This window comes from Sitophilus oryzae, unplaced genomic scaffold (genome assembly GCF_002938485.1).
Source record: "Sitophilus oryzae breed Bouriz unplaced genomic scaffold, Soryzae_2.0 scaffold_285_pilon_pilon, whole genome shotgun sequence".
NCBI lineage: Eukaryota > Metazoa > Arthropoda > Insecta > Coleoptera > Curculionidae > Sitophilus > Sitophilus oryzae.
This window is the reverse complement of record NW_022146846.1, coordinates 245,706-317,794: the sequence shown is the minus strand read 5'-3', so window position 1 is coordinate 317,794 and position 72,089 is coordinate 245,706. Positions and strand designations below refer to the sequence as shown.

The following is a 72,089-nucleotide window of genomic DNA, read 5'->3' as shown; positions in this document are numbered from 1 at the left end:
ACAATCAGTCGGCAGTCCGATCAGTTGTACATCATAGCACGCACGGGTTTTGTTGCTTGGAGTTTCCACTTGGAATTTTGCATAGTTTGCTTTTTAAACGCATATCGTATAACAAATTAGTGATCGTTATTAACATGCATTTGTCATTTTTTATGGACAAATTTTAGGATATATGGATTCTTTAATGGAGTTTCTGAAAAAATGGAAATTAGAGCATTTATTTGCTATATTTGAAGGTAAGAGACATTTACCTAATGCACCTGTTTAGATAATGCATATGTGACTATAGATAATAAGAATATAGGTATCGATTTTTTTATGCAAATACAAAAATTTTAGAATTTCAAGTCGTCGTATTAAAAAATTCGTCGTATTAAAAAATGTGACCAAAGTTTATAATTTTAATAATTTATTTGCTTTACTCTGATTAATCGTGATGTAACATTTCTTTGTAATTTGTAGAGTGATGAACCACCCCAAAAAATACCAGCCATGAAGAAGCAGAAATAACTACTATCGAGGAAAATAATATTACTTACTGCAGACCAGGAAGACCTAAATTTATCAGAAAATAATATACCTCGTAATATGCCTGTATATGATGTATAGACTTCTCTTAGATCAAAATAAATTTTAGTCGAGACAATAGTATTCGCTATTGGTTTAAGAAAAGTGTCTCTTTAATCAAGAAATGTCCCTTTTCAATCAAGAATTTTTCCATGAATCAAAGAGATTATTATTCTTGTAGCAAGAACTTCTTTGCATATTAATTTTGGGTCAAGAGTGAAATACTTTGGACTGATAGATTCTTCTATTCTCTAAAGTAATTTTTTAAAGCTTATGAAAAGATAGTTAATGCTTTGGGCAAAGAAACGTCGTTCTTGGCCCTATTGAAAAGCGCCAATCTTTTGGGTCAAAGTCATATTCATTTCGACTGAGAGATCCTTTTTTTCAGTGTAATAATTTTTATATTATTTGCAACGTTGGAAAATGTTATATTCGGAGTAAAAATTACTTTTTTGTGTTTTGTTTGTAATGTCAAACGTACAGCCTTGCCACAGAAAGTATCATTTTTTATCAAATCATAATAAAACAGTATACCTACTATTATTTAAAATCGGCAAAATTATTTAGAACTCGCTATTTAATCTGAAATGATAGTTTAGAGACTGAATATTAACAGGTTTAGACTTTATTTTTAACCATTTTGATCTTAAAAAGAGCTTTTCAAAATTTTAAAGTAGCGATTTATAATATATAATTTTTCATAGTCCAACGTCCTTTTTTTACTTTGCAAAAAGGTGGCAACCCTAGTTGGAACTATTCGTTTTACAATAAGAATTTAATGTTGGAGATCATAACATAATCATCAATTTCAGCTTATTCAACCATTTCCAATTATGGTGTACCCTCTCTCACATATTTATATAGATAATTTCTTTGTATTTGGACCCATTGTTGGCCTATTGCTGGCTATACTCAAATTATCTCTGCTAATTTCCTAAAGTTTGTCCGCCTTCTAGGTCTCTTAATTCCTCGTGAGTACCATGCTGTAATTTCTGTGATCCACCTGCTGTTCATCCGTGGATGACATCTATTTTTTAGCAAGAGTTCGGAAAGAGCTGATGTCGGTGACCGAAAGACTAGAAAATCAAGCGCAAAAAGTAGGCTTAGTGTTTAATGAGAAGGAAACTAAGTTTCTGGAGTGGTCAGATAGAGATTTTGAGAAGAGAAAATGTCTACAAATAATTTCTGAAACACGGAAACGATACAAGTTTGAGGAAGTAGATACATTCAAATATATAGGAACTGTATTTCTAAGGAAGCCAAATGAATCTCAGGAAATTGCGACAAGAATAATGGCAGGAAATAGATGTGTTAGCGTACTACAGAAAATTATTAAGAGTAAGACCATCTCTAGAAGTTTAAAAATCAGAATGTACCAAACAATGATACGACTAATAGTGCTGTATGCACGTGAAACGTGGACGTTCAATGCAACGGAAAGTTCACGAGGCTGGAGATTTGGGAAAGAAAAATACTGAGGAAGATTTTTGGAGGAAAGAAGATAGACAACATATGGACCAGAAGAACAAATGAAGAATTAAAGCAACTATATCGAGCAGTGAGTATAATGGGAGTAGCAAGAGCACAAAGACCGAGATGGCTGAGACACATTGAAAGAATATCTGAGTTCCTGGTATGATAATGAAAGGTGAAATAGGTGGAAAGAGAAGGAGGGGTAGAACGAGAACCAGATGGAAAAAGGATGTTGAAGAGGACTTGAGACGGATAAGAGTGGATGGGTGGAGAATAAAGGCGAAAGACAGAAACAAATGGAGAAATGAATAACCAATTAAGCCATGAGGCTTTATGCTTTTAGAGGTATTATATACTCGTATATACTCTATTTTTTACGGTCTTTGAAAAATTGATTGATTTAAATATATATTCTTCTACTATTTTCAGTGTTTTGTTATTTGTTTATTTTTTTTTGCTTTGTTAGGCAAATTTGTATTACTGTAAACATAACTTCTGACAAGCAGTGTCCGTTTAGGTTTAACGCCAGAAGTGTTTACAAAATATAATTATTTTATTTTGTAGATTTTCTTGCAGTGCAGTGGCGAAATACACATAAAAGCTCCTTAAGATGTATTTTTTTGTAAAAAGTCTAGCTAAAAAAAACTTTTGTAAAAAGTCTTCGTCGTACAAAGTTACTCCTGATAGCATGTTTTCTCCACATCTATATCGAAAAAAAAATAAAGCTATAGTATGTTTCCTAGACGCGAGTGGTACCGCGCGTTATTCTAGAATATCCAGTTTTGCGCCATATCTTACGTATAAAATAGTAGAAATAAGTACGCATTAGGAGTACCGTTTCGAGAGTTTCGCCTATCTTTATTCGCCGCTTAAGTTAATATGGGATAAAATTCTAATAATGCGCACGACTTTGAATAAGGAAAAGCAACGATTTTGCCCCGCGGGCCTACGACTGCCCGACCGTAAAGATACCCTGTTTATTGTCTTTTAACTACACTATATTAAACGCATTAACAGATGTAAATATCATAATCTAGTCGGGTTTATCTGCGGAATGAAATTGGAAGAGGTTTTCTATAATTTACCGATCAAATTAAGGCAAGTCTAATGCGGTATTTGAAAAAAAATAGCTAATGCTAATAGAGACGGGTAACAATAAAGTGTACTTAATTTATTTTTAGGGTTCCGTACGCCAAAAGCAAAAAACTAATACAACAATTTCTAATATTGGATGTTTATGGTAAGTCAGTGACATACAAGACACTATACAGGGTGAGTCTTAAATAAGTGCAAATATTTACAGGGGTGGTATATTTCGACCCGAGGAACACGTCTATGAGTTTTTTTTCGCTATAAAAAGATATTGAAAATCGTGCATTTCCTTTTAAATTTCCCTGTATATTTTTCCAAAACTTTTTTAGAACTACCTGTTCACTGCAAATTTTCCCACGGTATAATTTCTTAATCTCTGATATTACCATAGTTACGGCTTTACTCTATGGTTACGGCAATAAAAGGGATGCAAATACAGAAAAAATCCGGTGGCTCTCAAAATTTTTTCAAAAAAAATAATTTTTTTTTAAATTTTCAAACTTAAATAACTAGGTTATTTTGGACTTATCTGAAAAATGGTAAAGAGAAAATTTGTTTTTTATCAAGATCTACAAGCCCAGAAAATATTTGCACTTATTTAAGACTCACCCTATAGAATAGAAATCCAACGAAAAACGGTTGGAAGCTAGAAAGATATTGAAATATACAGAAAATACTTGAATCAAAATGTAAACAAAAATATAAGTGTAAATATATGTAAAAATAAAATTATATAAGAGTTTCTTGCCTTGAACTGCTAATATAGAAATTAATTCCACGCTGTGTTCGTTATAATGTAGATCAACCTGCTCTCACTACCGGTTTCGGGGCCCTACCCCATCAACAAATGAGCTTGGGTATTTCCACAAAACGATGGGTTCAAGGCAAGAAACTCTTATATAATTTTATTATATACTTAAAAACTGCAAGAAATTTATTTTCCATTATATATTTTGGGCTAGCCGAAAAAAGCCTTTATTTACTATCGATAGTTGTCTCTCGGTGGTACGAAAGTACTACCATTGCACACAGGCCGCTATCTCGCGATGCGGGACTTAATATCTTACCGCTACTTTACGACAAGTCGTATGCATCTACTCTGCGCTGTGCTCGTCGTTTTGTGGAAATACCCAAGCTCACCTGATGATGGGGTAGGGCCCCGAAACCGGTAGTGAAAGCAGGTTGATCCACATTATGACGAACACAGCGTAGAATTAATTTCTATATTAGCAGTTCAAGGCAAGAAACTCTTATATAATTTTATTATATACCTAAAAACTGCAAGAAATTTATTTTCCATTATATATGTAAAAATATATGTATAAAAAAATATATGTAAATAATAATATAATGATTGGTTCCAATCATTTCAGATCATTTGGTTAAATCAATCATCCGTATCACACGACTGACAAAAAAACTAGTAAGAAATAAATATTTACTTACCATAGCTGTGAATTATGCTTTATCCTAAGACTATGAGGAAATCTGCAAATAAAAAGAGATATATAGTGAGTGATTTGGTATTATTTTTAATAAATGTGATCGAAATGAGATATTATTCAATTCCTAGATCCTCATAGAGATGCTCAGATAAATCGTATAGATAAACCATCCCGCGTAAAGCTCAGGTATCCAAGATATGCAAACCATGCAGGTGTAAACAGAAAAAAAAAAATATATCTGCGTTAGTTTTAGGCTTTCAAAATACAATTTGACTTTAGTTGCGACCATTGTCTGTGGTCAACTTAAGTATTGTTATAGTATACCGGGTGCGTCTCAAAAAAGTGGCTCACTCCCATAACTTAAATCAAATAAAAAAAAAACAAAAAAAAAAAAAAAACTTAAAAAACTAAAAAAAAAACTAAAAAAAAAACTTAAAAAAAAATTATTATTATTTATTTAAACTTTAAAAACTTTTTTTATCGTTTATATGCGTATATAGCAACGGGTAAACAAATGAAAGGCATTTGTGTTGTGGTGACAATAAGAATAAAAAACTTATCAAATATTGCAATTACTACTTTACTGTTACTTTGTAATCGAAATTTGCACATTGTTCTTTCATTGTTGATTTGTTGTGTTTCATTGTTTGGTTTGGTTTGGTTTGGTTTGGTTTGATGATTAGTGTTTCAATTTAATGCATACATCACGAAAAAAAGCTGCCAAAGTAATCGCTTTAATTGAAAATGGACTTAAACAGAGAGCTGTAGCTCGGCAACTGCATATGACATGCGGAGCGGTTCAAAGAGTGTGTGAACGATATGAGGAGACTCGATCCTTTCGTAGGCGACCTGGAACTGGTGGAAAGAGATATACAATGGATCGTGATGACCGCTTTATTGTGTCAACAACATTAAGAAACCGGCATCTTAATGCTATTCAGGTGCAACAACAGCTCCGTGAAACACGAGGAGTGACTGTTAGTGAGAGGACAGTAAGACGAAGATTGAAGGAAAGTAACATGACCCCCAAAACACCCGCAATTGGTCCAAAACTTACCCCAGCTCATCGTCAAACACGCCTGCCTTATGCACGGAACATCTGAATTGGCCACTAGAACAATGGGAATGTGTTTTATTCTCAGATGAGACCCAGGATATGCCTCTATGGTAGCGACCGAAGAAGAAAAGTCTTCCAGAGGCCAGATGAGCGATTCGCAGAATGCTGCATTGAGGAGCGAATTGCTTATGGAGGTGGTTTCTGCATGATGTGGGGTACAATTTCTATGACTGCGCGAACCGACCCAGTTTTTATCCGTTGGGACGACCGTCGGCACGGAAGAGGAGGTTTAACTGGTGCTAGGTATATTGAGGAGATTTTAGCAGTTCATGTGGTACCTTACGTCGACTACATTGGAAGCGAATTCACTTTTATGCATGACAATGCGAGAGCACACACATCAAGAATCGTACACGATTACATTTCAGAAGTCGGTTTTCGGGTTATGGAATGGCCAGCATGCAGTCCAGACTTAAACACGATAGAACATTTATGGGATGAGCTAAAACGAAGGATTTCGCAAGCAACAACAACATACCGCAAGCAACAATATCAAACTTGATTGAATCTATGCCAGACTGTATGAGAGATGTTGTAAGAGCAAGAGGGGGTCATACCCATTATTAAAAATTTATTTTAGTTAACTGTAAATCAATAAATAACTAAATAATGGCATACATCTTAGTAATAAAAAACGATAATTTGTTTCATGCATTAATTTAATAATTTTAATCCAAAGAAACCGAAATACAAATTAATATCTCTAAACTCTTTTCAAAGAATAGAAAATTGTCTTTCAAACAGCATATATTTTTTCTTAATCGGACAAATATATCCTAAAAAATATATAGTTAACTTCAAAAGTTTGCCTTGGGCCGATTTCTATGCACGCAAGTGTATATGATATTTTATACTACAGGAAAGATCTTCTTCAGTCTAACTAAATATTTTACCAACGATATTTAAACAAGAACCTCCTTTAAGCTCGCAGGTTCGTGCGTTTCCTGGAAAGAACCAAGACCGTAAGGCTCTCCGCAGGTGCACTCGGCATTCCGGCCCCAATAACGCCCGATTATCAATAGGTCGTTGTTTAATTAACCAACAAACGAATGGAAGCCAATAGGAGAGATTTCTTCGAGGTATACATCTATAAAGAAGATAGTTCTGCAACGAATAAATCTTCCGTATCTCGCGGAGCAGATGCCCCCTAGCCGCTGCGTCGCGTTCGGTTCCGCTTTATAATTAGATTGGGAAAACGGACTTGGTCTCGCTCTAAACTCTTATCTCTTCAGGTCTATTTTCGATCGTTGCGAAATCCTATTCCATTAAGAGAAGATCGATCGCTGTGGGTATTTATCAGATGATCCGTACCGGATGACAATAAAACTATTAATATAGTTGCATATCTCAAGAATATATTGATTTTAACCTGAAAAGTAATGACTTTTTGAAGTGTAACTTAATTCAAGGCCGTGACACACGAGCTAGCATCAGGAAACGTGGTAACAGCTACCCCATTCGGGATAGATCTACCCCTTTGTAGAACAATTTAACTCGCTCTGGGTAGCGATCTTTGCCATACGCGGCTAAGAACATCACTATACTGAACTTGATACTGTACCTTTGTACTAATATCCTCTAGTTGTGTGTTAGGAAGTAATTTTCGTGTATCTTTTCATCGATAGGTTTGTAGCTTCTGAATAACCAGTTGTCAGTTTAGAATTAGAATTATTAGAGTTAGTAACTCGCATTTTCATTGGAGGACTCTGTCATATGTATTTCAAACCAATAATGAACGAGAATATTCGTATAATTTGACAAAATTACTGTAAACCACTATGAATATGAATTGTTGGTTAGGTTCAAAAATTTTTCTCTTCTTATATAAAATTAAGCGTTAAAAATTATTAGGCATTTGCATAAAAGTGTGTATTTTGGGTTTTAAGCGATTTAAACAAACTAGGGCTCGTTTAAAAGAGCTTTTCTTCTTTAATGATCTCCAGTATAAATTTTGTTTCCACAATTTTCTTCGTGGTAGCTAGAGGGCGCTGTTTGACATCATAACAGATATTGGGCTGTTGCATAAAAAAATTAAATAGGAGGCTATATTTCTCTTTGCACAGTTAAATAGAGCACAAGATTTCCAAAATATCTGCGCAAACCGTAACTTTTTATCTTCTCTCTAACCGGAGATATTAAGAGAACAAATCATGTTAGGCTGCCGCTTAGGATTATATGGTCTAAAAATTATAATAGTAGGCTAGAAAACAAAAAGAGTGGTAATATATAAATATAAATCATAAATTGGTTATGTCAAAATATCAAAACATATATTTTAATTTCATTCTAATACCATTTAATTATTATTTACCCATATTCGTTCTTGATTCGACCCCATCAATTAAAACCCAGGCATATTGAATCCGATGACCCAGCTGGTCATGGAAATATGCCGCTCCATCGTCTCTATCTACTAAATAAGTGGTATCCAAGAAGCCCCACACATTCATAGCAAAATAAGCGGCAGCACTGCCTCAACTACACCAACTGCATGCTCATGACATTGCAACAAATGCAATTTCATCATGTCCTCTAACAAATTTGGCAATTCGTTTCTTAGAAATTATGGATAGTTTATTTCATTCAGATAATTAAAAAAGTCCAAACATTTACCGACCAACGGTCTTGGTGCTAAACTACTTGCATCAAGGGTAGATTTGAACCAGTACGGCATATTGTTAAGATTCGCACCTTCGTTCGGTGCTATATGAAAAGTGACCCAAACGACATAAACTTTATAATATAATAGTAAATAACACAAACAACAGGTAAAATACAAAAACAAGTGAAATCAAGGACGAACTTGGACTAATAACTAAATGACGTTACATGAAATAAACCCTTAGTTTTCGACAATACGAAATTCGGCCGTTTTCTGTTAAAAGCAATATGGCGGCACAAAATTCCTAAAAAATTTAATAAAATTATTGATTGTCCGAATTTCGGACATTTCAAGCAATGTGTTCAAAGGAGTCGAGGATGCGTTTCAGGTAGATAGCCGACAATCGGATGCTTATGTTAAGCTCATTTATTATTGACAGATTAGTTCTTCTAGCTGTCCAAGGTATTCTCAGCATACGTCTGTAGCACCACATTTCAAAGCTGTCTATCATGCGTCTTTCTGATGATTTGATGATCCAGGATTGTACTCATAAAGAAATATCGAGAAGACAATTATAGTATGCAGCAAATTCTTTTTTGTAAGGGTTGTTATCACTCTGCTCTGCCATATTCTTGTAAGACGCAGTCTTTGCTAACCGTATTCTGCGTCTAATTTCTATTTTATAGACAATTATTGCCTTCGTCGTTTATGTTTGATTCGAGATAAACAAAATCATGAACCACTTCGATACCATTAAGCTGGAAAGATCTTTGTAGGGTTCCACGAACATTAATATTAATTTATCTACTGGACCCTTACTACTTAAAAACCTACTGGACCCTTATTAGGTACTGAAAAAAAACTGAGCTAGCAAATCAACACTAAAAACTAAAAAATGCTCGGTGTGGTCCAGCCCTAAGGCCGATCCTCTCCCGACTCGTTAGGCCGCTTCTGGTGCGGCCGTGGCGGCGGCGCGCCAGTGGCGGCGGCCCGCTGGGTCGTGACCTTACGTCACGCCAATTAATTGGTTCTTAATGTGGCCGCGCTCGGCCGCCGCCAGAGGCCGCCACACGACTCGGGGTCACCGGGTGCAGGCCGAGGAGGCACGGCAGAGTGGTTTTTCTCGCATCTATCTCTCCACAGTGAATATAGGTGTAGTGGAGGCTTTGTTTGACGTGCTTTGGGTACTTTGGCCGTATTCGGAGTGTATTCTAGCTTAATCGTATAATTTATTTGGATTGTACAGAAGCGTTTGGTTGCTTAAGCGGTTATATTCGAAGTTGGTAAAAGAATGCGTAGAGAAGCTGAACAAATTAGGCAAAGAGAATAAAGTCCTCCCACTCCCCTGGGAATCCTCCAACGGTCTAACTGTGAAAATCAAAGATTTTCCTTGATTTAAGTAAGAACAATCTTCGGATTGTCACGGGGTTTTTAACAGGACACTGTCGCCTCAATAGATTGAAGTTAGGAATCACTGAGTGCGCCGAGACAAAAGTTGCGATTTTAGTTTTGATGTCACTGGTTTTGAAAATAACTAATTAAAAAAAATTGAAATAAGAAATTAAAAAAATATTTTTTATTAATTAAGACTTAATTAATTAATTTTTAATTGATTAATTCCTAATTAATTAATTTTTAATTAATTAATTTTCAATTAATTATTTCGTCTATTGTTCTTGATGTAGGTAAATATTTAGGATTTAACCATTATCAAAGAGTTTTTTATGCGTGCTCGCGTGATCAATTTTCTTTCTACGGTTCAGCATCCCTAAAGTATTTGAACCACGTGCTGCCACTGGTCATATTATATTAATTAACTAGGTTAATAATATAGAAAATAGCTCGAAATAAGCTTGATTGTATTCAGTAGACACCGATTGTGTTCTAATTCGTCATTTTCAGCTCGAAGAACCCCTGTCAATCAGCGGGGTGGATCCTCCTGTCCAATTCGGTTCGTCATGCTGCGACAATGCCTATGTATGAATAGCATACATAAACATGTATGCACTTATGTCAGTAAGATTCTTGTCATTGCGTGGTCTAGAAATGCATTTATTTTTTCTCATTGAATATACTTTGTATCAGCAGGGAGTTTGAAAAAATATATGCTTCTATTTGGATATATTTTTTAATAATATGCATAAAATTAATACATAAATAGACATGCGTATGTCCTTTGATATACAAATTTTGCTCAAATTTTGCTTGTTCTACAAGTACAAAAATATCAATGAGAGGCTTTAAAAAATGACCTAAAAGTTATAGTAAGAACAGCTATAATTATATAATTTCAGTTCCAAAATGGTCCCAAATCGTTTTAATTAATCGTTTTTTACTGTCTTAGAATACTCATTTGACTCTAACAAAAGATAGAAACTGAGAAAAAAATCTCTATTTTCGTACAGAGACGTCTATCTGCTAAATACAAAGCCTTTCTAACGGCGTAACAATGCAGCGAAAACCATTATGGCTTTCCTAATGAAAATTTAAGACCCTTTTACCACTACCAGCTACCTTATACTGTTCAAAAGATAAGCTAAGTGGCTAGTAGAGTAGCAGTAACTCAAGGTGTTAATCTTAAACACCTAAAGCTACCGCACACTCCGTATTTACGTTGCCGTATGCGGCGTGCCAACACCAAGTAGTGATCCGCCACGAGAGAGAATAATTGCCGGCAGTCTTATCGAGCAAATTCTTTTCGGAGATGTTTATTGGGGCCATCTGAGCGACTCAAGACTGTGCAATGAAGCTTTGAGATGGTTTGAAAGGAAAAACTCTGAAATATTTCCACACAGGAGATAAAAGAGGCTAAGTGTTGGAGCACACATGAGTAGAATTATTGTTTAAATGTTTTTTTCTTTTTCCTTTCCAGAAATTTTCCAAAACCTCAACCAAAAAAGGTAAAATATAAATATAAAATGTCTGTATCTTTATTTCCAGATCAATTTTGGTGCCGTTATTTTTTGATTGTATTATAATATGATCTTCGTTAATAATTTTTTTCCATAGCAACTGTAAAAATTGCTTTGTATCTATCAAAAATAGTAGATAAAATAGTACTTTAACCACAAGGGTAGATTAAATATGCAAAAAAGCAGTGCAAAGAAATTTCCATCTTCTGGGTTTCAAAGCTTTGACTTTTTCGGTTTGTAACCACTACATATAAGAGCTTGCTATATCTACAAAGTTTAGATGTTACTATACTACTACGGAAATTTAAACGGTATAGCTTACCCTTAAGCCTTGAAATATCAATGTTTTCATTGACCAGTATTGTACTTTTTAGCATTGAATAGTACGACCATAAACTGGACGGCTGCATTTTCTTTTGATTTTTCAGAAAAATATTCTAAAAGTATATTTTCACTTGATCTTTCTTCTCGCACGTTTTTTAGTTGCTTACATTTTTGAAAATTGTTGTATTCGTTTTCATAAGTTATTCGGGATTTAAATGGAAGTAGTTTGGATATGGTGTTTGTCGCGTCAGCTTGAATATCTGTTGGTAATTTACTTATTTCGTTTTGAGCCATTTCAGCAATCGACACGAAACAAAATTAAAAAATATTGACTCAAAACTGACAACTAAAGAGACAGCTGTATTTATTTGTCAAATTACATAGAAACCAATGCCAGCATATTTTTTCTACTCGTAATAAATTCCTTGAAATAATAATTTCTGAATATCTTTTAAAACATAACTTGCTATGGAAAAAAATATTGTTTTATACACGACGATAAAATTGCATTATCGTCTCCCGAAATTAATTCATTCGCGATTTCATCGCTCGTGAATTAATCTATTCGGTCGACGATAAAATACCATTTTATCGTCTTGTATAAAAAATAATTATTAATAAATAAATGACAACCTAACATTTTTCTATAAAATTTGATGTGTATATCTTCAGTATCGTCATTTTGTACAGGTTTGTCTATTTATATTATTTTTTCTGGGTATGTAGAATGGTCGTATTGTTCTAATTAGAATGATCTAAAAAAATGTATAATTATTGCGTCATTAGTTCAAATAGCAAGGTTTATATATATATATATATATATATATATATATATATATATATATATATATATATATATATATATATATATATATATATATATATATATATATAGCAGAAAGTAGTCTCGACTGACTAGTGAGAAAGAAAATCTGGGATTTAGTTGGGGTTGCAGTCGGAAGGGTTTGACAAAGAATTAATACACTTTGTTAATTGTCAAGCTTTCGGAATTTATTTATTCCTTCCTCAGGACACTAAAATGGAAATACAAGTTAGACAATTGCTGTTATAAAAGTTAAGAATAAGACTTACTTAACGTGGTACAGAAAATACCTTCATAAAAACTACATTAAACATGGTTTGTGTTGATAACTCCACCGTGAAAGCATCGCTGACCAGTCAACCACAAGGACTCTTATAAGGCGGTTAAGCCGCCAAATATAAGTTAGAACATTAGAATAATTAGGAGATGTTAGAAATTTCTAAATTAAAGAATTTTTTTTGATTTTTTTTGTGCTAATAATAATAAGCAATTTGCGTGGAGTGCACTGTCAGTTTAGTGCATTGCCTTTTCTTGGATTGTCCAAGCCGCACATTGTCTTTGCCTTGTCACTCAACTGTCTTAATTTGCTGATTTTGTTTGTTCCCCCCCTTTTTTGCGGAGTGTGTTTCTGTAGTTTTTTACACCTTATGTAATTTTGTAATTTTGGAAGTATTGCCAATACTATGAAAAGGTTTGGTTCATGAATTTCCTGTGAATTTAATAAAAAATTGTGAAAGAAAAATTTGTACAATTTAATGATTTTTTGTGACAGTTTTTCACATTGATTAATATGAACATTATTGTCATATTTTCCTCATTACCTTCTTCACATTTGGCCTTTTCTAAGTGTTTGCATTGCACCTCTTGTCTTTTTTTCAGAATTTTTAGCACATCCTAATGTTTATTCAATTGCTTATAAGAAAATTCTTTTTCTGATTGCGCTCGGTGTATTTCTGGTTGCAGATATTTGGTGACATTTTCTGAATTGTAAATGTAATTGTATTTTTACCACCTAATTGTTTTTTGCTCTCGTTGCACGAGTAAGGGTGTTTTATTAATGTTTTTTAGTGTTTTTTTAGTGTTGTGCCTTGATCACTCCACTTTTCTACATGACCACCCACACCATTGGTTTTTTACATGAATACAATGATGGACATGCCACAGCCTTGTTCGACATCCATAGATCACTTTTACTAACTTGACTTCTGACAATTGACTTTTGACGTTTGGATGTCGCGGTTGTCGCCTGTCAATTGTTTTGCGCCTCCACGCTTCGGATTGAGACGCAAAAAATTCTTTAATTTAAAAATTTCTAACATCTCTTAATTATTCTAATGTTCTAACTTATATTTGGCGGCTTAACCGCCTTATAAGAGTCCTTGTGGTTGACTGGTCAGCGATGCTTTCACGGTGGAGTTATCAACACAAACCATGTTTAATGTAGTTTTTATGAAGGTATTTTCTGTACCACGTTAAGTAAGTCTTATTCTTAACTTTTATAACAGCAATTGTCTAACTTGTATTTCTATTTTAGTGTCCTGAGGAAGGAATAAATAAATTCCGAAAGCTTGACAATTAACAAAGTGTATTAATTCTTTGTCAAACCCTTCCGACTGCAACCCCACTAAATCCCAGATTTTCTATATATATATATATATATATATATATATATATATATATATATATATATATATATATATATATATATATATATATATATATATATATATATATATATATATATATATATATATATATATATATATATATATATGCTCTATATAAATTATCCGCGTTTCCATAAATTAAGCTACAATGTTTCGCTTGTAGTTGCTTAATTTACTTACACCGCTGATATACCTGTTACCTACTTGATAATCAAACACGATGTTAATGAAGAAAATTGAGACGATTTGCCTTTAAATGTCTCACTGATTAGAAACTATTGCTACATGCATAGTACGAAGGTAGTTGGCTATTTCTGGAAGAAGAAAAAATGATTCTGTAAACATACTTTCGACAGCTTGTATACCTTAAATGGAGAAATGTCTTCGAATTAATAAATGTTTTAGTAATCAATATGTCTTCGATTAATTTTGATATAAGGAATTGTCTCCTTCGATTATTAAAAAGTTGTAATAAATGGATACAAAATCTGTATTATTTTAATTGGTACGTTTAAATGTTATTAGTGTGATATTTATAGAAGTTTGATTTTTATGTTCATTTGTTGGTTTAAACCATATACATGTATAAAAAATAAACGAGCCATATACATTGATTTTTTGTGACCAAATATGGGTGTCCCAGCCAGTGCTTCCCAAAGTGGTCCAAGTGGAGCTCTAGAAATCCAAAATCTTCATATTTTTTGACGATTTTTGAAGTGTGAAAGAGGAAGTGACAGAAAATTATTGAATACATCAATCAATCCCTGATTTATGTCATATACTAACATACCAAATCTCATTTTTTTGTCTGAAAAAATAAAAAAAATTATAGGGACAGGCCAATTTTGAAAAACACCCCGTATAAACTATATTATTATATTAATCATTAAACAATAACCAACCAAGCTTCATTATTAACAGATTATAATAATAACAAGGAAAAGAAAAGTTAATCTATTACCTGTAATTAAGAGCATTTGAAAATTTGTTCAAGCAATTAGAAATTTCCACTTTAATTATTTCGATAATTAATATTGAAGATTTTTAATTAATTTTTGATGATGGCTAGCGATTATCAGTCATCGAGGAATATCAACTGGCTTTTTCCGTTTTATGAATCTGTGCCAAGGTCTTGCGAGTGATGCCATGTCTTTGATTATCATCCGCCAAGATAAATTTTGGTTAGACATAAAAGTAAAAAGTTTATTATTAGATAGTAAACGTTCAGTGACCTAATGTGAGTACGTAATAATTAGTTGAAATCATCTACTGAGGTACAGGAGACTCAAACTCATAGTCTTGTATAAAAAAATATTTTTTTTCCATAGCAACTGTTAAAATTGCCTTAAGCGGGGTTTCCACATGCAAGAATTACTGGCGCCATTCAACTGGCTCCAGTTTTATTGTATGTGGAAACCTGTAAAATCGACTGGCGCAAGTTTAGTGGCGCCACTAATTCATGTGCCAGTAAAGTTCAACGCTCCTGTACTTTTTGGCGCCACAGCAAGCATCTCCAGTCGTAAAAATGTCGTTTGTTTCAAAAAAGTGATCTACTGAATTAATAATAAAGTTTTTGGATGCCTACGAACAACATCCTTGCTTATGGAACAATAAAATAAGTGATTATAAGGACCGAAATAAAAGGGAAGAAGTCTTAAGAAGAATTGTTGGAGTCATGTCTGATTCTCTCAGCAACTTTGATGTAAATTCCGCAAAGGCCAAAATTCGAAGTATTATGATTGCTTACACCCTAGAGCATAACAAGGTGTTAACATCTCATAAAACTGACCGTAATTACATGCCAGTTTTAAATTTACTATAGACCTGTGGAAACGGGTAATGGTGCCAACAAACTGACGCCAGTAATCCTAGCATGTGGAAATCCCGCTTTATATCTATCAAAAATAGTAGATAAAACAGTACTTTAACCGCAAGAGTAAATTAAATGATACTTTAACAGCGAGGATAGGTTAAAAACTTTATTTCTTCTCGCACGGTTTTTAATTGCTTCCATTTTTGAAAATTTTTGTATTCCTTTTCATAAGTTATTCGGGATTTAAATGGAAGTAGTTTGGATATTGCGTTTTTCGCCTCAGCCTGAATATCTGTTGGTAATTTACTTATTTCGTTTTGAGCCATTTCTGGCTTCAATTCAATCAGCAATCGATACGAAAGAGAGTTAAAAAATATTGACTCAAAACTGACAACTATGCCCTAGACACTTAATGGTAATTTTATAGAACTCCAAATTTAGTTTCTTCCGCATCGCCAGGCGGCGCAAAAGACATTAAAGTACAGGTTTCTAATTTATATATGAAGATGATATGACAGTCCCTATGTTGACTATTGTCTATGGTCTAGTTTTTGTCTAGTTGACAAAATGTTGGTGATCCGTCAAGTTAATTTTGAAATCATTATTTAAATAATTAGTAATTCAGATATTCCTAATTTATCGGAAAGTTCGGTGATTTCAGTGATTTGGGTTCATAGTTTGTGTTTTTATTAGTTTGTGCATTCTGATATTTAGGGTCGATCATCATTTTCGTGTTAGATACTAAAACTTTTTTATTAAAGTCATTTTGACATTTTAGAAATGATAAATTTATGAACAAAATAAAAAAAAAGTTTAATCATAAATAAGTAAGTACATAGTTGGTAATGTATAGTATTTTTAGTAACAGTTATAATTAGTAGTCTATAATATTTTTGCTATATTATAATTTATTTGTTAAATAAAGAAATAGGAGCTATGTGCTCTATTGTTGGTGTTTAAAATGTATGTATGTATTTTAATTTTGTTTTAATTATGTTACACTTCTAATAATCTAATAAAACATAAAATTCAGTAAAAAAATCTATATTTATTATTTTATATTTTACAAGGTATAATTTTGCGCTTGAATAACGTTACCGTTTTAGTTAGCGTTAATAAGTAACGGAACGCTAAAATTATATTATGCAAAAACTCTCCATTAGTTTCTTCCGGATCACCAGGTGGCTCTAAATGACCGACCCATTTGTTTTATATCAGTGTCTAATCTATCTCTAGTACATGACATTAGTCTATGCTGACAACTTTACTTATTTGTCAAATTACATAGAAACCAACGCCAACCCAGCACAATATTTTTTCTACTCGTAGGTAATAAATTCCTTGAAATAATAATTTCTGAATATTTTTTAAAACGCAACTCGTTATGGAAAAAAATATTGTTTTATACACGACGATAAAATTGCATTATCGTCTCCCGAAATTAATTCACTCGCGATTTTATCGCTAGTACGCTATATACGGGAGCTATTATTATAGTTTGCGATCATTCACAATATTTAAAGCTTGCGTTAGTCAGAGGTATCATCCAGAGAGAACACTTATAACTAAAGTGAGAGAGACCGATCAAAGTTAATTTTTGAAGACTGTGTTAGTGGCGCGGCCTTTGGCGTCTAACCCAGACTATGAGCGCATTATCGATATAGTAGGTTGCATTCATACCTATATACTGGCGCCAAAAATTTAAAATTTGTATATTTGAACCGAATCTTAATCTTTCAAGTTTATAATAAGAAACCTTCGTAGTTTTTTTAGATTATTTTGTTGACAACAAAAGTTTATTATTAGACTTTAAAGCATTAAAACCTATAAATAAAATACTGTGTAGAAACATAATAATTTATTTAACTCCATACTCCTTGCCATACTTCAACTCAAGGCTGCAATCTTCAGTATCTTTTTTATCTAACTTGGTTGGGAGTGAACAGGGAAGCACGGTTGGGAGCTCGCACAGAGTATCAGTAGGTATCCCGTAGGTATTCAATGTTTCTGATAGTCTTTATTCTATAACAAGAACCTAGCAGTTGAAGAAAATAATTTGTATTACTGGAAATAATACCAGGAAGTTGTCTCTGACCAGGTATAATAAATACCTAGTCGTTCCATAGGTATCAGAAAAGAATGTGATGTTTTAAATTAAAAAAATTAAATTAGCAATGTACGATTATTATGTGCACTCACTATTACTATTAGGTATGTTAAAATAATTACCGAGATTAAACTTACCTTTAAATGAAACGTTTTGTCTGGGTCTCAACCACAAAACAAAAATTACAAAAATGCCGAATAATCGTGGAATCTGAAATAATCAATAATGACAATAATCTTCTCTTCTGACAAGCTAAAAGAACAGGCATATTCAGTTAAAAACAATTTATTACTCCGATTTGCTCCGATTATCAACAGATTTTAGTTATCTCCTTCTAAACCTAAGAAATAGAAAAAGCTACTGATAATCTAATTAATCCTGTCAAATGTTTAACTTGTAAAGTTGAAAACTTCCTTTTTTGACCGCCTAAACGCTATGCGCGCCTGGGATGCGCGGTGACAAAATAAACTTGTCTACGAAATGCCCTATTCTACAAGCCCTCTCACTTTAGTTATTAGTTTCTCTCTGGTATCATCCATAGAGAAAGCCTAATATTTAGCTTATAAAACAATCAACTTTTGATTCCTAACCACAATTTCTCTGGACGGAAAATAAATTGCCAAAATGGTATTTCTCGCAAATTTTGAAGTATCATTAGTGGAAAAATTAAAATTTGATAACTTTTTCTACTAATTTTTTTGTCTACCATTAATTTTGACGTTCTGAATGCTTACCATTGAAATGAAAAGGACAAACTACTACTACTAACATTCTTATACATTTTTAAATGACAAATGTAGGACGTGTGTCATCATATAACTAACCAAACGAGACGTACGAATATTTAAAGAATCCGCATATTTCTTGTTGCTTATTAAAACTAGATGTTGTACGAGGCGCCAGCGGAATCATAACGAGTCCTCTCGCATCTCTCTGGCCGAGCCCACTAAATCAACGCCAATAATAAGGACGCTCTCCATCTTTATTTATAACCCGTCTCGCTACCATCGAACAAGAAAAAATGCGCCTCATGATCATCGCTCCATACTAGTATCGAGGATGAAACGGCATAAAATATTGCCGGAGTAATTTTATTATTTAAAGCATTTACTGACCATTCCACCCACCAGCGTCCAATCGGAGAGAGCTTTTTCAGTTGCCGGTGGATACTGTGTATTTTAGTTTCGGGACCAGTTTCGGGACCGGTTTCGTCCAAACCAACCCAAACCAAACCTGATATTTGGTCCCGAAGTCCCGAAAGCATTTTTGGTCCCGGGACTTGGATTCCCTATATCACACACTTGTTATTTCGAGTCAAATTGTCGTTGAATGAATCGCATGTTGCAATTTCAAATAAAACATATTCAAAAATGTTTTAAAGTTGACATATGATATGTCATTCTATTCAGAGGGTCATTTTCTATCGAATACAGTAACAATATACCGAGGATGCCATTTAGTCATTTCCGGTAAAATAGGAAGTGACCTAAAACAAATGCATCAGTCAATTCTGATTTATGTCATACACTAACATACCAAATATCGATTTTTATCTGAAAAAATAAAAAAGTTATAGGAGTGAGCTATGTATGATATTTTATACTAAAGTAAAGATCTTCTTCAGTCCAACTAAATAATTTACCAGCAATATTTAAACAAGAACCTCTTTTAGGTTCTAACAGGTTCGTGCGTTTCCTGGAAAGAACCAAGACCGTAAGGCTCTCCGCAGGTGCACTCGGCATTCCGGCCCCAATAACGCCCGATTATCAATAGGTCGTTGTTTAATTAACCAACAAACGAATGGAAGCCAATAGGAGAGATTTCTTCGAGGTATAAATCTATAAAGAAGATAGTTCTGCAACGAATAAATCTTCCGTATCTCGCGAAGCAGATGCCCCCTAGCCGCTGCGTCGCGTTCGGTTCCGCTTTATAATTAGATTGGGAAAACGGACTTGGTCTCGCTCTAAACTCTTATCTCTTCAGGTCTATTTTCGATCGTTGCGAAATCCTATTCCATTAAGAGAAGATCGATCGCTGTGGGTATTTATCAGATGATCCATACCGGATGACAATAAAACTATTAATATACTTGCATATCTCAAGAATATATTGATTTTAACCTGAAAAATAATGATTTTTTGAAGTGTAACTTAATTCAAGGCCGCGACACACGAGCTAGCGTCAGGAAAAGTGGTAACAGCTACCCCATTCGGGGTAGATCTACCCCCTTGTAGAACAATTTAACTCGCTCTGGGTAGCGATCTTTGCCATACGTGGCTAAGAACATCACTATACTGAACTTGATACTGTACCTTTGTACTAATATCCTCTAGTTGTGTGTTAGGAAGTAATTTTCGTGTATCTTTTCATCGATAGGTTTGTAGCTTCTGAATAACCAGTTGTCAGCTTCGAATTAGAATTATTAGAGTTAGTAACTCGCATTTTCATTGGAGGACTCTGTCATATTTATTTCAAACCAATAATCAACGAGAATATTCGTATAATTTGACAAAATTACTGTAAACCACTATAAATATGAATTGTTGGTTAGGTTGAAAAATTTTTCTCTTCTTAAATAAAATTAAGCGTTAAAAATTATTAGGCATTTGCATAAAAGTGTGTATTTTGGGTGGTATTCCACAACATTTTTATATTAAAATAATATTATATTAAAACCGCATTATAAGTCACTTTTTGAAACATGCCCTTTAAATCTTTTTTTTGTTTGTTTGTTTACTTTGTTTGTTTACTTTACCTTTGTCTACAAATTGTAAAATTTTGTGACAATAAAGGCATTTATTTATTTATTTATGCGCACACAGTACCGGGTGGCCAACTAAGAATGGACGCCGGCTGTATCTCAGAAACTACTTATCGTATAACTTTGGAAAAAAAATTCTAATAAGTAAATCGACCAAGAGAAATCGCTGGAAATTATTTTCAAGTTCGAAAAATGCCCGCTAGGGGGCGTTTCTCTAAGAGCCAATCAGAAAACAGGGTTTTTCTCAAAAATTTGCAGGTGAACAGGTATTTTAAATATTACTGTTGTAATCATCGAGAAATTTGTAATTTTTTTGATATAGAGTATTTTGCTCTATCTCATAAAATAAAGTGGTGGGGGAAGGTTATATTTGCTTTTATTAAAATAAGGATAACTCTGGTTTAGGTTACGCGATTTAAACAAACTAGGGCTCGTTTAAAAGACCTTTTCTTCCTTAATGATCTCCAGTATAAATTTTGTTTCCACAATTTTCTTCGTGGTAGCTAGAGGGCGCTGTTTGACATCATAACAGATATTGCGCTGTTGCGTAAAAAATTTAAATAGGAGGCTATATTTCTCGTTGCACAGTTAAATAGAGCACAAAATTTCCAAAATATCCGCGCAAACCGTAACTTTCTATCTTCTCTCTAACCGGAGATATTAAGAGAACAAATCATGTTAGGCTGCCGCTTAGGATTATATGGTCTAAAAATTATAATAGTAGGCTAGGAAACAAAAAGAGGTAAATTGGTTATGTCAAAATATCAAAACATATATTTTAATTTCATTCTAATACCCATTTAATTATTATTTACCCATATTCGTTCTTGATTCGACCCCATCAATTAAAACCCAGGCATATTGAATCCGATGACCCAGCTGGTCATAGAAATATGCCGCTCCATCGTCTCTATCTACTAAATAAGTGGTATCCAAGAAGCCCCACACATTCATAGCAAAATAAGCGGCAGCACTGCCTCAACTACACCAACTGCATTCATGCTCATGAAATTGCAACAAATGTAATTTCATCATGTCCTCTAACAAATTTGGCAATTCATTTCTTAGAAATTATGGATAGTTCATTTCATTCAGATAATTAAAAAAAATCCAAACATTTACCGACCAACGGTCTTGGTGCTAAACTACTTGCATCAAGGGTAGATTTGAACCAGTATGGCATATTGTTAAGATTCGCACCTTCGTTCGGTGCTATATGAAAAGTGACCCAAACGACATAAACTTAAAGCAATATGGCGGCACAAAATTCCTAAAAATTTTAATAAAATTATTGATTGTCCGAATTTCGGACATTTCAAGCAATGTGTTCAAAGGAGTCGAGGATGCGTTTCAGGTAGATAGCCGACAATCGGATGCTTATGTTAAGCTCATTTATTATTGACAGATTAGTTCTTCTAGCTGTCCAAGGTATTCTCAGCATACGTCTGTAGCACCACATTTCAAAGCTGTCTATCATGCGTCTTTCTGATGATTTGATGATCCAGGATTGTACTCATAAAGAAATATCGAGAAGACAATTGTATGCAGCAAATTCTTTTTTGTAAGGGTTGTTATCACTCTGCTCTGCCATATTCTTGTAAGACGCAGTCTTTGCTAACCGTATTCTGCGTCTAATTTCTATTTTATTAGACAATTACTGCCTTCGTCGTTTATGTTTGATTATAGTGATGGGCAAAACTGTTATTTTTAGATAACAGTTGAAACTTTTATAGTTATTAATAAAAAACAGCTTAAAATAATAGCTTAAAAATAACAGGTTTCTTTATTTTACTGCTAAATATCTGAAAGTATGAGGCGGTCACCGCCAGGCGTACTAACGCAGTTGCAAGTTGCAACAATGACGTGCTCGGTGGTAATATTTCCAGGGTGTCAAAACATTTCTAAATATCGATTGTTATCTAAAATACCTCTCTAAAAACGGTGGTTGTTTACAAATAAGCGCTGTTTACAAATTGCGATATAAAAAAAGCCAAAATTTCGCCACTCGTCTATACCTATATATTCCGATCTACCTACGCCCTGCCCCTCGATCCGCGTAGATCCTGAATTGAGTAGCAGTGTACAGGGTGCATCTTACTCGACGGGCGAGAAGCTCTTAGTTATGATTTTACCATTTGCGGTCAAAAAATAACAATATAAGAAAATGTGTAGTATATTCTTCATAAGTAAACCAACTACACACTAGAGTTCGAATTTATTTTACACTTAAACTAGCGTATACCCGCGACTTCGTTCGTGTCGAATTAATAATTTCTAATGGTGATGATAAAGCAAAACAAGAATTTCCATTAACATACAGACTGGATAAAATTTTCCCACATGTGCCAAAAATAAGCTTTAAACGTCGAGCAGTTTAAACAGAATCGTGGTTAAACAATTACTCAGCTTTTTGGAACACCCTGTATAATTTTTGAAAAAATGTCAACATATGTAAAAAAACAAAATAAATTATGCGTGTCCAGGCGTTTTCCCGAAAGACTAACCGTTTTTTAAATAACAAATATTGTAATATTTGAGGGGCGTGTTCACCCTGTTGGAATTTGAGATTCGAGAAACCCCTCCTTATCGAACCTCAACCCCACAGTCAATCCGTTTGCCAAAAATCAGCTTTAAACGTCAAGCAGTTTAAGCAGAATAGTGATTACTCAATGGTCATATTTTATGAAATACCCTGTATATATTTTTTAAAAATCTGAATATATGTAAAACAAGATAATAAAATATACGTGTTTTAAAAGTTTTTCCGAAAAACTCACCGGTTTTTAAATAAAAAATATTCTAATATTTGAGGGTAGTTTCAAACCCTTTAGAATTCGAGTTTCAAAAATCCTTCTTATCGAACCTCTACACCCTAAAGTCAATCCGTTTTCCAAAAATCAGCTTTTTACATCAAGGGCTTTAAGCAGGATCGTGATTAATCAATGACCAGATTTTTCAAAACACTCTGTATACATTTTTAAAAAATCTTAAAATATTATTCTGAAAATTTTTCAGAATAAATAAATACCTAAATATTGAAACTTAAAGAGTAAGTACTGAAACATACATCGCCATAATATCTCGACCTCCGCCCGTTATGCTCGTAACAGGTTGAAAAACAATGTGCTATCTAAAATAACTGATGCGTTATTCTCCAAACTGTTTCGAACCTCCATCGACAATCGACCGATGCAGCAGCGTTCCTTTCCCACTCCGATTATCTCGACCACCGCCCTGTTATGCTCGTAACAGGTTGAAAAACAACGTATCTAAAATGACTGCTTCTCCAACCCGTTGCGAGCCTCTATCGACAATCGACCGATGCAGCAGCTTTCCTTTCCCGCTCCTGTTATCTCGACCGCCAGGCGTTATGCCCGTAACTGTTTCAAAAAACCTGCTTCTTTTATATCCTATTATTTTTAAGCGGTCTCGACCGAAGCAGCTACGTTCGCCGAAGCGCATTCCCCACTCCGTTGTCCGTTGTCTCGCCGCCTGTATCGATGGTTGACGAAATAGTTTCCATCCATACTAGTTGTTTTTTGGAATTGCTTCGAGCAGCATAGAATTTCGTGACGGTGCAGAGCGCCGACTTCGTTTTTCGTTTTACGAGCGGCCGATCTCTACCTGTCGTTATTTTATATCTGTTATTTTTTAGAAGTAGTAACGGTTGCGTTATGTTATTTATAAATAATTGTTATAAAATAACAGATAGTTAAATAACAACCCATCACTAGTTGATTCGAGATAAACAAAATCATGAACCACTTCGATACCATTAAGCTGGAAAGGTCTTTGTAGGGTTCCACGAACATTAATATTAATTTATCTACTGGACCCTTACTACTTAAAAACCTACTGGACCCTTATTAGGTACTGAAAAAAAACTGAGCTAGCAAATCAACACTAAAAACTAAAAAATGTTCGGTGTGGTCCAGCCCTAAGGCCGATCCTCTCCCGACTCGTTAGGCCGCTTCTGGTGCGGCCGTGGCGGCGGCGCGCCAGTGGCGGCGGCCCGCTGGGTCGTGACCTTACGTCACGCCAATTAATTGGTTCCTAATGTGGCCGCGCTCGGCCGCCGCCAGAGGCCGCCACACGACTCGGGGTCACCGGGTGCAGGCCGAGGAGGCACGGCAGAGATGCTTTTTCTCGCATCTATCTCTCCACAGTGAATATAGGTGTAGTGGAGGCTTTGTTTGACGTGCTTTGGGTACTTTGGCCGTATTCGGAGTGTATTCTAGCTTAATCGTATAATTTATTTGGATTGTACAGAAGCGTTTGGTTGCTTAAGCGGTTATATTCGAAGTTGGTAAAAGAATGCGTAGAGAAGCTGAACAAATTAGGCAAAGAGAATAAAGTCCTCCCACTCCCCTGGGAATCCTCCAACGGTCTAACTGTGAAAATCAAAGATTTTCCTTGATTTAAGTAAGAACAATCTTCGGATTGTCACGGGGTTTTTAACAGGACACTGTCGCCTCAATAGATTGAAGTTAGGAATCACTGAATGCGCCGAGACAAAAGTTGCGATTTTAGTTTTGATGTCACTGGTTTTGAAAATAACTAATTAAAAAAAATTGAAATAAGAAATTAAAAAAAATATTTTTTATTAATTAAGATTTAATTAATTAATTTTTAATTAATTAATTCCTAATTGATTAATTTTTAATTAATTAATTTTCAATTAATTATTTCGTCTATTGTTCTTGATGTAGGTAAATATTTAGGATTTAACCATTATCAAAGAGTTTTTTATGCGTGCTCGCGTGATCAATTTTCTTTCTACGGTTCAGCATCCCCAAAGTATTTGAACCACGTGCTGCCACTGGTCATATTATATTAATTAACTAGGTTAATAATATAGAAAATAGCTCGAAATAAGCTTGATTATATTCAGTAGACACAGATTGTGTTCTAATTCGTCATTTTCAGCTCGAAGAACCCCTGTCAATCAGCGGGGTGGATCCTCCTGTCCAATTCGGTTCGTCATGCTGCGACAATGCCTATGTATGAATAGCATACATAAACATGTATGCAAGATTCTTGTCATTGCGTGGTCTAGAAATGCATTTATTTTTTCTCATTGAATATACTTTGTATCAACAGGGAGTTTGAAAAAATATATGCTTCTATTTGGATATATTTTTTAATAATATGCATAAAATTAATACATAAATAGACATGCGTATGTCCTTTGATATACAAATTTTGCTTGTTCTACAAGTACAAAAATATCAATGACTTTAAAAAATGACCTGAAAGTTATAGTAAGAACAGCTATAATTATATAATCTCAGTTCCAAAATGGTCCCAAATCGTTTTAATTAATCGTTTTTTACTGTCTTACAATACTCATTTGACTCTAACAAAAGATAGAAACTGAGAAAAAAATCTCTATTTTCGTACAGAGACGTCTATCTGCTAAATACAAAGCCTTTCTAACGGCGTAACAATGCAGCGAAAACCATTATGGCTTTCCTAATGAAAATTTAAGACCCTTTTACCACTACCAGCTACTTATACTGTTCAAAAAGATAAGCTAAGTGGCTAGTAGAGTAGCAGTAACTCAAGGTGTTAATCTTAAACACCTAAAGCTACCGCACACTCCGTATTTACGTTGCCGTATGCGGCGTGCCAACACCAAGTAGTGATCCGCCACGAGAGAGAATAATTGCCGGCAGTCTTATCGAGCAAATTCTTTTCGGAGATGTTTATTGGGGCCATCTGAGCGACTCAAGACTTTGCAATAAAGCTTGAGATGGTTTGAGAGGAAAAACTCTCAACTATTTGTACCGCGACCTTACAGATCTATTGTGTGTTCTCCTTTCTTGAGTTATAACGAGTTATAACTCATCATACAGTCTCAGGGCTTTAACAAAAGCCAGTATCTGAAACAGCTCCATAGAGGCCTGCTGCATCCTCGACATCATCTTTCCCCACAGAATCTGCATTCGCCGTTGTTTCTCAGCTTCAGCCTACTTAGGTGTTCGTTGAGGAGACAATGTCCTTTTAGAAACCCCGTGACAATCCGACGATTGTTTTTACTTAAATCAAGGAAAACCTTTGATTTTTCTCGGTCGTAAGTTCTGAGGAACATTTTCGAGTGCCTTAGATCGTTGGAGGACACCCATTCCAGATTACGGATGAAGACTACAGAGATTACAGATTCTTGAGTTCCGCTTTAAGTTGGTTCCCGCTTGGAAAACAGAACGGTTCTGGTCCAGTTAGTAGAGCGAGTATTTACGATCATTCTCAATGTCTAAACAAATCGATTAAAATCAATAGAACATCCTCGCAACAGCTTGCGGTAATCAATTGCATTCACAGAGAAAGCCTAGCAATTAGCTTACGAAACAATAAATTTTTTATTTTTTCTAACCAAAATTTCTCGTGACGGATGATAATCAAAGGTCAAAATGATATTACTCGCAAGACCTTGGCACATATTTAGAAAACGGAAAAAAGTCAGTTGATATTTCTCGGTGACTGGTATTCTCAAGATATCATCAAAAATTAATTAAAAATCTTCAATATTAATTAAAGTGGAAATTGTTAAGTGGTCGAACAAATTTTCAACTGCTCTTAATTACAGGTAATAGATTAACTTTTTTCCTTGTTATTGTTATAATTTGTTAATAATGAAGCTTGGTTGATTATTGTTTAATGATTAATATAGTTTTTTTTCCGGGTGTTTTTCAAAATTGGCTCATCTCTATAATTTTTTTTTATTTTTTTTACACATAAAAACCAGATTTCGTATGTTAATATATGACATAAATGAGGATAGATCCATGAAATGACTACAAAGTGAGTTTTTTACTTTTAATCTAAATTTTCCAAGTCGTTTTTAAAGCTCTCAAGTCGAACTGGGATGATGGTAATTGCTTGGTATTTTCGGCTGATTATTGATTGCTGCCGGCGGCTCTCAAAATGTTGCCATTATTTTTTTTAAATAATTTTGTTTTTTTACATATTTTAAGATTTTTTAAAAATGTATACAGGGTGTTTCGAAAAATCTGGTCATTGATTAATCACGATGCTGCTTAAAGCGCTTGACGTAAAAAGCTGATTTTTGGAAAACAGATTGACTTTAGGGTGTAGAGGTTCGATAAGAAGGGATTTTTCGAAACTCGAATTCTAAGGGGGAGAAACTATCCCTCAAATATTAAAATATTTTTTATTTAAAAACCGGTGAGTATTTCAGAAAAGCTCTTAAACACGTATATTTTATTTTGTTGTTTAACATATTTTAAGATTTTTTATAAATTTATACAGGGTGTTTCATAATATATGACCATAGAGTAATCACGATTCTGCTTAAACTGCTTGACGTTTAAAGCTGATTTTTGATAAACGGATTGACTGTGGGGTGTGATATTTTTGGCAAACGGATTTTTCGAAAGTCAAATTCCAACGAGATGAAACTACCCCTCAAATATTACCAAGTTATATAATAATATCGCCATATTTTTTTCTCATGCTGACATAAATGTGAGAAAATTTTATCCAGTTTGTATGTTAATGGAAATTCTTGCTTTGCTTTATCATCACCATTACAAATGATTAATGACGCGAACGAAGTCGCTGGTACACGCTGGTATTTCTATAAATATCGCACTAATAATACTTAAACATGCCAATTAAAATAATACAGATTTTGTATCCATTTAGTACAACTTTTTAATAATCGAAGGAGACAATTCCTTATATCAAAAATAATCGAGGACATACTGATTACTAAAACATTTATTAATTCAAAGACATTTCTCCATTTAAGGTATACAAGCTGTCGAAAGAATGTTTACAGAATGATTTTTTCTCCTCCAGAAATAGACAACTACCTTCGTCCTATGCATGTAGCAATAGTTTCTAATCAGTGAGACATTTAAAGGCAAATCGTCTCAATTTTCTTCATTAACATCGTGTTTGATTATCAAGTAGGTAACAGGTATATCAGCGGTGTAAGTAAATTAAGCAACTACAAGCGAAACATTGTAGCTTAATTTATGGAAACGCGGATAATAAACCTTGCTATTCGAACTGAACTAATGACGGCAATAATTATACACTTTTCTAAATCATTATAATTAGAACAATACGGCCATTTTATATACCCAGAAAAAATAATATAGATAAAAATGTTATAGAAAACCTAGCAGACCCGACCACGCGTTGTTGTGGCTAAGGCCAGTGATGGGCATTTGGGCATGCAACCGGTATATTGGAATTTGGGTAAATTCCCAAGTTTTTGCACCCGGTATACACCCAAAAGGTGAAGAAATAACACATTGAATTTGAGAAAATACCATTATACCAGGTATTATTTTATAAAGTCCCCAGGTATAAAAATATGATACCCAATCATACCCAGGTTTTTAATTCTAGGTATTCTAACAACTTGTTGTTAAATTAAAATTATTGAATTACTAATATTACTACTAAAAAATAGGGGTTAATGGTAGAAGGGTGAAAATTTAGGGTTGTATGTAGTTTTTAATGCCATATAATAAAAAAAATAAAAAAAAATTGTCCAAAAAGTAAAAAAAAATGATGTGGGTCACCCTTATTACTTAAAAAATAGATAACTCAGACCTCCTAAATATACATATAAAATTTCATCAAAATTGGTTAAGTCGTTTCGGAGGAGTATGGTAACAAAACATGACACGAGAATTTTATATAATAGAATATAGCGATGGGAACTATCGAATGAATTAGACTATCGAATGGTTACTGAATGAATGATTTCAACTATCGAATGGTTTTATTCGAATAAAATCATTCATTCATTTGTATACTAAAGCATATGTGACAACCTCGCCGTGCGACTAAATGGTTATCGTTGAGCCACGACTATCGAATGCTTTTGATAAATGAAAATGAAATTTAGTATTCGTTTGATTTTTTGTGTGTGTCAGTGCATTATTAGTTCTTCCAAATTTTTATAACTTCACCTTATAAATACTGTGCTATTTTTGCGTTTATTAAAATATTTAAAATACTAAAATAGTAGTTTTTTTAATTGACGATTGTGTGCGTGTGCAGGTGTCAAATTTTTCCGAAAATTTGTGTGATTTTCTGTAGCTCGATCTTTCAATTATTTTATTTTATATGGTATTTATGGTCTATTTTTTAATGGGAAATTTTGAGAAGTAGCAATTTTTAAGAGAAATGAGATGAACTTGAAGTTTTACACGTGCCAATTTAAAAAAAAAGTTAACGATGTTTGTATTTTGTTTATGCTAATTCTCTTACATGTAGTTTTTTGCGAAGAAATATTTCATTTATTTTTTAATGTAAATGCCAGTAAAAGTAAATATTATTTTTTAATAATAATGTAAAGTACCCAATATAAATAATTTTGATTTCTAATTTTTCATTTATATTTTCCTTCCATTACACTGCATGCTTAGAAAATTAATAAATGTTTATATTTCATGATTTTAAAGTTTGTTGTTAATATAACAAATTAGCTCTGTAATTATTATTATTTAATAAACCAACGATGCCAAAAAATTTAGAGACTATATTATTTTTAAATAGGATCTAATATAAATAATTTTGACTTCTAATTTGTTGTTTATATTTTGCTACTACGTAAAAAAATGTTTATATTAAATTATTTTAAATTTTGTTGTTAATAGGTATAACAAATTATTACTGTTATTATTATTTTTATTAAACCAGTCTTTATTAAAAACATTAAAAATCATTTTCCTACATCCGAAATATTTTATTATCTAACCTAACCTAACAACAGAATATTAATAAAAAAAATGCAAAATATATAGACATACTATCCGTAACTAACTAAAGCCAAACAATAATATTCTTTGCTAATATCAACTAATACCAATATATGGCAACAGCGCCCTTCATAATGTATTTTCTGTGTAAATACTAGCACCTCAATAAAAAAATAATGTGTCCTTATCTTTATCCGCAAAAAATCAAAGATGCCGGCTTCTTTCATATAGTATTGCCACCGACCGCTGTCGGGTTTCTCGAAAAACCTACGTCTCCGGGCGACAACTAAAATCCAGTTAATATTTTATTATAATCGATCATAAATGAATGACTTTTTTATAAATGAATGGTTTTTGCTGCCGAATTACTAGAATACAATATTTCAAGGCAGATGACGCATCTATTCGATAATTTTTATTCGAATAGTTTTCAACGAATGTTTTTTACTAGCTATCGAATTATTTGAATGAATTGCAACTATCGAATGTTTCGATAGTATTCATTCGATAGTTCCCACTACTAATAGAATATGTTGTCACTTTTTTATTAAATAAAAATTAACGAAGATATATATAATATATTAAGATATATTGATTATAACGTATGATCGAAAAAAATGGCGTCCAGTTGGCTGGGAAATCACGATCGATGACATTTCCCATATAAATTTACATATAAATTGACAGCGATCTTCATTTCATAGCCATCGGTGATGCCGTTTTTTCTCGATCATACGGTAGTACAATACAATGGAAGATCAGATCTCAGTATATGCTTTTTTTTACTGATCTGATCTTCCGGTATGTTTAAAAAGAAAGGTCTTTAACTAGTGTGTCTTGAATAACTAGGTAAAATAGGTATGTATGGACTTACTTTGACAAATAACAACATACATAGAATACAGGTCATGTAACGGAAAATGGAAAGGGCCATGTTGGAAGTCACACAGAGATAAAATACCCAATCATATCATACGAAATCAAACATCTTAAATGGAATTGGGCAGGACATTTGGCTAGGATAACAGATGAACGGTGGACAAAGAAACTTGTGGAATGGAGACCTAGACACGAAGCCTATAGAAGCAGAGGACGTCCTCTTAGTCGATGGACAGATGATATTAAAAGAGTGGCTGGTAATTGGATTCAAGTGGTACAAAATAGAAAGAAATGGCTAGAGTTGAGGAAGGCTTTTGTTCAGCAGTGGACGGGACAAGCTAAATGATGATGATGATGACAATACAATAAAAAAAGAGACGTTTTGATAATTTTTGGCAGAGGAAAAAGAAAAAAACAGAAACACCGAAAGTTACAAAAGTATTTGAATAATTCCACTTCCAGTCTATTTTATCTTCTATGCGGAAATAAATTCTTAAGTATGAAGTATAATTGAAACCACTAATTTTTAGGTTCTGAAAGGAGCTTAAGACTTTTCCTTCTGATACATTTTTAAATGATAAATGTAGGACGTGTGTCATCATGTAACCAAACGAGACGTACGATTCCGCATATTTCTTGTTGCTTATTTAAACTAGATGTTGTACGAGGCGCCAGTGGAATCATAACGAGTCCTCTCGCATCTCTCTGGCCGAGCCCACTAAATCAACGCCAATAATAAGGACGCTCTCCATCTTTATTTATAACCCGTCTCGCTACCATCGAACAAGAAAAAATGCGCCTCATGATCATCGCTCCATACTAGTATCGAGGATGAAACGGCATAAAATATTGCCGGAGTAATTTCTAAGGGTCTAGTTTATCCAGCATCAGTTAACTAACTCCTTGATTTTTAAGAAAAATAATTATTCTTTGTGTCTTTTTTTTTGCTTCAAGTTTTCTAAAAAACGAAAAATTTGTTAAATATTTAAATAGATTTTTAGATGAGAATCTAAACATGGCTTATTCTGTCAGTACTATCAGCTTTAAATGCCTATTGAGATTACAATGCCCTGTTATAGTAGACACACTATAGTCTTGACAGTTCCTGTCATTGCTTATCAGGATATTTTCTCGAGTGTTTTATAAACTCTTTTGCTTGCCTCTGTCCTGATAAGCGTTTCCACTATTGGTTTTTTCAATTTCCAATTCCAATTTTGGCCACCAACTACTGGCCATTTTTTATTTACTTTGATCTTTGTTTGATCATCTTATCTGCCTTTTCATTGCATTTTTGAACCCTCGCTTGGTTACCGCTTTCTTCTCCGGTAGGACGTATTGCATAATCAGTTTTTCCCAATTTGATGGTTTTTCATCAAAAGCTATTTGAAATTTGGACTCAAAAGGTACAGTCTTATTTCATAATATAATTTTGTCCTCCAAACCAGTATCATACTTTTTCTGTAGGAAATAGGAAAGATAGATGCTGGTAAAAAGGTGCAGTTGTAAAAAAAAACAATTTTAATGAACTCAGCCAAGTGAGTGGAAAAAAAAGAACTTGTAGCATTTGATTTAAAATACACATAATTTATATAAATGTACAGAATTATTTTATTTAAACGAATCAAGTTTAAGTCCTCGCACCGAGATGGCATTCTAAGTACTGCTATTATCTTTTATTTTTTTCTTCAAGTTTATTTCTGGCGAAATATTTCAGTCCGGTCGAAGTTTGTTGGTCTATCTGACGATGTATAGTCACACTTCGTGCCTACCTACCCTCGCCATTTTGGTGGTAAAGGCTCAAACCGATAGAGCTATCGGCGTTTGTTGGCATTTTGCCAGTTTGTTTGGGAAAACCCTCTGAGCAGAGGTAAGACTTTTATTTTAAACGTAACGTTTCCTAATACCTTTTTTTTGTACAGGGTTTTATTTTATGGTACGCATTTTGTTTTATGGTAGCATTTTCTGGTACCATTTTGTTTTTTGTACCTGACATTTGGGCCACGTTTTGTCCCTACATTTCACACCGGGAATAACGGAGGAATCTCCTGAATCCACACAAGTTTTCGATCCTGTCTGTGCAGTGACGTTTTTATCAGAATCCAGTTCCAGTAGCAGTTCACCACAACCAGCTTGTGACCAGAACGGATAAAAAAAGGCCAGATCATTTCATTTTATATCTATTTAATTTAACTTCATTTGAATGCATTAAGCCCTTCAGGCATATTATATATTTGATTGTTTTAGAGTTACTTTGAAATATTGTATTCATGTTATGCATATTTCTGATATCTACATAGTACGGTTTTTTTAATATAAAGAGTCCCTACATTCGTCGCAACCAGACTTTTTGCGGAATAATTAATAAAATATTAATATTCAGAAGCGTGCAGATTTAACTACCATTTTGAGTGATCTATTGATATATACAATTTATTGATACATACAATTTATTGATACATACAGCATCTATTGATACATACAATTTACCAACAAATATTTTTAAACATCAAATTTTTCATAGTCTTATTTTATTCTACTTAACATTTAATTATTAATTATATTTAGTTATTAGTTTATCTCAGCGTTTCATTTGTGTAATTCCTAAAATTAGTAATACCTATATTCTGAGTTGATTTCTCAGTTCTCAACTTAGAAGTTTTCGAAAGTAAATGGAAAACTGAGTGGCGCCCAGTATATTATAAAGACGTAAGTATCACAATTTAATTTTCACTAGCTTACGACCCATTGCTCACCGGCGAACAGCTCCGTCGCATAGTATTAGTTGTTTTAATATTGTTTCCAAAAGAAAATTCTTATAAAAAAACATTCCATCATTTTTTTATAACTTCTAATGCTACAAACTATCAGAGCTGCAGTGTAATTCAGTGAGCTTTTGCAATATCATCATCCAAGTATTATTAACATCTGAAATACACTAGTAGTATATTTCAGTAAATATAATCAGAATAAAGCTTCAGAAAAAGTTGTTTAAACTAAGAAGAGTCTCTGGTTATCACCTGACTTAAGAGTCGATTACGCTGTACTGTTTGGGTCGCTCTAAGAGGTCGGGTAAAGCGGGTGTGTGGCCGAAGGAAATATATATATATATATATTTCAGAAATCTGCCTAAGACTTAGCCCGATCCTGTCGTGTTAAGCCATACCCAAAATTCCAAACACACTGGTTTTGATTAAGGCGCTTGATTAAGGTTTGCAGAGCTTCAGCATTTGCCATAAAATAGCGAGCAATTTGTTACAAAACCATATAAATTAGATTCCACTGTAATCACAAAACTTCAATCTATTTCCGTATTGTAACGGAATTTTAAATTATGTCTTTATTTTCGAGAAAATTTAGTCCAAACATTAGGAATATTTTGTTGATGTTTGACCATCAAAATCTTAAAAATAAAGAAGTTGTCTAAAAATGTGCTACAATACGGATATAGTATAATCCTTTATCTTTAATTTCCTTCTTCATTCGTGTAAAAATACCTAGCCAGTTTTACATAAAACGTTAAATGCCGAACGTTTATCTTGCTTCTTTTTCTAGAGCTACTTTGTAATAGACTCTCAATGTATCTCTATTTGATAAAACTCAATTTAATTCCGACTCTGTGATCACCTCACTGATCTACAACGATCACTTAATGATCTTTAATAAATCCTCTGGAAAATAATCATAAAATTATCTTCTAACGATAGCAAAACAGTTCTCAAATAAACATCGCCGCTTCTTACAAGCTCGATCGGAGCAAAACGACGCGGGGAGATAAAAAGCGCGCAAACGGCCGATAAAGGAAACTGCAAAATTAAGTTAAGATCCGTTTGTTTTAATTTAACGCACCGCCATCTAGCGATAGTATCGACTAATTACGTTTAACATTGCTCTTTTGCATCTTTAATGGGTTCAGGACCGGATACAAAACTGCCATACAAGGTAATTTGCGCTTGATTTGATCGGTTATCTTGGGAATTTTACCTCACTTAATTACCATCATTCTTCTATATTGGTTTTTCGGAATGTATTTACGTTATTAGGGACATAAATCCGCTGTATCGTTTACTATATTCTGCGATTTTCGTAGATTGGAGGAAGAGATAAGCTTCTAAGGATGTTTACACAGGACAATGTTCCAGTCAGAAATAACGGCAATCTATTATTGTGTGGAAGAAATAATACGTTGGGAAACAATAATAATTCAGTTCCTATCTATAGAAATATCCAAACAGCTCTTGGCACTTGATTTCACAATTCTAGACTAGTTTGGGACCGTGTGTGTCTTTTCTGGCAAGGCATTGTCCAAGTGCTGTTCAGTTCCTATCTATAGAAATATCCAAACAGCTCTTGGCACTTGATTTCACAATTCTAGACTAGTTTGGGACCGCGTGTGTCTTTTCTGGCAAGGCATTGTCCAAGTGCTGTATGGAGGGTTGAGTCTACATCCCATATAGCACATCAAATCACATTTACGATGTGTTTACTTTATTAGATGTAGACACAGGGTGACACAATTTCCCCGATGTAAATATGATACGTTTACACATTGTAGTTCAACACGCATGCACAAAGGTTAAACGTCCGCCTCACAATGTAGCCACAGTATAGCATTTACGTATACACAAAGTAAGGGATACACAGTGTGCCGTAGGATACACAGTGCTTGTGTATTACGTTTAAACTATGTTTACACATTGCAGTTGTGACTACCGCGTGTATACGTATGTATTTTGCTTCGTATATACATCTTGGCTAGATAAAACTACTTCTTAGAACGAATTTAGGAAATAATACAAGTTTTGATGCCTAACTTTTCGTTCTTTTTAAGAAATATTTATTCAATAATACCAATTATATCTTTTTAGAACGAAAATTAGGAAGGCAAAACTTTGTATTTTCCAAAAGTATCTCGATCGTAAGTTCAAGAGAAGTAGCCTTAAAATTGTTCCATTTTTGTTTTCTATTAAATGTACCATTTTTTTCCATAAAATGGATTAAGTGGTCAAAAATAAAATTCTTATATTTCTTTATATCATGGAACACAATAGCGCAAATAACACAATAATAATAATTATTTACACTGCAGAAACCAGAAGTAAGAAAACACTGTAAAAGAACAGAACTTGTATCAAAATGTATTAAAAATATAAGTACCTAGTATAACAACATACTACTATATCGCCACGATTTGGTGGACCTCGTTTAGTCATTTTTTTTCTCTTCTTTTCCCTCCAAGCAGTTGGTTTGTTAGCATACTCATTCATCGAGATTAACAATCTCAGATTGACAATCTCACCCTTAAATTTTATATCAAACTGATTATTGAATATTAAACAATCCTGTATATTGATCCATCAATAACTTACCGAATATCAGTGTAAGAAGTTCTTTGAAGCGTTTAAATCTTTCTTTCTATGGTCCCTTTAGATTTTTATTATTACCAAATTAAAAAAAAATTATATTGCAGAGTTAACCTCTTTATCATTATACGAGAATATTTGGAGTTTTCATTCATTGGAGTCAAAATTTGGTAAATTGGGTATCGAGTAAGGGAAGAGTCGCTGCTATAATATTAATAATACTCTTAGGAAGGTGTAACAAGATAATTAAAAACTTGTGCTTACCTTAAAATCTCTTTTAAACTACACACAAACAGAACATTTATATAGAGCTTCCGAATGATAAAATAATAATGGCTGCTAACACATACCACTCCTAGAAAGGAGAAAGAAGAGAGAACACATAAGATACACTTAGTCGGTGTATCTACGCTGAGGCTATCCGCGCGTGCGCACACCTTCATTTCATGCTAGAATGTAGACACAACAGTACACTATTACGAAGTGTCTATATAGAAATTTATACTATGTGTATACGTCACATTTTTAAAAGTTGTGTACTATAGGCACAACTATGATACGAAGTATCACACATACATATGACATATACATTGTATGTCTCATATACCGACGTCAGATTTCATCATTTTAATAATTATTTGTTACGTTACAAAAAACTCTTTAGAATCTTGAGTGCATACGGTATACAACTAGTAAACACTGTATCACACAATTCTATCAATATAAACCTGCGTGTATCTCATATGTATATGTTAGAACTAGATGAACACTTAGGTTCACTTTAACATATTTTGTTTCTCATGTGTCTCCCTTGTAGAAACGTAATTTCATTTGGACGTGCTGTATGGGATGTTGTTAGACCTTGAGATTAGAAGAGGGCCAAAATGGATTTGAACGGGTTACAGTCAAACAGGCCAATGGCCACAATTTTTTTATCTAATCTAATCAAAATATAAATCAGTAAATATTTTACTTTTGGATAGTTCCGTATACTCTCAAGGTAGTCCAAAAACTAACAAAGCAAACATAAGGTATATAAGTACCGTAAGGTATATAACATATATCTTACGTGATTTATTTTAAAATATTAGTTTAGTGACATTATTACCAGATGATTGCTGTACCTAATAACCCATAATTACATGCCAGATTTAGATAAATAAATTTATAGCATATTTAATACAATTTAAATTACAGCTCTCTCGATTTGGCATTTATAAAAAATCTTGATTTATTACACTTATGATCTGAATACAAGATTCCGAAGTATAGCTAGAATTATTATCCATTTTTAACTCTCTTTAAACAGTTAACCTTAAAATAAAAATAAGCTAATTACAACACCTATACAAATTATGCTTGTCCCGCCTATTTCATTTCTTCTTGGTGCCACAGTACCTGTGTGTGTAGAACGAAATGGCGGAAATAGTCGATTTATTAGTACCAGCCCCTGCGGGTACCACCTGAAATAATTGTCGTCGTGATTTATGGTACTTATCGCGAAACGAACCTCATTTCAGGAGCCTGTGTCTATATAGTTTCGCACAGAACGATAACAGAACAAGAGTACTACCTACAAGGTGCTAGAACTTGGTACTTTTAGTTATTCTTTTAGTACAATGCTCCCATTTTGTGTCTGCCTATAATAAATATTATAATTACCTTTCTCTATGTAATTTTTTTTCAAGATTAATGTATAATTACATTTTGTTTAATGATATGTATTGTGAAATATTAAGGTCAATATAGGTATTTTGTTCTAGTGTGTCGAGTTATTCTGCGATAAATCTGCCTTTTAGTGACTAAATTTTCGATTTTTAGAGTTTTTTAAATGTGGCTTGGAAATGAACATCAATGACATTTCCCATAATTACAGCGATCTTCATTTCATAGCCATCGTTGACGCCGTTTTTTTTCGATCATATTCTACTTTTGGTTTTTATTATAATTGCTACTCTTACAAAAGAAGCCAGATACCCTTTTCTTCTTGGTTTTCTGCTAGAGTAACTGCAAATAAATAAAAATTGTATGACTTTTCAATGACAGTGAACTATAACGACTATTGCCATGTACCCTTCAACCACATGAGTGTTGATTAGAACATTAGAACCAAAAGCAACGGCACGTGTTTATTCTAAAACTAAAAAGTAATAATATTGTTCCTTTATTCTTCAAAAGCGAATATATCCAACAAAAAAAACTATTGAGATGAATAAAAAAACAACATTTTTTGAAACATGTGTCTTCAGAATAAAGTGGTTTTTAAATGCCTTAATTTATAGACCTTAGATTCCTTAATTATAGACGTCATTTATTAAAAATGTTGACATAATATTTGTCAAAAATTAACCCTAATTATAAAAAGATTGGGGGGAGAGGCACATTGCATGGCTAAACGATGACCGATGGACGAAGAAAATAATAGAATGGAGACCATGGCTGAGAAACTTAAATGGAAATGACGGTTCATTAAAAATAGTTTTTCCTCCAAGATGCAGAGGCGCAAAATATTAAAACTGTCAATGTTAACAATGCAAATGTCAATATCTGACAATAATAAAATTTGATTTTTAACTGTCACTCAGAGACGCTTTTGTTGTGATTTTACGGTTTGATTTCGTTTTGATTTGTCGAATTATTGTAAAATTAAATTCCTTCAGAGTTTTTGCCAGAATTCTGTTTTAGACAATGTTTTTTAAAAATGGTGGGACAATTTGTGTTTTGTATAGACTCTTAATTATTTTTTATCATGGAGTTTAATTGTTGTACACCTGGTTTCCGAAGGATACAATGGTAAGTAAATTAAACATATCTACTTACAGTTATAGATTTTTTAAATTAGTACTGCTAATAAATGCCACCTGCTGAGCAGTTATTTAATTTTATTAAGGTGCATGTAAGGAATTAAGGACGCGCGTTGTGTTATATTAGCATGATCAGCAGATGATTACATCTAATTTAATTTGTTTTTATTATTTCAGGTCTCAAACGGAAACAAACTGGGAATCTTGCCTACACCAAAATTATATAGCCGTTTCAATTCACTTCAAAGGGAGGAAAATTATGTAAAACTGCCTGCTATTTGCTGAAAACCGCCAAAGATTAAATTATAACTGTAACAACTTAATATATACTATTTCTAGTCTTTTTAATATATTTTTTAATTAATATCCGACATATAAGAACACTTTGTATGCTTTTAATTCAGTTGATTTATCGTTTATAATATGTTCGACCTAATTAAAAGCACACAAAGTGTTCTTACATGTATGTCTAAATTTATTTTAAATTAACTAAAACAACACCCTTCCCCGCACCCCTCTCTTCCATTAGTATTTCTTCCTCCATCTACCAGAGGCGCCCTTGTATAATAAAATTGAAATGTATTATAAGTTGCCTATCTATTTAATAGTATAAGTTTTTTATCTATGATGGAGACCAAGACATGATGCATTCAGGAGCAGAGGCCGTCCTCCCACCAGATGGCATGACGACTTAAGGCTTATCCACAGTAACTGGATGCAAATAGGTCAATATAGGGAGTTATGGAAGCAAACGAGGGAGACCTATGTCCAGCAGTGGTTTAGTGGCTGGTTGATGATGATGATGATGATAGAAAGATTAAAAAAGGATATACTGTTTCCCGACACACAAATCTATTTCCAAAAAAACTTATTTTTTTCATGAATTTTAAATTACACCATTTAAAAAAATAATATATTGGGCTTGAGATCGCCAAAATTTTATCGACTGGATTTCCTAGCCGCCTTTGATGCAGTTTTTTGGTCGTATGGTATATTGAACTTTAAAATACTTGAAATTTTTAAGGTGTCCCTTTTGTAAATGTGAACTGAACCTTAAATCTAACCGAAATACTCTGTGTAACTAAAAAAAAGGAGTATATAGATATCCGATTTTTTTAGTTTCAATACTGATATGAATAGTTTTCGAATCATTGGATTACTATGGACAGTATCGCAAAATACCAATACATATTATCGTCGTATACTCTCAAATCCGAGAGTACATTTCATTAAAAGATACAACATATCGTACAAACCTTCTCGAGGATCAAAAAAAAACAAACCGAATTGAGGACGATTGCGGAAAACACGCGAAACATCAGAATTCCTCGGCGAAAACGTGGAAATGCCTCGTCCGACTCGAATCGATTCGATTCGGAGATCGGACGGGCGAACATGGACAAGGAACGTTTCCTGGGCGCGGAACACCGCCGCGCCGTCCTCGAAAAACGGAAATATGATCGAGGCACACGCAGCGTGCACGGATTTTAGAGCCAAAGTCAAACGGAGAAATGCTCAGATTGAAAGAAATACACACGATTTTTTGCAATTCAGTTAATAGTCCAAGAGACGGGTGTAAAAACATGCAAGAGTTTACTGAAGACTCGTATTTTAAAAAGCAAAGGTACACACATGGCCAAAATTATTACATATAACGATATTTTTATTTTATTTTGGACCTAATATGATTCTTTTTATATTTTTGGGCACTACACGACTAATTAATATAAAATTAAAAATCTAAGTGCAACAAGGCCGTTATTATAATTTTATTTCATAAGGAGTGAAAATCAACAAACACAAATTTCATTTTAAACAGAAAATATTGAAAACAATTTTAATTATTTCTCACAACTAATAGTCTGTATTGCCTCCGCGAGCCTCAATGCAAGCTGTGAGAAGACGTGGCATGCTCTCAATTAAGTTGTCCAGAAGATGTTGAGGAATAGCTTCCCATGTTTCCAGGTTCTTGAGTTCCGCTTTAAATTGATTTCTACTTGGGAAGTAAAACGGTTCTGGTCCAGTTGGTGGATTGTTGTGTCCTTTTTAGCTAGATCTTAGCTAGATCTTAGCTTGTTCATTACTTTGTACATTACATATTCTATCCCTTGGTGGGCTGGTACTCAGGGTTAGAGGACTTTATTTCATTTGCCTAATTTGTTCAGATTCTCTAAGCATTCTTTGACCAATTTCGAGTTGATGGTTACTGAGTTGATCGCTTTTAAAGCTGCTTGACCATCGGATAAGATATCTCTAGCCAAGGTGAACATACGTAGATCGCTAGATATTTTATTGCTCTGAGTTGAGCGAACATAAATCCGGCAAATGTCGGGCGATTGGCTCGTTGGCCGCGACGGCGGCAACGGCAATCATACACACGCGGCCGCTAGATGTCGCAGTTTATCTTTCTTCTTTGGCGGTCCCGCTAACAAGTCCCATAAAAAACGCGCCCGCAGAGACCAGATATCGGACAGAGAGGCAAATCGGGGCATGGTAGAGGCGAACCGAGACGGAAATAGAGATCGATTGGCGAAAAATACGATCGGGCCGGGCATCTCGATCATACGACGCTCTCGTCGCTATAATTCACGTGAAAAGTTGAGATGTCGCTGAGATTTATGGGTGACGATGGTTGGAAGAGGATAGTGTGCAGGGGAAAACAGAGCCTTAATAAAACTGGAGTTTAGAAAGATGCTTCAGTTTGAAGTAACATTATAAAGAAAAGTACTCATAAAAATACCGAGGGAAAAGTCTAATCTCAAGATTAGTGGACTCTCCCGCTTAAGTTAACACTTTTACTTAATTATGAATAGTCGATAATTTTTTTATTTTCGAAAATTTTCGATAACTGTTTGGCTTGAAAAATTGATCACTTTGATTCGTCCAATTCTGTCTTTCGCCTTTATTCTCCACCCATCCACTCTTATCCTTCTCAAGTCCTCTTCTACATCCTTTTTCCATCTGATTCTCGGTCTATCCCTCCTTCACTTTCCACTTATTTCACGTTTCATTATTATACTAGGAATTCTTGCTTCAGCCTTTCTTTCAATATGTCCCAGCCATCTAAGTCTTTGTGCTCTTGCTACTCCCGTTATACTCGGTGCCTGATATAGTTGCTTTAATTCTTCTTTTGTTCTTCTGGTCCATATGTTGTCTATCTTCTTTCCTCCTAAAATCTTCCTCAGTATTTTTCTTTCCCAAATCTCTAGCCTCGAACTTTCTGTTGCACTGAAGGTCCACTTTTCACATGCATACATCACTATTGGTCGTACCATTGTTTGGTTCATTCTAATTTTTAAACTTCTAGAGATGTTCTTAGTCTTAATAATTTTCTGTAGTGCGTTAACACATCTATTTCCTGCCGTTATTCTTGCCATAATTTCTTGAGTTATATTTGGTTTCCTTAGAAATACGGCTCCTAGATATATGTGAATGTATCTACTTCCTCAAATTTGTTTCGTTTCCCTCTCTCAGAATCTATTTGTCGACATCTTCCCTTCTCAAAATCCCTATCTGACCACTCCGTAAATTACGTTTTTTTCTCATTAAACACTAAGCCTAGGTACTTTTTGCGCTTGACCTTTTGGTCACCGATATCAGCTCTTTCAGATTTCTTGCTAAGATAACTAAAGCATCTGCAAAGGCTAAGCATTTGTGTCTTTTTGTTTACAGAAGACCCTCTCTATTGTGTCTGTTGCCCCTTCTGGTTTTCAAAATATTTGAAAAAACTTGAAAAAACTAGCTATATATATATATATATATATATATATATATATATATATATATATATATATATATATATATATATATATATATATATATATATATATATATAAACGGGATTAGGTATAAGTATTTGATACTTTTTTCCAACTACAGCCTATTGCTGCCTTCCCGTTACCCTACGCCACACGTCTCGATTTAGTGCCTCATCAGCTTCTAGGTTACGAGCTTCCATTGCTTCCTTAACCGTTGCGTTCCAGGATTTTCTAGGTCTGCCTCTCTTTCTTCTACCCTGGGGAGTCTATTGAAAAACTTTTCTTTGCCACCTGTTCTCCGGCATACGTAGAACATATCCAAACCACTTTAAGCTGGATTTTTCAATTCGATCTAGCACTGTCTCCTTCGATGCATTCATGATACGCCTGACCTCGATATTTGTCTTTTTTTCCATCCTAGATATACCTGCGCTCCTTCTAAGATAGTTCATTTCAACAACTTGGATTTTGCGCTTCGTATCTGCACTCAAAGTCCATAGCTCTGAACCATAGCAAAGAACTGACTCCACCAATGTTCGTCCAAGTCTCTTTTTAGTTGTTGCAGACAAGTTTCGGTCCCACCAGAGGCTATTAAGACAACCAATAACTTGTTTGCTCTTCTGAATTCGGGTTTGTATTTCTTCTTTGCCCAAACCCTCGTTGTTGATAGTAGCACCCAGGTATTTAAATTTGTTTACTTGTTGAATCTGGACGTTATCATCTATGAAGACTTCAAAACAAGCGTTGGAGTTGACAGCTAAGTATTCTGTCTTTTTTAGACTAACCTGAAGTCCCCATTTGTTATATTCTTGGTAAAGCCTCTTAGTCATGAACTCCAGATCGAAAGAGTCCTGCGCAATCACGACCTGATCGTCTGCAAAGCTCAGAGTAAACAGTGTATCTTCCCCAATGGGTATTCCCATGCCTTGGCATCTCCTCTTCCATTCCCTAAGGGCTACTTCAACTTCTTAACGTACGCTTTATTTTCTTTATAGAGCTCTTTTATTATCTTAAGTAGGGGTCTATCTACTTCTAAAATATTCAAGGCATCCCATATCTTGTTGCGAGGAATAGAGTCGTACGCTTTTTCCAAATCAATAAACGCTAGATGGACTTCTTGATCTACTGCTATCTTTTTTTCCATCACCTGCTGTAGGACAAAGAGGTTATCTGTGCAAGATTTCCCCGGTGTAAATCCGTTTTGATCTTCCGAGATTTTGTCACCAATATTATGCCTGAGTTTACCCTGCAGAACTTTTCCAAAAAGCCTGCTCACTGAACTGTTAATGCTCAGGCCTCTATAACAACCGGGGTCGTTGCGATTTCCCTTTTTAAAGATAGACACTATTTGAGCCACTCTCCATTTTTGGGGTAGTTTATTTTGCATACAGCACTGGTTGAACAGCTCTGCCAGGCGCCAGCGCAATTTCTCGGTCCCACACTTTAACAATTCTACTGCAATGTTACCAGGACCTGGTGACCGTCCATTTTTCATTTTTTCGAGACTTAGATGTACTTCTCTTTCGCTGATCGTTAAAGTGCCCGCAAGGTTGTCTTCCTCTTCTGCAGATTGGAATTCTGGTCGGTTTTCTGTTAGTAATTCTGCATAGTAGTTGCGCCATTTTTCTATATCAATTTGATTCAAGAGCTTGTCCGTTTGATTGGTTTTCATTTGTCGGATTGTTCGCCAGACCTCAGTACTCCGTGCTGAAAAAACTAGCTCAATGTGCAATAATTGCTCCCATAAGCAATGAGTTGGATGGATATACGGATCATTTTGATTATGTGTGTGTGTAACAAACAAGCTTTGAGTCAGTGTGATACATTATTGCATTTGGGAGGGCATATAACGTTTTTGAAAACAGGACTAAAAATTCAGGTCCGTATTTAAGAAAAACTAAATGATGGTTTAAAATTTTGATTGTTAAACTAAACACTTCAAACCTACAAAACTTATTAATCAAAATTCCTAAATTTTTGTATCTATGAATCAAACATCACTACTATTCTCTTCATATATCCTCTGTAGTTCGAATGATATTTCTATCTTACAGTAGTATATCTGTACCATTATACATAATATATACGAGTATTAGTGTTAAGGTGCTCTGCAAATAAAACCAGTAACAGTTGTACTGGTATGTATCTATTAATCACGACAATTATTTATTTAATAAACACGTCACGTCAGTGCAAGTGCCATTTTATTAACAATTACTCGGGAAAAATTGTGAAAACATTTCCGAGAAATCGAGACTTTATGCAAGGTAATGCTACCGTCGCGTCGGACAAATTGTTTTCTTAACACCGCCACCTTATTTATTGTTTTGAAATGTACAGATACATTTTTTACACTTTGTATATGTTTGTTTTTTAACATTAATCATTGCCGTAACAACAAATAGAGTTTCAATCTATAGGTAGGAGTATTTTCTAAATAAAAAATTAAACTCCGGAGAGCAAAGAAATTTTACCAATTTGTTTCATCTGATTGTCAAGTGAAAGAGAGAGCGACAATATGTCACATGACGTTGTTAACGATGGCTGAACAAACAGTAGTAAGCTGTAATGTTATAGTTTGTCCAACGACAACATCATTGACATGGATAGATGTGTCTGTTATTTTAATTTCAAAGTAGTTTATTTTATTTTACAATGAAATAAGTTGGTACAATTGGAACGCATAGCAGGAAATTAATATAACTTATGCTCAAATACAAATTTGTAATATTGCATAGGAATAAATAAAACAAACTATTTTATTAATAATAACACTTACCAAATTTTATACCTTAAAGGTTGATTAATTAACTTTAATCTTAATTTTTTTAAACCAGTACCTTTTGATATTATTTTTCTGCATTAAAATCTAAAATCCACTATTTACCTATTGTGTGATGTCGATATTTTACAGCTACTCCAGTTTTTAATATATGTTTAGTACGATCCTTGTACCATATACGAGATGCACTTATCTACGACGATATGGTATACAAAGTTTATTGATGGTAACTTTATTGGTGTATAAGACGTTCTGCCTGGGCAGCGAGTATTAACTATAAACTGTGCTCTGGGTCTACAGTTAATTTTCCCTCGATTTTTCCTCCACTTGACTTCAAAAGACACAAAACACACGTAATAACACGAATCAAAATGCGCCATCTTCCAAAACGCCGGGTATTTGACATAAGTTAACACAAAATTATAACCTATAACTTGGCTTTGACAAGCCCCAAAAATCTAAAGGCGAGTTCATACGCATCGGCGTCCGTTTGTCGTTCATCGTTCCGTCAAACCAATAAAATTGAAATACGATCTGTCATTTTTGAAATAAACCAATAAAACTGGTTAAAAACAACAAGAGACGACGCATGACGGATTCATATTTAAACCCATCCATAGTTAACTTAAAAAATATTAGAAACTTTTTTTAGTAAAATAAATATATTGGTATGGGACGTCATCTGCTTTTCTCTTTGCTTTTCTTCTGTTATCGTCATATAACTATATACCATTTAGCATAAAGAAATACCGTAACTAAAATATTTGTTGGCTTTACGATCAACACACTCTGTAACTATATCTTTTCAATTTTTTGTCGGCACACTTTACTTTGATATCGGTTTATTTCTTTCAACGGCAAAACGTTGCTCGGCGAAGATTCGTGATGCTGATTGAAGATAAAACTCACAACGTATAAGTTTTACAGTTTCGAAGAAGTTTTATTGGTATTGCCGTTTGTATTCGATCTTGTTATGTTTGATATATTTGATGGACGCGCCTGTAGCCGTACCTCACTCTTCTAATACTATCTCGACGACAACTATCATTTAGAACAAAAAACGGAAACGCAAGGACATATTGTATAGGTTGCGGGATGGTTTTTGCCGTGATGTAATGTCATTGTTTACCGAGAAGATGGCTCTTCAGTTTCTTTGAAAACTTGGCGAAGGCATTTGTTATAGTTTGTTAATGTATGATCGCTCCAAAGATATTAGACATGCTGTTTGACTTGTATTTGTCTTGAATTTCATTTATTTTTAACTAAAAGCGATTTAAGTTAACCTGATGATATTTTCCTTAATAAATACAGGGTGGTGCTTCTCATACGCAGGAGGCTCCAAGGAGAACGACAGTTTGTAATTGTTTGTAAATGAAATTTTATGAGCATATATAGGTTAATTCAGAGCACTTTTTTTCTCAAAAAAGTTACATATATCAAAGTTGTGTTTTTTTGTAATGGAACACCCTATATAGTAATTGCTTTTTGGATTCTGGGAGAAAAATTAAAGTGAGTTATATAAGAGAAGTATATGATTAAAATGTAAGGTTTTTGACTTATTTAACATTTTCTATAAATAAAGAACAATTTTTAAATTACAATAAAAACTAACTTTAAATTGGAATTTACATATAGGTATAGCCTAATATATAGTTAAATTAACTATTGTACTTTAAATCAAATTAAAACATGGTCGAAAAAGTTATACAGGGTGAGACAAAATTAATATTGAACATTGGTCACCTTTATAACCATGATTCCGATATTAAATGGAGAATTCATGTCTCTTCAAAATACTATAATACTATTAAGGTTGCCTACCTCTCAAACAAAGATTTTTCTAGATATTTTCATTTACATGATTTCATCTGAGTAGCTCTTTATTATTTGATAAAATGTAGGTGGCTGTGATATGTCTGACTAGGGAATGCAATCCCGCACCAAAATCCTAATCCCGCAAACCCGCGCGATTAAAGCGGTCAATCCCGCGGATCCGCAAAATTGCGGGACTGTAAACATTAGTCCTAAATGGTACAAAAGGCATTGTACATTTTGCATAGGCCCACAATATATTGATATAGCATGTATCTTAAACTAGCTGTACAGAAATTTGGACCGATGTATACAGGGTGTTCAAAAAATATTTTTAATATTAAATAAACTTTTATTATAATTTATCTACTTATTTTATAAATAAAAATGTTATTCTGATGTTGAAGTTTTTTTTAGCTTGTGTTAGTTATCTGCTTTTAGATACACTCTATATCAATAATTTTATGGCATGTGCAGAATGTACACAGCTTTTTGTACCATTTAGGACAATATGTATGACTAAAAATGCATATTTTTCAAAAAAACGTCGTATTTTCCATAAAACAAAAAAAACTAAAAAAAGTTATCAAATTGTTGTTTCTAATTTCAATACAGATTAGTCGTACTTGGTAAAAATTTCGATTTTTTAAAAATTGTAAATTTGCGGTAAAAAAGATTCTTAACCAAATTTTCACACTCTTATAAAACACCCTGTAATACGAGAATTCGCTAAATATATTTTCGAAAACCATACAGCATCTTAATCACAATAGATGCATCTAAAACCCGGTTCAAACCGCATCCCAAAATCTTTTTTAGTTCAAGAGATACCTATTCAAATTTAAATTTGCCCTAAAATTTTGCTTGTCCCGATAATTACATATGTCCGGCAGTTTATTTGACGAAATTGTCCACAAGTACTAGTTAAACGCTTTTCTTCACTTACGCGCATACGCCAGAAAGAAATCTAACAAGTAACCTGTTTGTTTCACTTATTTTTAATGGCTAAGCAATAAGGGGAATCCCCCGGGTTCCGACCGTCGATGCATCGGCCCGGAACGAAACGGTTTGACCCTGATCGAGATCGATTCGGTTACCCTACAGTAGTAATGGGTCGATCCCACGGATTCCGCACGGTAAATCCCGCAACTTTGGTCCCGCGGAATCTCAGAGGGATCCCGCATTTGCGGGATTGCATTCCCTATGTCTGACGTTACTTCAACATAGCTGTCTAATTAGTCCAACTTTAACAACTACCAGTTATCATTTTGTGTCAGTTAAAACAAAAATATTTCTCAGAAATTTGCCGAAAATGCAAACTTATCCTACATCAGAGAGAATTGATATGATTCTATTAGTTGGCGAATGCGCATTGTATTCACCAATAATTACTAGAATACATAAATACATCATAATTAATAGAATACATACATATACCATAATTAATAGAATACATACATATACCATAATTAATAGAATACTAAAATGCTCCTCATTTTATCTAGTCTGGTTTTTTATGGGGATATGTTAAAGACAGTGTTTATAAAAAACTCGACCAACTATTGTCGACAACATGAGAGAAATTATTGTAGCTGCTTTTCGAGGTAGAACTCCACATATAAAAATGAAAAGATCCTTTTGAAAGGATAATCATTTTCTGCAGCTATCAGGAAAGGAACCATTTTGAGTATTTGATTTCATCTAGCTAATTTTTGTCACATAATTATAGCTTTATATCTAGTTTTAATTCTGTAATAATTTTAAAATATGTTTTAAACGTGTATCTTTTTATTACCGTTGAGTATTTTACTCTAAAATCTTTAATTTTTGTTAAATTAACAAAAGGTATATCACACAGCCACCCCTAGATTTTTTCAAATAATAAAGATCTACTGACGCAAAATCATAAAAATTAAAATATCTAGGAAAATCTTTGTCTGAGGGGTAGGCAACTTTAATAATATTTTGAAGATATATAAATTCCCCATTGAACACCGGAAAAATATACTGGGTGTTCCACTTAAAATAAAGGAGTAACTTGCTTTTAAAAGTGACTAATGTTCCATATTAATTTTGTCTCACCCTGTATAACTTTTCAGGTCAAATTTCAATTTGGTTTAACATACAATGGTTACTGCAATTAAATATCAGGCTATACAAGGTCAACTAAAATTTAGTTAGGTGAAATAGAAATTTAAAATTTATTTTCACAAAATGTGAAATATGTCAAAATCCTTAGATTTTAGGTATATGCTTCTTGAATAAAACTCACCTTTATTTTTTCCTAGAATCCGAAAATCAATTGATATATGGGGTAAGGTGTAGTAGGGTGTAGAAAAAACACAACTTTAATTATTTTTGTACTATAATTAAAAACAAAACTATAATTTGAATATTTTAAAATGTTAGACCTTCTTTATAGACTTTTTATATAGGATCCTATATCTCCTACGCGGAGCAAAGTGAAAGCTTCAATGAAAGCTCTCCATCGGGTTCTGTTTTTGGCAGTTGTTTTTGCTTCCTTCCATGTTGACCCTACTTGTTGAAGCTCATCCAGTATGGAACGTCTCCATGTTTGAGCAGGTCGTCCTTGCTTTCTTTTTCCTTGGGGATTCCACTCCAACGCTGATCTCGCTATATTACTATCAGGTTTCCGCAAAGTGTGACCTATCCAACCCCATTTTCTTTTGCGGATTTCAATGCCTACTTCTTGTTGGTTTGTAAGATGAAGCAGGTCGGTGTTACGTATAGTGTCTGGCCAAAAGATTTTAAGTATTTTCCGCAAGCAGCGATTGATAAACACCTGTGGACGGTTGATGGATATTTTTGTCACTCTCCATGTCTCGCAGCCATATAATAAAACTGGTATGACGTTGGAATTGAATATTCTTAATTTTGTTTGTATGGAGAGTTGACGGGAGGTCCAAACTGATTTTAGTTGGCCAAAGGCTCGCTGCGCCTTCCTGATCCTGCTGACAATATCCGCGTCTGCGCCACCGTTTGCTGTTAGAATACTTCCCAGGTAAGTAAACTCTGTTACATTCTCGACATGTTTGATTCCTACATTGAATGGAGTGTTGTTGTTTGTGTTAATGCGCATTGACTTTGTTTTGTCGATGTTTATGCTTAATCCTACTTTGTCTGCTTCTGTTTTTAGACGTCTGAGCATCATTTCCATGTCTTTGAAGGATTGCGTTGTGAGACAGATTTCATCAGCATAATCAAGATCCGTCAGATGCGATGTCAGAGTCTATTGTACTCCCCTAATGTTTGCAGTGGCTTTAGTCAAAACGCTGTCGAACACGATATTAAATAAAAGCGGCGATAATGTGCAACCCTGCTTTACTCCTGTCCCTAAGTTAAAACTGTCGCTGGTTCTACCGTTGTGCAGCACATTGCATTCTGTGTATAGACTTTTTAGAGTACTAAAATTGAATAAAAACTTATTCAAAAGAAACACAAAAATCTTATCTGAATAAATTCCTTTCATTTTACATATAAGTTTTGATGGAGCATTTTAAATCAGAATAATACAACACAGGTGAAGGAACAGCCTCATACGTATCTTGCATCTTCTTTTTGTCCGCCAGTTTAATTATATTTCTCTAATGAAAAGATCTCCGATACGAGAACAGAGAAATAAGTCATATACGATGGCGAGGAGCCGATAGTCGGGCTTGTTTTAAAACTACCTTCCCGGAACTTTTATCTCCTGCCGATAAATCTCTAATATTCCAACACAGAACAATGCTTTGAACACTACACATTTCTCTTCAGAGACATGCATAGTATGATAAAGCTTTTGAGATAATTAAATTTGCATTAAAAAAGATACAGTCCAATTTGGACTGGACTTATAATACGAGCCTCACGTTGATGAGAAACAAACTTCTAAGCTAATTAAAAACACTATCCATATACATATTCCAGGGTAAAGATGGAGTCTTCTAGGTTCTTGAATTCCGTTTTAAGTTGGTTTCCACTTGGGAAGCAGAACGGTTCTGGTTCAGTTAGAGGAGTGTTCGCTCCTTTTCTAAATAAAACGTTTGCTTTTTCATTTTTTTCGATCCCTTGGTGGTACCTACAATGGGAGGACTTTATTTTCTTTGCCTAATTTGTTCAGCTTCTCTAGTCATTCTTTGATCAGCTTCGAACTGATGCTTACTGAGTTGATAGATTTTAAAGCTGCTTGACTATCGGATAAGTTGGCTATTTCTTGTTTCCGATAGTTTTCTATCTAAAGGTGCGTCCAGACCTGACGAGACGAGAGCGAGAGAAGCGCGAGACAAGAGCAAGACGAGAGCAAGACATCTTCTATCCATTTTTTGAGGCAAGCCTGCCACGAGACAAGTGAGGTGGATCATAGTGAAAGGAACCCAAACACATTAAATTGTAATTGAATATAACAAACGATGACCAAATAACAACGCATACAGTAATATATTTTTGTACCTTTAACATGGTATTTGGTTCGTCGTATTTTATTTGTCGTCGGTTTTTTCCCTTTTGGTTGTTTCTCCCTTTAACCCTTCCTTTGTTTCGAGATACGAAACCTTTTACAAAATTTGTTTTTTAACATTTTGTAGAACAAAATGTTAAATAGAAAAGTTATAGGGAAGGTTAAGAAGCACATTTTAAAATTTCTGCAGAGTACTTCGTATGTAGAGTACTTCAAAAAAGTTTTGCGGATATAAAGGAGGGTCCACATTTAGTAACATGTTATATAACATTGCTATTTAACAAGCTACATGTAACATGTTAAAAAACCGGGAGCCGTCCACATTATAGTTTTCGTAGTCATGAATCGTTTTGGCGAGAAAGAGGTTCAGCTCGCAGCAGCGGCGTGCGTAATTATTTTTGAACTAAGGGAAAGAAAGTCGAGAAAAAAAAGCGGTTTTGAGTCCGCCATAGCCTACCAGCAAGATCTAGATACAGTTGAACTCAATTAGCTTATCTTTTCACTACTTGCCTCGGCTGTTTCTCGTGTTTCTGTTTTTTAAAAACATTAATAACTTAAAAGCAAAAGCAAACCATTTTGAATTATCCACTTCATCTAAACCATGCAGTACCTGATTTGCATTTCTTTTGTTCCCGCTGGAACTGGCCTATTAGGTTACGCATTTTTTTCTCAACTTTTTCTGTTTCCAAATACATACTATGAAATGAAAATCGCTGTCATTTTATATGGAAAATTATATGGGGAATGTCATCGATCGTCATGTCCAAGCCAACTGGACGGGAGGCCGACGGGACGCAGTTTTTTTTTTCGATCATACGGTATTATTGATTAGTAAATAAACAAACCAATATCAGCTCACCATAAGATTCTGTCGCGCACGTCCCTGAAAATATGAGCGGCTAAACTAGAAATTTAGCAAGTGTGGACGCGTTGTTTCATGTTACAATAGCAATGTTGCACAACATCTTTTGATCTTTACCGACTACAAATGGATAACATCTAGCAAGTTATATAGCATCGAAATTTGCTAAATATAACTAAAAAATATGTAACATGTTATATAACTTTGCTATATAGCAGTGTTATATAGCAAGTGTGGACCGTCCTTAACATATATTTTTTTAGTGGGAATACCGTATTTTTTATTTTATTATTAGATTCTACGTACAATTCGGTAACTTTTTTTTTGCATATGATAGTATATATCGAAAACTAAGAGATTTTGTAATAATTTCTTTAAAGAAATGTTAGATTTCGGTACGGTAAAAATTATCAATGACGTAAAATTTGCAAATTCTATCAGAAAAAATGCATTTGGTGTACCATTTAAAAAATTGAGATTATTTAATTTTAAATAGTCGAAATTCATCAATCAGAGCTAAGATCTCGCAGTCGAGCGAGCCTACCATAAACCAGGGTTGCCATAAGAAAATTTTTGAATGTGCAGAACTTGACCATAAAAATGTGTAGCATTGCGTAGCCGTCCATGACCAATAACTGTAAACTATCCAATAAGACGTACGTTCGCCAAATTTTAAAGCATGATTACGGGTCTCACTTCCACTCGTTTGTATACGTCAATTTCCCATTTCATTTCTTCTAATGCAAGCAAGAAATGCAGTGACGTCAAAATTGATGTCGCGAAACTACCGATTTTATGGACAAATTAGATCGGTTTATTCTGTTAAAAAACTGTAAACTATTCAGGACTGTTTAATCGGCAAAATTTGTTCATAGAAACTGCAGTCCTTGCTGACATGGGAGGAAGTGAAATAGGAATTGAGTAATATTAACATATGCAAGCGAGGTAAAGCGTGACTTTGAATTACAGTGACGTAATTGAGCAGTGAATTTTGGGCAAAGTACTATTATGTATTATTTAAGGGATTAAGCAATCCTGTATATTTACCGTTTTTGGCTCATGTCTATTGGTCCTTGACTCATGACCCAGTTCATACTCTGACATTTTACTGAACACCTGAACACTGATGACGAAACATGATATTTGTCAGTTCAAAATTGAAACTACACTTGCGGCCTTTTTTGATGTCTAACTTAAATAACTTAAAAGCAAAAAAAAACAACTTTTGTCAGCTGATTTACTGTTCTGGTATTATTTTTTTACAAAATATGTAAATTCTGAAAATATGTAGTTCAGACGATTGGTAGCTGTGTAATCATTGAAACAAATGTGTAGCAAAGTACACAATTGGGTAGCTTGTGGCAACCCTGCCAAAAACACGTCCAGTCTGTGCTGCGAGCTTTCTTTGATCGGCCGTCGTAAAACCGGCAGAGGACGGATAGCAACGAGGCACCGTGCGAGACCCGTTCACACTTAGCTGGAATGTATCGCGCTCGTATCGTCAGGTCTGGACGCACCTTAAGATAAGTTATACGCATCTTTCAATATCCTAGAAGTTTGGACAGCCAAATAAGTCGATATCCAACGAAGAATATCGAGAAAATGTTCGTATTTACTTGAAGAGATTCTTTCCGATCTTCGGTACCACCGAACCGAGAACTATATAAAGCAAATCGCGAAGACGACCGCGGCGGCGACGAACAGAAGAAACTCTCCGCGCCCGGTTGTCATGGTGACGGTGAAGAGTGCTCGCCCGACCGGAACTAATCGGCGCTTCGTGCGTTAAGAAGAGGAAGAAGAAGAAGGAGAAGACGGGGGGAAGACGAAGAAGAGAGAGAGAGAGAGAGAGAGATAAGAAAAAAGAAGAATCCGGGTGGTGCCTTTGATCTTTGTCAACTGGCACGGCTGGAGGCTGCCCTCGTTGATTCTGTATGTTTTTCAGATTAATCATTCGGGTACTCGCTCGGTCGTATAGAGTAGAACCGTCAAGGAACTTGAACTACTTTTTTAACTTTTTTTTCATTGTTTTAGGTTGCGCTTATAGTAGGTTAAAAAAAGATAAAGAAAAGATATTGAAAATGAGATATTTTTTGTTCAATATCGATTAGGAAAAGCTCGAAATCAACCCTTTGGATACAATTCTATATCTAAATTTCTGTACAAAATTGCTAGCTTTTTGAAACTTCCCAATGCGAAAACCTACACAGGTCACGCTTTTAGACGAACAGCAGCTACGTTGCTGGTAGATCTAAACGACGAACAGTGCTGTGGCTGAGGTGTATGTGGATGCATTTGTAGCCAACCAAACTAAAAACGGAAATATGATATCTTCAGCGACATCGTTGCCATCGTCTTCCTGTAGCAATTCAAACTCTTTACCTTCTTTCGTTGACATTAGATGACCTGGCACAAGACAGGAGTTAAGTTTTTGCAGCAGTGCAACCTCAATGAGTGAAACACATTATTAGGGCGGCCCCTTAACAATAAGTCAAATTTGACCATTAATTTTAACAAATAAATGTATTAAAATCTTCAATTATTATTATTAATTTTCTTGTTTATCTTTGTTGATGTTAGATAAGTATTTAATAAAGATATTACAAGAATATTTTGCTTAATTAAATGAGGCGAGAAATAAGGAAAACCGAGTGAGGGAAATAGGTGAGGAAAATGGATGAGAGAAGAAATGTAGATAATTTGACAGATTCAAATTTTTTAAAAGTCAGTATTGTCAGTATTGTATATGTGGTTGTAAATAAACCATTTTACAAAGTATTATGCTGATTTTTCCCAATAGAACCAGTTTTCCCAACACACCGCACATTCTAGAACTGGCTTAAGAGATAAATACACTTGAAGGAAGCAGCAGTACGTAAAACTGGCGTCATTTGAATATGGCTTTTTTCGCTCCGATCTCGCATGGTTTAACATAAATCTCGCATTTTACTGCATATTAGAGTGGAATTTGCATAATATTTTCCGATCTAATGAGGTCTCGAGCCGTTTTAGTGCCGAGCAAAACTTCTTATTCCGCATGACGAGGAGATGTCGTTGCCGTTGTTGTTTTTGCAACTTGATTAGGAAATTATCCGTGCGAAATTGTGACGTTCCGATATATACACGTCAAGTTGCATTACAAAAACCAACAGCTTAACTGGTTTACAACATTTACTCACCTCAAAAATGATACCAAAAATAATTCTTTTTTCCGTAGCAACTATTAAAATTGCCTTATATCTATCAAAAATAGTAGATAAAATCAGTGGCGCATCCAGAGAGTCAGTGTGGGAGGAGTAGTGGTAATATTTAAATACGGTAATAGATTTAAATTAAATTTCTTCCCGCTACGTTTATCACTAGAAGTCAATTATTTTCCGAAAATTTTTGTATTCCTTTTGAAAATTATCGGAGTCGAAGACGAGGGATAATTTTCTAAAAATATTCATGAGCGAGAAAAAATGTCCGGATTTAATTTGACCTCGTGTGGTATTCGGTAAGAAAATTCCACACCAAATTGTGTTTGAAAATCAAATAATTAAAATGTATTTTTCGATTTTTGGTCGAATTGATTATTTAGTTACTAAGACAACTAAGTAACACCCAAACCTAAAAACTATTTCAGTTTTGAAGCTGTCAAGCGGCACGGCTTAAAAAATGTTTCGCTTCGGTCATGAAAGCAAAGAAAATATTCGCCAGGAGATTAAGCAGTTGACACCCGCGAATACTAGGAAATCAAAGTCAAGCGTATGGAAGCAGTTTACAAACTTTCATTTCAGCTTTGTAATTGAAATGTATCAAAATTATCATGTAAACAAATAAAAACCAGACTTTCGAAAAGATATTCTGTCATTATAAATGTCAAAAAATTTCCAGTATAATTCGCTGTTGGGTGCCCACGAGGAAAAAAATTTCACTAAAATTTAGCCGTTGGCATGGTGATTTGTCAAAAAACAGGTTCTTTATTTCTTCTCAACAAACTTTATTTCTTCTCGCACGTTTTCTAATTGTTTCCATTTTTGAAAATTTTTGTATTCCTTTTCATAAGTTATTCGGGATTTAAATGGAAGTAGTTTGGATATGGCGTTTGTCGCCTCAGCCTGAATATCTGTTGGTAATATACTTATTTCGTTTTGAGCCATTTCTGGCTCCAATTCAATCAGCAATCGACACGAAAAAGAATTAAAAAAGATTGACTCAAAACTGACAATTAAAGGGACAACTTTATTTATTTGTCAAATTACATAGAAACCAACGCCAACCCAACATAATATTTTTTCTACTCGTAATAAATTCCTTGAAATAATAATTTCTTGTTTCTCCTCTTTTCTTTAATATTTACCTGGAGATAGCTCTTAGGAGGTGGAAGAGATCATGTCAAGGAATGGGTATTCCAATTAATGAGGAACATTTTCTGATACTTAATTTTGCAGATGATCAAGCAGTATTTGCTCAAGATTCCTTTGACATGGAGTTTATGCTCAGGAGACTATATACTCAGTATCGGGAATGGGGTCTAGAAGTCAGTTTAGAAAAAACAGAATATTTGGTATTAAATTCCGACGCCAAATTTGATATTCTAATTGACGACAAGGCAGAAATACAACAGGTAGACACATTCAAATATGTAGGAGCTATAGTTGATAAAAATGGAATCGGTGGGATAGAGATAAAACAGAGAATTCAGAACGCGAGGAGAGTCTACCACTCTCCACTTAACTCAATCTGGTGGGACAAACATATTAATATAAAGCATAAAAAACATATTGGCCAAACAATGGTAGAATCTGTCTTATGCTATGGGAGTATGATATGGGCCCTAAGAGAAGAAGATAAACGGAGAATAATGGCTGTAGAGATGGATTACTTACGTAGAAGCGCTAGAGTGTCCAGATTACAAAGAGTGAGAAACGAGGAAATCAAAAACAGAACATCGGCACAAGAAACAGTAATTCAACGAATAAAGAAAAGAGGTTTGAGATGGTTTGGTCATCTAATGAGGATGGAGGACACAAGATGGCCAAAACGTGTATTCAAATAGTCACCCACTGGAAGAAATAAAAGGGGACGCCCGCGTCGGCCCTGGAACGATGGTATACGACAGGCGATGAGAGATCGGAATATCGAAGAAGAGCTCGTGTACGACAGAGATGGCTGGCGATTGAGACTGTGAAGGCAACATTTAGTTGTATAATCTGTATAGTACAGTAACTGTATTTTTATAAGATTAATCCCAAATATATATATAAATAATAATTTCTGAATATTTTTTAAAACGTAACTCGCTATAGAAAAAAATATTGTATCGTATAAAATACCATTTTATCGGTGTTGTATAAAAAATAACTATTTTGTCAAACATCTTGTCGTTGAAAAATTAGTATGTAATGCTGGGTCCAGACCAAGGCGACAGAAAGTGAACACGATTTTGAGACAAAAACAAGACAAACCTGCGACAAAAATGAGAAATTCAGACAAGACAAACTTGAGGCAAAGCGTCTATCTTGTATAGACTTAATAACCGAAAAAAAATCATCGCAACTTTATTAGAATATTTTGTATGTCCCTAGAGTACTGTTAAGAAGGTGAGTTTTGCTGATGTAAACAATAGCTGTTTATAAATTCATAATTAATTAATTTTCGTTTCCTAAAATATTTTGATTAAAAGAAAATATGTAAAAATAGGCAACGCTGTGCCGGTGAAGCTTAATCACGTGACTAAAAGTTTATTTGATATGAAGCCTCTATATTTTTTACAGCTCTGAGTAAATGAGCCGGATATCTCTACATATAAATGTTAGAAATTCCTTCTCGAACCCTTTACGACAATTTTACAACTTTATTTTATCATATCGTGGTCAGGTTAGTAACAGGAAAAGTACTAACTTTAATCGGTACCATCGCATTTTTTCACTGTGTGTACATAGAATATTCAACCTCCATTTTATAGCTTTTTTATCATTATGGTGCATTTGTAATCTATAACTTAGCTTACATTAACTCAAGTAAACAAATAATTACTATGATTACTAGAAATTTAATTTCTGCATGTTTCATCGTTTTAAGAATAACAGGAGTTACATACGTCCATTATTTTAAGGAAAATGTCATCATCATCATCATCATTTTCAGCTTATTCAACCATTTCCAATTATGGGTCCACTCTCACATATTTAGGTACTCTCTTTGTAGTTGGGCCCATTGTTGTCTATGTTGGCGGGTCCAAATTATCCCTAATTTCCTAATATCACGATCCCATCTCAGGTTCGCTCAGGTCTATTTTGTTTGTTCCTTTTCTATATCTGTACCCAATCTGTTATTCCTGTTATTCCTGCACCAGCTTGTGAAGGTCCTTGATAGGATAGGAGCATAATTCCTCCAGTTCTAACCTTTGTTTTCCAAATACAAACCGTCGCTTGCGATCCAGAGCCTCACAGTACTATATTATGTGCACTACTGATTCAGAATCTTTATCGCAGAATCTGCAGCAATGACTTCCTTGAAACAAGGTAAGCTTGCTCAGGTTTCAAAAGTTCTAAACCTAATTCTAAAACCACAAAGAAAGTTCCTTTGTAGTTTTAGAAGTAGGTCCTTGCATGAAAACATTGCTATGCCTGTGCCTTTGTCTGTTTATCCAGTGGATGAGCTGCTTTTTTCTGATCCAGAGAAAAGCAGATCGTTTACTGGAGAAATTGAGTAGGTATGGTTTTCTTATTGGGTGTCTTCTTAAGGTGCTCGGTGGCGTAGAGGTACAGGCTCTCGTCTACCAATCTCAAAGTGTGGGTTCGATTCCTACACCCGGCATTTCATCAGCCGACTATTTTTATTAAAATAAAAATAGTTTGCGTACCTAGGTCGACTCAGCCTTAAATGACTACTTGGGATTCACAATCCTGAGGTAATAATAGGCGGTCGAAGCGTAGTGCTAGCCACATTACCTTCTTTGTATACCGAACGGCTCTAGCATGGCAAGCTGTACCTTACTAGCTATTATTATTATATGGTTTTCTTATTAATTAAAAAGGAAACTTATTTTGCGCTGCGAAACCCAATCATCAATGAATCAAATGAAAAAATTGTCTGATTTAAATGGAATTTGGTATGTCGATAGATTGGACCAAGGCCAACTTGACCGTTCACGACAATGCCTAAAGAATATAAGGACATGTAACGCCCCTATACGAGCTGCAGCAGAATTTGTGACCTTAGAGACCTTTCTTTTGGTGGCAAACAATGAGTCATCATTTGGTGACCAGCGACAATTTTAGCGATTTTTAATAGTTTGTGTGTAGTAAACTTTGTATAAACTTTATTACAATGGTGATTAGTTGTTCAGCTTTCAAGTGTAAAAGCAGCAGCGATAAGAAAGAGCCAGGAGTTACGTTTCATAGGCAAATAAACAGTCCACTCCAACTTTTTAGCGTTTTCTTATTGAATTCGATAATTATTCTTCAATTTCAACTAACATCTATATGTACTTGATATGTGCTATACGTCGATACTAGTTTTGTACCTTTTGTTAACATTTTAATACGTTTTTTTCGTAATTAATTAGGATGATACACCATAGGCGTAGTCAAAACAATTATCAAAAAATATAAATATTGCTTCAAACAGCTAGGTTAAGAAAAATATGTGCTACGGCACTGTTTGGTGATATCGTCACAATTTGCTCTCAGGTGTTATTTGTCCTTGGATTCTTTAGTTATTGGTTCACGACACGTGTCCCTGTGACAGTTAGTTTAGACGTAAGAAACGTCAAAAGTTGATGCCGTCCGATCGCGACCATATTTGGAGAGTAGGCTATGTGAGCGATGGTGAACGCGGTCCCACCCTGCAACGTTTTGTTTACATCTTCATGAGGGTGGGACTAACGATTCGATATTAAAGAAAAATGTGAGGCGATTTCTCTAAATGAACGATATTATCAGGTTTTTTCTTAATTCTGAGGGCTTACGACCAAGAAAAATCAAAGATCTTCCTGGATTTAAGTAAGACAATCTACGGATTGTCACGGGGTTTTTAACAGGACACTGTCTACTCAATAAGCATCTCAGTAGATTGAAGCTAAGAAACAACGGCGAATGCAGATTCTGTGGGAAGAATGGGGAAACAGCGGAACACCTCATCACTGAGTACGCCGAGACGACAACCAGTCGTAGATACCATGATCTTTGGTACGACTGATGCTGGAGATGGAGAACTACCCTGTGTAAAACCGTCCCAGATACTGGCTACTGTCAAAGCCCTGGGACTGTATGATGAGTTATAACTTAAGAAAGGGGGACACAATAGATCTGTAAGGTCGCAGTGATTAACCCCTCTCCCACTCATTCTAAATTGTAATTCTAAGTATGGGTCGATTGGAACCAAACTCGGCACGTGGAAGGAGGTACCCGAAGGGTATCCTCAGACGGACAGACGGACGGACAGACAGACGAAACTATATATAAGTAGAAGTTTCACTTCAAATATGCGCACATAGTGCACGCACAATTTTTTTATTACTGTTTATGTATCAGAATATCTTCCTTAATATATTATAACATTAAATATCAACAAATCCGTTTCAGCGATGTAATAATTCGATTGAGTTTATTCAAATAAGTCAATAACAGTTTAATGTGCCTGCTAAAATTTACGACCAAATCATAAAAATCATTAAGTCGATAATTGAATTTATCGATAGCGGCACATAAATCTTCGCATATCTTTATAGACCAAAGGCTCGTAATCGTAAAACAAGAGCAGTTTTGAACTAACTAACAAATTTAGTAAATAACCATTCAACATTTTAGTATTTCACTATTCAACATTAATAGATAGTTTATCTTTAGATGAAGATTGAAAATATATTTTATTCGATTATAGTGATTGGTTATAAACTTCTTTCTTTATTTAATGTGATCAAACACAAATTAAAATTAAATTTTTTTATCATTTTTTGTTACCTTATGCCAAATGTAGAATGTAGAATGAGTAAGAGGGGGGGGGGGTTAATTACTGCGACCTTAAAGATCTATTGTGCCCCCTCCCTTGAGTCATCACACAGTCTATAATCCATCATACCCCTGTTGTAGAGGGGACAGGTTATTTCCCATCCTCCTCTGACAACAGTTCTTCCTCCGAGGGTACACACCCTTCTACGGTTGGAGTTTGGCCCTCCGTGCCGCCCTTCGCAGTCGAGGAGCTTGCCTCCGGCTGAGGAACCCGTGAGGTGGAGGCTGGAGGTTCTGTCTTCATTTTCTCCACATCTTTAGCTTGGTCTCTCCTTAGACCTGATACCGGTGTTGTCCCGTATCTATAATAGAGGATATATCCCTCTTTCTCTATTGCCTCCTTGGACTTGAGGTCAATTCCTATTGTGAGGACCTGACCATGACCCTCCTCCCTCGAGTTGATGACTCGCCAACTCGATGTTCTTACATTGACGTTCCGACCCTGGATAAGGCTCAGCAGATAGGTGGTGTCTTTCCCCTTGCTCCTCGGCAGAAAGACCATGATGGCCGCCTCTTTAGAGATGTTTTCTCCCTTCACTGCAACCAGTTCCGGCCCTTGCCAATTTTTAAGCTTAGGTGCGATTTCCACCAACCAATTCGCCGATTCTTGAGATACACAATCTATGAGGATCATGCCCACCCGAAAGTGTATCCCCGCAAAACGCAGGTGACCCACATTTTGTAGATCGTTGTGTTGCGATCCGATCGCCACTATTTCGTCCAGTATAGCCTCTTCTAGAGACGTTTGCGTATGCCTTCCCAAGAAACATTTTTTGTTTTATAAGTGTGTTAGGAAACTTCCCAACACCATATTATACAACCTAAATGCATCTAGAATGGTTGTCGTGAGTTATTGGTAACCATTATATAACACTTATATGCCCTAAACGGTGCCTTTTATAACTGTTCCTGTTGTAATCTTCAACACTCAAGGTGTGCAACCAAAGTCATGAAAACTTTCTCAACACCTTTATATATCCTATCGAGTTACCGCTATAAAACTGAAAAAGGGTATATAATAGTTATATAGTGGTGTTGAGAAGGTTCCCAGATATTACCTCCATAGAAATATCGCGCATGCGCGTTTTTTGTAAATAAATTTGTTTCTTTCTGACTAACTACTTTAATATTTACTTCTTTTTTAACATAAAAAATAGATATGATCTTATTGCTCCAAGTTGTCCTGCGCAGATAATCCAGACCAGACACAAGAGACAAAATGATTCCTGTCATAGCCTACAAAAGTGTTTGCGTTATGCAAATGACTTTATAGAACTTACTGGCTTAATAAGATCTTTTGTGCCTAGCCAGATTACTAAATACATATGCGATATTAAATTTACTGTGTGAAAATCAATTCTACCTCCAAAAAACACATGCGCCCCCAAAAGCAGAATTATTTAATAGATTTTTTTATAAACAAAAAAAAATATGGTAAAATTTTTGTAATGAAAGTCAAATTTATTAATATAAATAATAGAACATACGACTTTTTTAATACATAGAAATAACTGGCAACTTACCAAAATATAGTTTTGTACCAGTTTTCAACGTTATCTTAGAAATACTCATTGTAGCCAAAAATGAAGACATCAATAATAATGGCGTCCATTATATTTAAAGTGCTATATATTACTTTAGGGTCTATACTCATCAACCATTATATAAATTTGGTTACTTAAGGTTGCGTAAATGAGTTTGGGTTATTTAAAACACCAATTTTAGTGTTTTATACAACTAAAGGTGATACAAATCACCATTATAAATGCCGGGGTGTTTATGTCTACTTTTAGTCATCTAGAAAACTTTTATGTAACCCGTGGTGTCGACTATAGCGACTCCCTGCGAACGAAGTTTGATATTACAGCAATTTGACAGAAAATGTGCAGAAAACAAAACATAACCTCATAAAATTGAAATAATACTGTTTTGGTTCAATTTGATCTATATTCAAAGTGGTAGGAGTTTGCAAAAGAGTCCTAGGGTCCTTTGGTACTTTGGTAGAACAGTTATGAATGAATTGACTATAGAAAAAAGCTCTTTAAGTGCAGAATGTGTAATGTTAAAGCGCAAAGCTCATTCTCTTATGTTAGAGAATGCCTTAACCAGGCATCTTCCTGTTCCTGATCGTTTTGGCAACTTTTTGTTGGAAATATCTCAGGTTGATCCTGATCTCTGCTTGTGGATGGTAAATTTGCATGTTGGCTTTCAATATTGGTAGATGTAGTTTGAATGAGGTTTGGATCATTTCTATTTTTTTAAAAATTCTGAAGAACCTTTCTCTTGAACGTAGATGCATTTTTGTGGTTTGTCCAGTTTATTGTTTTTATTATTCATTATTATACCGAATTGCTTTGCTTCCTAATATATTATTTGTTTTGATTATATTAAAAATTTGAGGTTCATATTAGGTTTGGTATTCGGTAACTACAGGTTATATAAAGCATGCAAACATTTGAAAGGTGCAAAAAAACGATTTGAGGGAACAATTATATAACTTGTAGTATATTTGGTTACATAATGGTTCTTAATAACACCTTTAATTATATAGTGTATATCTTGAGTACCTTTATAACACCTAATACCAGAAGTTATATAAAATAGATGTGAACACCTTTATAAAACCTTATTATGAAACCTTTAGTAACAAGAACCTCTAGTTTTATAAGGAAAGTGATAAACAACATTTCAAGGTTACTATTAGTAATAAGTAACCAACGCTACACTTATATAAATCAAAACACTGTAAGATACCAATGAGACATTCATTAAACCTTTATATAACTAACCTTGAGAATATATAACCTAAAGGAACTTAAAATGTTACTTGGGTTTGATACAACCTTATGCCAAATACTAAGGCTGTATTCTCCTTTTTATCGTGGTTATGGTTTATGGTTTGTTGTCCCATTCAGTATGTTTTGCCTTTAAAAACCGATCCAGATCCTAGTTTGCCAACCTGGATTTTGAACGGAAAAGAACCTAATACAACTAAAATATTTTTTGGTGTAAAATGACAACATGTATAATTTTCTCTATATTTCCTCCATACCTACATTTTCTGAATTATAAATGCTTGAAGAATTTTCGCGCCTTAAGGCTTCAATTTCCTCAGTAATCCACTAAAGTAATAAGTACCCTCCTGGTGTAAATTTACAAGTTAAATATTACATTCTACTGGTTTCTCCTTAATTTTCTTTGAAAATGCTAAAGGCATTTTACGCATATGTGTTGAAATATGCTGCGTACTAGAGAACATAACGTAGTTGTTTTGTTTCAGAACTATAGTTTACAGGATAGATAATTGAAAGTACCAAATGAATAAAGAATCTAAGGAGACATCTTTTTGTTGATTGCCATCCTCATCATTATATTCAGTAGTGTTCTAAGAAAATGTATCTTTTGCATATTCTTCTTTCATTTATGCTCATGCGTTTTGTAGTAGAATTCCGGCTAAATTCTCTCATAAAAAAACAATATCTTAAAGAATACATATCGAACAATAATAAAGCCTAAAAAATAATATATAACCATAAGCAGGTAAGTTGGACAGTGAGTGTATGGAAAGCCTTAAGGAACTCTAAATGGATACAATTATATAAATGACATGAAAATGGAGTAAGTAATAACTTCCTATTTCAGGCTAATACCGCTATTATTTACTTTCAAGACGTTTAATGTATACGTACATGCACCGATCTCTCTAAAGCGGGATTCCTGTGAAATACGAGCAGAAAAGCATTTCAGATTTTCCCCTTTGTATGAACTGTCATTTATATACCGTGTGATCGAATGGACAACGACCTCACTGCGGACAGGTATTTTTTTTAAATGCCTTACATATCCATGTTCATGAAACAGCTATTTTTAGGTGGAAAATTTGGTAATTTCCCTATATTAATCAGCATTCGTCTTGTTTTTTAACTTCAATCTACTGAGGTGTTCCATTGAGGAGACTTGACAAAAACCCTGTGACAATCGCATATTTGTAAACGACGTCCATGTTCGCGATTCGGTTTTAGGCCGAACGATATCGCGTAAACAGCATACAAGATCGCAAATCCGTCTGGTAAATAGCATCAGTAATTCCAAATTTTAACTGCCTTAACACCTCTCATATATACCAGACGATATCGCGACATTTATTAACGGGTTGCTCGTAATCAGCATTCATAATCGCAAATTTTCTTTGTCAACACAAATTAAACGAGCTAAAAATAAGTGGCCACCCCTTCCAATAACAACCACGCATATTGCTGCTTAACTTTGGTGATCGTACGAAAAAATACACGTTGACGTGCTGTTGATTCATAAAAAATTCTATTATTATAGAGGACTATAAAGTAAAACCTAAAATCGTGTCGAGAAATAAACAGAAAATAGATTACCAGATGACACTATTTTATGTTCATCCAACTTACATACGTATGCAAATTATTAAAAACTAAATAAAGATATAATATATTTTCCATAAAACTCATCATAAATTTCTAATACCTAACCAAAGACCTAACATTTAAAAAAAAAAAACATGTGTCCTTAACTATAAAAAATATTCAAGAAGGAACAAAATCAAAATCAAAATATTATTTACTACTATATTCTTTGGTAGACATTTTGCACTTGCGAATTTTGCGATCTTGAATGCTGATTACGAGCAACAAATCAACAAATTTCGCGATATGATCTGCTGTTTATATGAGGAGTTAAGGCAGTTAATATTTGGAATTACGGATGCTATTTACTAGACGCATTTGCGATATCGTATGCTGTTTACGCGGTATCGTTCGGCCTAGAACCGAATCGCGATCATGAATAGGGAATTCAATCCCGCACCAAAATCTCAATCCCGCAAACCCGCGGGATTAAAGCAATCAATCCCGCGGATCCGCAAATTTGCGGGATTGTAAACAATTAATGCTCTTCTTTTCTCTCTCCGATTTTGGGATGAGGTTTGGACCAGGTTTTAGACGCATCGATTATGATTAAGGTGCTATCTGGTTTTCGAAAATATATTTAGCGAATTCTCGTATACAGAGTGTTTTATAATAGTGTACGGGGTGGGTCAAATTCGACGCTTTTAAATGGAAACACCCTTTTCTATAGGAGATAGACGAAAACTAATATCGGTGTCTGAAGCTCCATTTTCATCAAAAACATGATGGTGAAAACCGCACAGCAATATCTGTTACTGTTTCGGAGTTACGGGGTGTTTTTCAAAAATGTGCATTTTTAACAAATCGCTGTAACTTTTTTGCTATGGAAAATTTTGTATTTCTATGAAAACATTTTCAAAGCACCTTTTTACGTAGAATTTAATGGTTGAAGTATAATTTTTTTAAAATTAATAATTTAAGAGTTATCAAAAAAAAATTGATATTTTATTTGGGACACCCTATATATTTTTAATTAACTGAAATGAATTTAAAATTACCTTTCCAAAAATATAGCACACTTGATATTTTGTTATAATCCCCCTTCAAAATACAGAATTTTTAAAAGTTTGCCACTTTTAACTAGTAGGCTTTGGACCCCTTATTGATGATATGCCCTTAATGGAACTCGAAAACATATTTTTCAGCAAGACGACGCACCGCCTCTGAACGCTGAAGTTATCAGCAATTTTTTGCAGCCAATTTCAAGAATAATTGAATAGCTAACCAAGATCCCAGCCGTTGGTCGTCGAGGCCGCCTGACGTAGTGCCTATGCGGAGATCCAAGCGATTATTAGATAATAATCTAATCCTATGGATATATTTGCGGAAGAATAAAGGTTCCTTATTCTTCCGTAAAATCTAGATAAAAATTAGAAATACTTAGCAGTTATGAGAGGGCATCTTTCACCCCCACTGAGTTAATGAATTCCGCGAGAAATGTTCAAAAACGGCCCCGTCTGTCCATAACAGAAGACGGTCGATATGTCGAACACCTGTAGCAAAATCTCATGTCTTGGGTTGCTATTTATTTTTATTGTTATTAGATATAGTTTAAATGTGTTGATGTTGGTTAAATATATTTTAAATTGTTATAAAATTCTGCATCTCTCATAACAAATATTATTTTCGTTTTAATTGATGCTCACAGCTAGAACTTTTTTGCATTACAGCCGGTGCCGTCCAAAGCCTACTTATTTAAAGCGGGCGAATTTTTATTATACTCTATATCTCGAAGAGGAATCGAGCAAAATATCAAGTGTGTTATATTTTTGGAAAGGTAATTTTAAATTATTTTCAATAAATTAAAAATATATAGGGTTGTTGATAATTCTTAAATTATTAATTTTAAAAAAATTATACTTAAACCATTCAATTCTACGTAAAAAGGTGCTTTGGAAATGTTTTCATAAAAATACCAAATTTTCCATAGCAAAAAAGTTACAGCGATTTGTTAAAAATGCATATTTTTGAAAAACACCCCGTAACTTCGAAACGGTAATAGATATCGATATGCAGTTTTCACCATCATGTTTTTGACAAAAATTGACCTCCAGACACCGATATTAGTTTTTGTCTATCTCCTATAGAAAAGGGTGTTTCCATTTAAAAGCGTCGAATTTGACCCACCCTGTACAAATTTGGCCAAGAATTTTTTTTACCGAAAATTTACAATTTTTGAAAATGTACGACTGTATTGAAATTAGAAAAAACAATTTGGTGTTTTTTTTTTGTATGTATTGTATGTATTGTTTTTTTTGTATTTCGAGTTTATTTCGAAAAATATGCATTTATAGTGATGATACTTTTCCTAAATGGTACAAAAGGCATTGTACATTTTGCATAGGCCCACAATATACTGATATAGCGTGTATCTTAAACTAGCTGAACAGAAATTTGGACCGATGTATACAGGGTGTCCAAAAAATATATTTAATATTAAATAAACTTAAATTTTATTATAATTTATCTACGAGTACTATTTTTATAAATAAAAGTATTATTCTGATGTTGAAGGTTTTATTTCAATTTGTGTTAGTTATCTGCTTTTAGATATACTCTATATCAATAATTTTTTGGCATATGCAGAATGTACAAAGCTTTTTGTACCATTTAGGACCATCGTATGACTGAAAATGCATATTTTTCGAAAAGACGTCGTATGTTCCTTAAAACAAAAAAAAAATAAAAAACCGATCAAATTGTTTTTTCTAATTGTAATACAGATTAGTCGTACTTGGTAAAAATTTCGATTTTTTAAAAACTGTAAATTTGCGGTAAAAAGATTCTTAACCAAATTTTCACACTCTTATAAAACATCCTGTATATGAGAATTCGCTAAATATATTTTCGAAAATCACATAGTATTTTAATCACAATAGATGCATCTAAAACCTGGTCCAAACCGCATCCCAAAATATTTTTTTGTTCAAGAGATATTCATCTTTAAATTTACCCTAAAATTTTGCTTGTCCCGATAATTATGCCCGGCAGTTTGTTTGACGAAATCCGAGACGAAATCACTCCAGAAAAAAATCTAATAACTAACCCGTTTGTTTCACTTATTTTTAATGGCCAAGCCGTAAGGGGAATCCCCTGGTGTCGATCCCGCCGAGCCGGCACAGTAAATCCCGCAAATTTGATCCCGCGGAATCACAGAGGGATCCCGCATTTGCGGGATTCAGCATTTGCGGGATTGCATTTCCTAATCATGGACGTTGTTTACAAATATGCGTGGCAATCCGAAGATTGTTCTTACTTAAATCAAGGAATGACTTTGTGTTACATGTCAAACTAAATGAATAAATTAAATACGCATAAGTAATTAAGAGAATCTAAACTCATCGTGCAAGTAGAATAGCGCAAACTGTTCCAACGACAAAGAACGATATTTAATTATGAAAGAATGTACGGCCTAACGTTTTTCTAGCCTATCTAAGGCGTAGACGACTTTAAAACAGATGATGCAAAGAAAGATAAAATAATCGGATTTCTCCTTACATCATCCAGCTTATTAATCATGAGGAGAGTTGGTTATCTGAAGTAGCCGTCGAATCAAGATAGATAGATGATTGTGGCGAGCCGGACAAGACGCTACGAAAAACTATTAATACAGCGTGTTTTTCGCCTGCATATATTTTGCATAATTCCCCATACACTAACACGCCATCTTGTCATTTTATCGTTCGTCACGAGCTGTTATAGATAATTAACGAGATGATTCGGATTATGATATAAGAAAATAGCCGTTATACAGAATTTAAAAAATAGCTATCAGCTTTTTGCATATTTATTATTAAAGATTTATTAGATTATTAATAAAGAATAGTTTATTATCCTAACGCAGTGACGTACAATTTTTTTTTGAAAATCGAGCAATTTTTAAAAGGGATCACCGAAATGCAAATTACTATTTTTTTAAGCTTATTAAGAAATAACATGGATATTTAGCATCAATTCAACTAAAATACAGTCCTTGTGACATTTTCAAGAAATATTTATTGGTGGTTTAATAGTATTTCAAAATTAACAAAAATTGTCAAAGCGATCCTTTACTATATACATGTGTTCTAATAATGTGGGAAAGCAGCCTCCACCTTGTTCCGGTCGGGGCTATTTGCACTTAAACCAAGATCTTTTTGTTACCATTTTGTAAACAACTTGTTTTTAAAAATACAGTGACAGTTTGAAAAATTTGGCTACAGGTTGGAAGAAAAAAATAAAATGTAATAAACTACTTGCGAATGTCTTTTTGACATAAATATCATCTACGATCTTAAACTAAGATCTTAACACTTTTTCATTATGATAAATACATTATAAACATACCCCTACAAATCGAATAACAATAATTCAAATTATGACCATTTTAATAAAAATGTGTTACCAACTTATAACCTAACTTTTCAAATTGTCATCTCTAGAAAAAAAATTAAATTTACAATTTTATTCGATTTGTTCTTCATCGACCGATATTTGTTTGTTCTCGCAAGAAATACCATTACAGTTACCACACAAGCATGAACATGGCATATTGGATTTTAAACATGTACCATTGCGATTAAAAAAAATAGTACAACAAAATATGATTTAATTCTATATTCTTGTGTCAGTGTCACGTAATTAACTTTAACTTCAGAGTAAAAATCGATTATATTTACGCGATTAAGGGATGGGGTTCCCATAAGGGACATTGCAGATGCATTAGGGATAAACAAAAAAACAGTGTTGTTGGCTAAATCCAAAAAAAATTCAATATAATTCAAATATTCTTATAGACCAGGAGTTCCATTTGGAGCTACTAATTCTTGTACTACTTTTTTTATCGCAATGGTACATAGTTTATTACATCCAGATTTGCAATTACAGTAAATCATTTTCAATACAAATTCTGGTGCCATTGCGTTTGACATTGTTTTTGGAACTAAGGTATCCGTTTTTTTACTCCATCCACATTCTGTTGCCCATTCTCCGTTATTTAGCCAATACTGCATTTATAAATAAGTTCTATAATAATGATTTTCAGCTGCGTTAGTTGTTGGAGGTAAGGTAGCTAAATCAAAATTTTTACTATAAGTACCTGACGAGATGTAAGGGCTTTATATTTAAAATACCTCAACTGATCTAAATCTTTTGCTAGCCTATGTCGACCATATAATGAAAATAAGAATGTATTTCCAGCTTCGACTAGCTCAGTGCTGCAGGATCTAAAAAAAACGGATGTAATTTGGCGCAGATGAGGATCTTTTTGCAACGTTTTGAAAGTCGCCAGTTTACATTACATTTTATTTTTTTCTTCCAACCTGTAGCCTAATTTTTTAAACTGTCACTGTATTTTTAAAAACAAGTTGTTTACAAAATGGCAACAATAAGACCTTGGTTTAAGTGCAAATAGCCCCGACCGGGACAAGGACTGCTTTCGCATATTATTAGTACACATGTATTTAGTAAAGGATAGCTTTTACAATTTTTGTTAATTTTGAAATTAAAAAAAACCCACC

The 72,089-nt window shown here is 34.1% G+C and overlaps 2 protein-coding genes across 2 annotated transcripts; one reads left to right on the top strand and one right to left on the bottom strand.

The window, feature by feature from the left end:
* Positions 1-18,924: 18,924 nt before the first annotated feature.
* LOC115884481 lies at positions 18,925-44,916 on the bottom strand. Its single transcript, XM_030903076.1, has 3 exons — positions 44,490-44,916; positions 44,030-44,208; positions 18,925-19,230 (listed from the first exon to the last, which is right to left on the bottom strand). Exons 1-3 carry the CDS (start codon positions 44,914-44,916, stop codon positions 18,925-18,927), a joined length of 912 nt encoding a protein of 303 aa, XP_030758936.1.
* A 12,624-nt stretch (positions 44,917-57,540) lies between these two features.
* LOC115884480 lies at positions 57,541-58,197 on the top strand. The gene has a single exon (XM_030903075.1). It carries the CDS (start codon positions 57,541-57,543, stop codon positions 58,195-58,197), a length of 657 nt encoding a protein of 218 aa, XP_030758935.1.
* Positions 58,198-72,089: the final 13,892 nt, after the last annotated feature.

Excerpts from the sequence above, each read along its gene's own strand:
- LOC115884481 (XM_030903076.1), bottom strand. The coding sequence starts at position 44,916 with ATGAAAACCAATCAAACGGACAAGCTCTTGAATCAAATTGATATAGAA. Across the intron at positions 44,209-44,489 it reads TTTTGGAAAAGTTCTGCAGG|TTGAAGTAGCCCTTAGGGAA; the intron begins GTAAACTCAGGC and ends TACGTTAAGAAG. Across the intron at positions 19,231-44,029 it reads ATAACAAATGGGGACTTCAG|GGAATCCAAGTCCCGGGACC; the intron begins GTTAGTCTAAAA and ends TGTGTGATATAG.
- LOC115884480 (XM_030903075.1), top strand. The coding sequence starts at position 57,541 with ATGGGTATTCCAATTAATGAGGAACATTTTCTGATACTTAATTTTGCA.